This window comes from Telopea speciosissima, chromosome 4, assembly GCF_018873765.1.
Source record: "Telopea speciosissima isolate NSW1024214 ecotype Mountain lineage chromosome 4, Tspe_v1, whole genome shotgun sequence".
NCBI lineage: Eukaryota > Viridiplantae > Streptophyta > Magnoliopsida > Proteales > Proteaceae > Telopea > Telopea speciosissima.
Window position 1 is genome coordinate 55,035,507 of NC_057919.1, and position 72,089 is coordinate 55,107,595.

The window sequence follows — 72,089 nt, forward strand, 5'->3', positions numbered from 1 at the left end:
AGGATACATGCGTCACAAAAGTATGGTTTGAGATCTGAATTTTATAGTCAAAATATTTTGATATGAGAATGATGAGGCAGGATTAAGCAGAAATGTGTACTCGTGTGTCTTAACTTAACCACTGGATTTGGTTTAACCATGGATGGAGTAAGATTTTGATACGGTTTGTTTTGAGTCTAGAGGTATTTTATTCCCCTTTCAGGATCTATCAAAGGAGTAGACCTAGACTATAGGATCTCTAGGATTTTTCAGTTTAGGTTTGTGTTTTATTCTCTTTTGCTTTTTATTGTATTTTTTTTCTTTCATTATATGCAAGAAAAATCTAAATGTAAAAGTTTATGATGTTGGATTATTATATATTGTCGGCTTTTGCACCTAGCTAGTCTCTTATAGTGTTCTTCTACCCCCATTTACATTTATGTTATTTAAAATTTTTTTTTCTTTAGCTCTAGACCAAATTACTTTCACTTCCCGCTTGTGAGTGTAAATAGAGCATCTCGCTCTGATACCATCTTTGTCACACCCCGAAACCACCCCCTGGGAGGATTTGATGGCTGACCTGAATGCCCGATGTATTCGGAGACCACTAGGATCTAGATGCAGTAAATACACGTCACAAGCACAACACAATTTGAAGATAACACGTGTTACATTGATTAGAGCGCAGGAAAAGTAAATATTTATAAGTCCTATATACATTTTATTTACACTGAAAGTTCCAACAGTTTGATGTTCACGATCATCGAGCCAACACACTACTATTCTAAAATATAAACAGTGGAAATTCTTTCACCAAAAAGGATAGTACTAATCAACATAAAATAAAAAAGATAATGCCACATCATTAGTTCTTGTTCTCCAAATAATCCTTTCCACCACAAACGCATTCACCTGCAGGATCATCTAAAAAGAGAAAATTTCACAAGGGTGAGCTCCACTGAGCCCAGCAAGTAAAGGATAGACCACACACACAAGTATGCATCCTAAATGCATGGGTTCAATTTTAATATTAAATCCACCTAACACGCAAATGCCTAAGTCGGATCTGTGCCACGACAACAACTCGGGAGACGTTCCCAGTTCCTTCTTAACTGCCCCGAGACGTAACCTCAACTGTTGTAGGGAGCCCACAGTGGTCGTTGGTATGATATACCTTCCCATGGATAGACCTCGATAATTATAGCCAGGACCCCATCCCGGCGTCCTTCACACTCCTCAGTGATAGGGAGCTATGATCACCCAACACCTGAACCCCTGCTGGTAAGGGTTGTAGCACTAAGAAATGACATTCCTAGCCATATGCAGTCTAAATGGCATAGTACGAGGTGTACAGTGCTCCCGCATCCCATACTACAGTATGCCATACCTCTCATTTTCAAGCCAACTACGGCATCTAATCTATCACAAGAATTCATATTGCCAACCATTCCACAGCATATCATTCACAACCAATAGTTATAAACAATGAAATCAATAAATATCATAAATAAAACATGATTTTAAATATTCAAATGATTCCTAGCAAATACGTCTAAGAATGAAATAAACACTCATAAAAGAAATCAAAGTCTACCCCCACTTACCTTGTTATGCTTAGGATTGCAAGATTGAAATAGTCCTCGAGACGGTTGCCGATAGGTTTCAATGACCAAATGATTATTTCCTATAATTATTAAGTCATACACAAGTATTAGGATATGTTTGAGTATTGGTGGGATCCTAGGGTACCCTTAGGGTTAGGTTGGAATAGGTTTAGAATCACATTTAGGTTTAACAGTAGTTATAAGAATTTAAAGGAAAAATGGGAGATTTTGTATGGAAATTTTGGATCACTTAGGGCAGAATTGGGCAATGGTTTATTCTAATAAAATGAAGCCCCATGAATCTAGTTTCTAACAAAAATTAGAATCAGAGCAAATGAAGTTCGGATGGTGGAGACATATCATTTTACTAAACAGGGATTAATCTCCCAGAATAGAAGACAGAACATGCTACCTAACTTGAAATAGAACTTTAGCCCATTTATGTGGTGGCACAGTGCTTGGGTCCAATTTGGGTAAAATGCCCCAAAAACCTGAATCGGACTCTTCGGTGGATTCTGGTCTGGGTCCACCTCTGAGTCCACCTGAAAATAGAACAGGTGTGGACTCTTATTGTGGATTCTGGTCTGGGTCCACCTGAAAACAGAACAGATGTAGACTCTTATTATGGATTCTGGTCTGAGTCTAACTGGAAATAGAATAGGTGCGAGCTCTTATTATGGATTCTGGTCTGAGTCCACCTCTGAGTCCACCTGGAAACAGAAAAGGTGCGGGCTCTTATTATGGATTCTAGTCTGAATCCACTTCTGAGTCCACCTATGAGTCCACCTCTGCTAAATCCGAATTTCTAAGATTTGAGCCTTCCAACTTGATTTCACTTGGGTTTTAAGCCATAAGGGCTTGGGGAAAAAGGTCACAAAGCCATCTAGGGTCATAATACCCTACTCTTATCAAAAGATTTGTTGGGTTCAATGAATAAATCATTCAAAAAGACTCAAATCTAGAGTTTACCATTAAAATTTCTAGATTTAAGTGAGAGGTTAAATGGAAGGTCAAGAGTGATCATAGAGATAATTTAGTTTTAATTTTCATAGATTTCTAAAGGAACTATCAAGGATTAATATTGGATGAGAGAATAGGTTTGACAAATCAGCCATGGGGCTTTACATAAAAATGGAAGAGAGAGTAAGGTTCTTACCTACAAAACCGAAATTAAGCTCCCAAGTTCTTGTTCTTCTTCTTTCTTTTCCTTTTTTTTTTTTGTCTTTTGTCTAGATAGGAGAATTGGCCCAAATCTCATTAAGGACACCTCCACCTTGCATGGGCAAGGTGGCTTTGTCCACCAACCCATTATTTCTTCCTTAACCACCTCCTACTTCACCAACAAGCCACCTCATGCTTCCTAGCCACCTCCTACTTCTCTATTTGTCCAACAAGCCACCTCATGCTTCCTAGCTACCTCCTACTTCTCCATTTGTCCAACAAGCCACCTCATGCTTCCTAGCTACCTCCTACTTCTCCATTTGTCCAACAAGCCACGTCATGCTTCCTAGCCACCTTCTATTTCACTATTTAATTAAGTAATACAACATAACCCATGTACTATATATATATATATAAACATAAACACCATATTATTATATTGTTTGTAACTTATATTAAAATAATATTATAATACATCTTAATATATAGTAACATTTTTATAATATAATCCTATTTAAATAACATATAATAATGTACTACACAGAACTCTTAAAATTTGGTATCTGACCCGCATCGGATACAAGACCAGATCCAAGCCTGGGTGTGAATCCGTGCGTGACTCTGATGTACCCCGTTGTTCAGCCCACACCGGACTCAAGGTTGGACCCAAGACTCTGCTTGCATCCTTTCTTGCCTCCGATGTCTTATTTATGGTTTTTTACTTATGAAATCCTAGGATTCTTCTTTGGGGATCTTCCCCACTTTCTCTAACACATTCTCGCCAAAAATATTTAAGTTTAAAATATCAAACACGGCTTATGCTTGTCAGTTAGTGGAACCTACCACGATGCGTACATCTATCGATGGGTCTGCACAGGGGAGGTATCCATTATTTTACTGGTATGTGACACATTACCGTAAAAGTTCTTTCTTCATCATCTACCCGATCGAATACCCAACTAAAATTCCATAACGTACCTGATGCTACGACTTCGGGTTCCAGATCTATAATCGGATTTGTGTTAGGGTTCAGGTTTTGGACTTACAACCAAAGTTCAAACTAGCTCGGATTTTTTTTGGCACAGGTGTAACAGGTCTGTCCCTTGCCCAATTGGAGCTTGCTTCATCTTCTTCTTTTGCAGCAGTTGGGACAAGGTCACTTCGCCCCCGGTGATTTTGATGTTCTCCTCATTGATGAAATCCATCATGGAATTCAAATCAAAATCCATTGCATCAAAGTAATGAGGTAAGATACAAACACACAAAGTACACTCACAGTCTCACCCTTTCCAAGCAAGACATATCTAAGGCATCAATATCAGCAAGTTCCATAGGACTTTTAGAATCAATTATCAACTGGAGGGTTTTTAGATCCTCGTTGTCAAGGAATAGAATCTTGTTCCAAGCAGAAGTGCTGGGCGAACACCGCCTACTAGAAAATTTGTATCCCGAACATGAAGCCCAAAAGAACCTCTGTTTCCAAGCATGGATAGAGAAAGGAATTTTACTCCTGATCGGGATGTTGGATTCACGCTGGCGGAAATAATACCATCCAGGGTGAGAACTGAGCGAATTAAGTAGGCAACACCTGATGAATAGTGCGGGGGAAGGATGTCTTCGTAACCGGGTACATCTGAGGATGAAGGCACCAACGCACCTCTAGGAATTTGGAAGTAATTGGATGAGGGCTACACCATAGTGTCTAAGAAGGCATGAAATGAACTGAGGAATGAGGAGACAAAAACCGGCATCGAAGACATCAGAAATAAGGCTGACTTCACCGAGCTGCTCAGTATTCAACCTATCTTCAGGGCTAGCAGCCCTAAGATCAATGGATTTCGGAATTGAGTAGATTTCTCGAATCTCCACGACATCGAACACACTTAAAATGGAAGGAATATCATCTACACTCTTTCCCATGGTGGGATCAATTTGGGGTTGGTGAATGTGATGGACCTTCCCGCATGGGGGGCATATGACTTCTTCGGAGGGTTACCGGAAGAGGTGCCGGCGTAAGCACTAGATTGAGTACGGTGTACCGTAGCAGACCCCCTAGAAGGGACCATGACAGCACCTCTAGTCACTGAACCATGGTATAATTGGTCAGATTCCTCGAATAAAGAGGCAGTGTCTCGTACAGTTTTAGAACTAGGGGCATTCCTAGAACTTGACATTCCTTGGTAAAAGAAAGGGAATCAAAGGTGGAAATGAGAAGAGAAGAACTTACTCAAGTGAGAAGAATCTGGCTGAAGAAGAAGACTCAGAGCAAGAAGACTTCATGGATTGAAACACAGGCAGAGAATCAAAACTTCCGGGTTTTTAAGCTTGGAAACAATGAAGAAGAAGGGTCCAAGGATGTTAGAACTATATATACCCTGGGCAAAAGCTTGGACGCTTCAGATTAATCCAACATGTTCCATTAGAGGATCGAGGTGCAACAAAAAATTTGAGATGGGATGTGGTGAACACGCGTCAAACCCTTAAGGGAAACTTCGACGACAAGGTAACGCCGAGAGCTTAAAGGTTCCAAATTCAAACTTTATTATGTCTTTTCAAGTCCCTCCAAAAGACGTGAAATCCAGAAGATATTTTGAGCCCACGTGCTAGAAACAACAAATGGCGGCACACTTTTTGGAAACCCACGCTTTATATCCAGGGGTATAACTGTCAATAGCAAAGATGCATCTCAGAACCAAAACAGCTTTTTCTTCCGAAGCAATGTTCGGCAATACTGAATACCGACAAGGTTAGTCAAAACTGGTCATCAACATAGATCTACAACGAAGATAGCTGACAACCAAGCATGACGATTGGTATAGTGATGCTCGGAAGAATTGTGAAGTTCTCCCTATACCTTATTCAAGACAAAGGGAGTAGGGGGCAAATGATACACCATGTTTTATCCACCTAGTCCTAACGTGACATGTGGAAGCTTGAGACCCAATAAACACGTTCCGTCCAAGACTCGCATATCACATGCGGGGTGGTTAAACCGGTATAGACACGTCATCAGAGACAGTTAAAGAGAATCCTGAAGGCATTATGAATGCTAACCGTAATCCACGTAAAGAAAGATTCTAATTGCTGGAAAATAGGAGAAGATCATTCTTCCTAGGAGGATCCTAAGCCGAGAAGGACTCAATCACTCGACAAGGATGGAAAGCGACTTAGGAGATCTTTGTAAAGGGCATTGGAGGGATGAAACTTGTATAAATAGAGGCCATTGAATCCCAAGGGGAGTAATCAATCAATTGAGAAATCAAGAAACGTTCAAGAGTTCTTTGTTTCCATTACTAGTTCTAGTGTTGTAGAGAGGGAAACCTCGTAGTTGAATAGTAACTTTCTTTGTGCAACAGGCTCACAGTTACCTTCTTGGGTTTTAGTAATTTTCCATTAGACCCTTCTACATTCCACATCGGGTGCCTACAATTGGGGAAGCAGCCAACTTTTGTCCTTTCCCATCAATTTTGCTCGATTTCCAATCATTTCCAGCTGAATCGAACCAGAATCGACACTGATCGATTTGGTCTCGATTCCGCTTATCTGCCAGAGATTCTAGTTTTGAATGTTAGAATCCAGAGATTCTCCCTCCAATATGCAGAGTTAGATGGATCTTTATCCCCTCCAGTTCCTTGCCTGACCCTATTCCTCTAACTTTGGGAGGGGGGGGTCTGAAATGACCATCCTACCCTTGCCCAAATACTCTGCCCAAGTGGGATCCTCCACTCCCCAATTAGAGGAACTGGGGAACTGGGCCGGGCTGGGAACTAGTGGATATAATTTTCCAGCGTCGGATTCCATAGTTAGGATATTGAAATTAGGATAGATCAACGGTCCATAGTCCTCTACTAAAATCAACACTTTTTTAATCTTGAAAAGTTGCTATTGATACACTACATTTTTTTTTTTCGGTACGAACTGATACACTACATGATACTTTGCCTTTAGCGTTAATATACCACCACACAAAGATCGCCAAATCAGGACATCTACTTTGCATTTGATCCGCCGTGTCATTATCCAACAACAAAGATTCCAAAATAGCGGTTCATACGCTGGGTCTATTCTATACTTGTATCGCACCCTTGCACCAACTCTTCCACAAAGGCTCGGAAATTTCTAGCTGAAGAACCACCTTTGCCCACAGCCTCCATGGCCAAATCCTTCCACTTCAAAGCGTTCCTTCTCATCTCCTCCCCATTCTCTCCTCCCATCACCATGTTCAGACATCTCTTAAGCTCCTCTCTCTCCACTATCCCTTCCCCTTCTTCACTCACTCTCGCCCTCACCCCAGTCCCAAACACAGCCTCTATCATCTTTGCGTTCGTCGGCTGGTCGGAAAAGTGTGGACACCCCACCACCGGCACTCCGGCGACCAAACTCTCCACCGTTGAGTTCCACCCGCAATGCGTCACAAAGCATCCAACTGAACGATGGTTCAAAACCTCCACCTGTGAACACCACCCCACTATCATCCCTTCTGTTTCCTCTTCCAATTCTAATTCCTTAATCTCACTCTCCGAAGACCTCACCACCCACAAAAATGGTTTCTGACTCGCCTTTAGTCCATGAAAGATCTCTTCAATCTGTTTATTGGGTAACACCACTAAGCTCCCAAACGACACATAAACAACCGAACCAACTGGTTTGGAGTTTAGCCATTCTATATAGTCCAAACCGGTCTTATTGCTAAAGAGATCACAGCCATAGGCTTTATCCTCTGATGGAGTCAAGGGGCCGATCCCGATAACGTTCAACTTGGACAAGGCTCTTAAGGCGGATTCTTCCAAAGCATCAAAGGTGTTCAGAAGGACACGTGGATGGCTATCTTGTTGTAAGGTTTGGAAGTGTTCATGGATGATTGGCAGCACAAAAGTGTGAGGGCTTGAGGGTTGGAAAAAGGAAGGAAGGTCTGGGCGTGTTAAGGGAGGCAATCCTGGTAGTTCGTCTATGAAGGTTGAGGTTTCTATCAGGCGATCGTGGCCATTGAAGAAGTGGTAGTAAAGGGCGAAGACGGTGGCTGAGGAGATCCATAAGAGGGCAGAGGGGATGTGCATAGCACGTGCAACGTCCGCAACCCATGGAAGGAGGATGGAATAGACTACAAAGGTTACAGGATGAGGCCCTTCGTTGAAAGAATTGATAAGGTTGGAGAAGGATTGAGAGCCCACACGTTTCATCTGAGCGGCGATATGGTTGGGGTCGTCGGAGGGGTTGCTGCCGTCGTCGAAACCGTCGGAGAAGAAAGCGAAGGATAAGCCGGGAATGAGAGGAAGGGTGTTTGTGTCTGTGTTTGTCATGAGGCGTTGGCCTTTGACGGTGGTGGCCAAAGTGACTTTGGTACCGGTGGTGCGTATGAGACGCTTAGCGAGCTGCAGTATTGGGTTGAGGTGGCCTTGGGACGTGAACGTGACTAGAAGGAAGTGACTCTTACGGTGATCCATTGATGCGGTTGTCGAGATTGAGTGAACTAATAAAGTCCTTTTTATTTGGAACTAAACCCTGTGGATGTGTTCTTCAATCCACTGTTGATCCCATGTGGAAGAACGAAGACTACTTTATCCAAAAAACCAAAAAAGTGGAATAACGAAGAGTGGATGTGATAGTAGCCGCCACGGTTGAAATTTGAGGTCTCGACCAGACAGGATCCAAATTCGGATGTGATCGATCACCAATACTACTCTATTATTGGATTGAATATCTGTTTTTTTTTAATAACAAAAGGATTTGGAAAATCTTTTTACGATTTTACCGATGAAGACGTTTGTTTAGGTGCTAACCAGCTCGTATTCTCACTTTATCAAAAAAAAAAAAAAAACAAAAAAAAAAAATTAAGGGTGTCAAAACCTAGTCAGAACCGTTGATCAATCGAAATTGACCAAAAAAACCCAAGATCAAATCGAATCGATCCTTATTGGATTGGTTTTGGACTAGGGCATGACGAGACCGGTTGAAAACTGAATTGCACTGGACTGACCGATAACAAATCGAAAACCAAATCGAATGAAACCGATAAGAAAATAATGAGTATAAGGTTATGAATCATTGAATTGATTTCAATATTAGTGAGCAAATTTATGGTTGTTAGATAAATTGTTACAAATCAATGAGTATGAGATTATGAAAATAGGGAAATTGATTTGTAAGAATGCTTGTTCCATTGATCTCCTTTTTAAGTGTGAGGCGAATGAAATATTTTATGTAGTTGAAAAGAGAAAGAGACGAAAATAGGCACAAACTGAACCCAACTTGTTTAAAAAAACCCGATACCAAATCGAATCCAAATCGATATCAACCCGTTATCATAAATCGAAATCGACACGAAGTCAAACCGCATCAAAATCGAAACCAAGCAGAAACCGAAAAGTTCTTATTGGATTGGTCTCGGTTTCTCTAAAAACCACACCGAAATCGAAAAACCCAAATCAAAATCGAACCGAACCGACCCATTGACACCCCTAGCTCAAATCATCTGTAGGTAGCTATCAATAATCTTGATCTGATACTATAAACCTAGTGAGAGAGGGAGAGAGAGTATATATATATATATATATATATATGTAAAAACTAGGGTATCAATTTAGGACCAGATTCGGAAACTAGAATCGATTTGGATTGACAGGAATCGAAATCGGACCACCCAATAGCTTATAGAGATGGATCTGGTCCTAATGATATACTATTGGTCTGGGTTTTCCAACGGTTCTAGAACCAATAGCCCATTAAGGACCCGGGAGCACCGGAACCGTTGAAACCCGATGATACGTAAACAAATCGAATGAGAAATTTAAATCTGAAACCCCAAAAGGCTTTAAACCCTAACCTAATAATAGTATTACATTGCTTGGGACTTTTCAGTGGTGGCGTTCTTTTGCTGTTCTTTAAGTCATCAGTATATGAGTTGAGTCTGAAATGGAAATCATGAGGTCTTAAAGTTTGTCTCCTTATTTATACATGCATCAATGTCTTTATTTTGGGTTCTACAAGACTATATCTATTTATGATGAAGCTCCTTCCTAGAGAAACTCTCATTGTCCTTGTTTTTGGGCTCAATATGTTTGGAACCGATTAGGAACCAAAATCGGACCACCCATTAGTTAATGGTCTTGGGTCTCAGATTTGGATCCAGTAAGCTTATTGGTCCGATTATTGTCTTGATACCTTAGAGTCAAAACCACTAAGGATCCGGACCAATAGCCTCGAACCAGACCAATTGACACCCCTAATAAAAACATTGGAAACCTTAATTGGGTAATACACGGAAGGTAGAATAGATAACAGTCTAACTCGCACTGTATGAGTCCTAATATATCTGGTAATCAAGTATTGAGTTCCCATGTGAACATGGTAACTCAATATTTGGTCAATACACACCCTCAAGTGGAAGGGTTGAGTCATCGGATTTTCAACTATCCCGCATAAACTGAAACCAGGCTATTTGGTCCTTGGTGGAGATGAATTTGACTAAGAGCTCCCACTTGGCAATCTTGTCGCGCACAAAATGAAACTCAATCTCGATGTGTTTGGTACAGGCATGAAACACAGGATTAGCAAAGAGGTGAGTGGCTCCAATGATATCGCACCATAGAACTAAGAGGGTGCCTAAAGGGTAAGACCAAGCTCACCAAAGAGAGATTGTAACCAAGTGAGCTCGGCGGACAAATCAGCTAGAGCCTGGAACTCATATTCAGTGGAGGGCTGCACCACTGTGGATTTGCGATAAATACTGCTGCTCTCCCAGTCAACATTAGAGAAAGCCTATAATGTGAGATGGGTGATTTCTCAAGGAAAGGCCATGGGACCAAATTTGCTTCAAGTACCGAAGTATCTGTTTCACAAGAGACAAATGATCTGCAATAGGAGCGTGGATATATTGGAACACACGGTTCACAACAAATGACACATTAGGGTGAATGAGAGTGATGTATTGAAGAGCACCTACAGACGGTACTAGCTAGCATCGGTATGGGGGACACCTCCTGAAGCTGATAGCTTTGTAGTCATAGCCACATGGGTAAGTACTAGCTTGCATTCGCTCATGTTAGCCCATTGCAGGGGATCACCAATATAATGGGACTAAGACAACAGGAAACTGGTGGGATGAGACATAGCTTCAATACCCAAGAAAAAATGCAGTGGTCTCAAATCCTTGATAGAAAACTCCATGGCAAGGTGTTGAAGCATAGAGTTAACCTAAGTGGGATCCTTACTGGCAATAAGGATATCATCCACATAGACCAAGACATAAACACGTAAGTCAAACTACGGTCCTGGGATCATGTCATGGTTTCCCTAGGAAACTATTTATAAACCAATTAGGGTATTGCATCTCCTAGGTTAACCCATGGTTGCCTATGGGCACCCTATTTTAATTTTATGATTTCCTATGGTCGCTCATGAGAACCCTGGTGCATCCCAATTAGGGTTTGGTCTGATAAACCAATGCCATATCCTTCTCTTTTGTGTCCCATGAAATTATGGAACCCAAAAGAGATGAAAAATTCATCTCTATTCCATCCCATGGAAAGAGGGATCCATCCCCTACCCAAATGCGCAGCGAAAAATAATTGATTCGAGTTACTTTCAGATCCCATGAATAATCAATAGGAATTAATATAGCAGTGTTAACCTGATGAGCCTCAAGTGTTATTCCTCTAATAGACAATGGTTCTTCCTCTAATGAGCATTCCAAGCAAACAGATCTGAACCTCCAATGGTGCAGCAAAGGTTCTTTAAGCCAATCCTAGATGCTCTTCAGTTCTTCAAGTACAAATCTGGGTTTTCAAAACCCTAACTCTCAAACAAAGTAGAGAGCAAGAAGAAGAAGAAGAAGAGATCACAAGAGAGAGAGAGGAAAGCCAAAAACCATCCAAGAGGAGGAGGGGCAACCAAAAACATGGAGCACTGGCCCCCCTCTGTGTTTTCGGTGCTTTAGATAATGTTAGGGTTTTTTAAAACCCTAGATGGGAAAATAAAATCCCAGTGACAGTCAGACTCTCTCTCTCCTTGTTTGGCTGTTCTGTTTAAACTCAAAGTGCTTCTAATTAGTGAAGAAGTAGAATCTTAGGGAATGATATAATTAATTACTTTATTTAATTTATGGATAATTATAATTAGCATCATATCCATTAATTATATAAAGAACCAATTATTTTAGTAAATTCCAAATAACTCCCTACATGATAATAAATTATCATATACAACCCCCCTCACTAATCAACACCATCATTATGGAATCTAGGGCATGTACACTTGTACTGCCAAACCCCATTCCATACCATATGTCCATATAAGAGTGTCTATGTATTTGATCGAGTCCCCCAAAACTCGATAAAACACTTCATTCAAATAACTACATATAATCTATTATTTTATGTAAAATAGGTTTTGCAAAAACCATTTCCAAAATGGCACTGGATCCAGATTTTGATCCGACCATACACAGACAATTTTAATCTTGGTGTTCCCCAATTGGGCATTGGTGACCATGTTGAGTAACTCCTTCACTCACAAAGTATTCGCGCATTTCAAGAACACCGGCTTTGTCTCACTTGGGTCTCAGTCATTGATGAACCAAAGAATGCAATCACACTTTGCAGTGACAGGGTTCCCTCAGGTAAAGGGTGTCGATGACACATGTCTATCCCTTCCTACATTTGACAGTAATACATAGAGAAATCAACAAAATAGATTCTTCACTAATACACACATCGATCATATGAGTACTCGCATTCGTACCCTGACATCACATGTCTAGGCATACCCAATGTGACGACCATATGATAAGGGTGCCCAGCAAACCCTAGTCGTGATTACCATTTTAAGTAAAAGTTACGGATACATAATGCTCAAAAAGTTTATATCGCATGTGATAATATTAAACCAAAATGTATAATGTTCAATATAAAGCAAAATCGGATTGAACCGGATCGAATTGGGTTTGATGAACACATAAATCCAACAATCTCCCACTTGTACAGTAAAGTCAATTTCCCATACATTTTAAACCCATGCCCTCCATGTGTTTTTCAAACACTCTAGGAGAAACCCTTTGTTATGAAATCTAACACATTTTCAGTTGTGTCCACTTTGGAGATACTCACGTCGCCCTACTAGATAATTTCTCTGATGAGGTGATACTTCTGTTGCACGTGCTTGTTCCTCTGATGAGCCCTAGGCTCCTTAGCTTGTGCAATGGCCCCTCTGTTATGGGCTATAAGCCAGAAAAAAGATATGTGACATGTGAAAGAAAGGATGGATGCCTCATAGGTTATTCCCAGAGGGCTAGTCGGGTTGACCTTGGTGACTAATGCGGGAGCTAATCGGTCCTCTCTGACAACTAGGTATATCACGGGAAGGGGTTAAAAGGCCGCAACAGGGATACATGTATTGGGGATTGTAGTAGCACTAACCTGTCTTAGTTGTGACATTAGGTGGCTAATAAATAAAATGAATTGCACCTCATGTAAGACTCATATGGTTGTGATTGCACATGCATGCATGGTGATATTTCATTCATGGGCTTAGTGGAGCTCACACTCTGTTATATATGTTTTTGTTAGATGATCCTACAGGTGGATGTTACTATGGCTAGGAGGCTTATCTCCCGGAGGCGAGCTATGATAGTTATGACGATATTGGTATGGACCCAGACGGAGGTCATACCACTGGTATGAGTATTTTTGGTGGTAGCTGAGGATGACCCGTTAGGGGTGCTGCTGACTCTATTTTGATCTTGGGACTCCTTTTGTTTTGTTGGAGATCCCACTTTTGTACAGCTTTGCTTTTGGGGCTTGGGTTACCTTGCCCTATTTATATTCTTTTGTATAAAGTTGTTTCTAATAGAGTTAGGAGTTGCTTGTGTTCTGGGAGTGAGAGAGAGAATGAACAAATCACTATGATGTATATACTTTTCCTTGCTTTGTCTGTCCTTTTTAAATGTTTAATGTAATTATAGCTTTCCGCAGCACTCTGCATTTTACATCTTGTAATATTATGGATGTGTGTGTCTGTGAATGGATTAACTGCTTCTAGATCCTTGGGATTTGGCGGATTGCTACAGTGCAATTTGGGTAACCTACCTAATCCTCCTAGGGGGTGGTTTGGGGTGTGACAAAGCTTGGTATCAGAGCAAGAAGCTCTTTCAACATTCACAGACAGCGGAATAGGATTAATAACTTGCATTGAAGTAAAACACATAATAATTAAATTAACAGGGGGTAAATGTAAATAATAGATAGTAAAGAAAGATAGAACACTAACATTAAGCTTTAATAAAGACTGAAATATGGTGAAAGCCATTACATTGACGTTTAAATTGAAAGTACTTCTAGATACAGCCAGCAGGGAAACAAAAAAAAAAAAAAAAAAACTGTAAGCAAAGAATTGCATAACCCATGATAATAAAAAAACCAACAAGAACTACATAAAGTTAAGCTGAAGTAAAAGAGACCCATTCCTAGGTATGAAATTGAAGCTGGGGGACTACTCCTGTGGAGGCCGAGCCTGTCGTAAGTTAACTTAGTAGTAGGAATCCTAGAAGTCAAGGCGCTGCTCAACGAAACCTACTCTCCCCTCCAGGGAAGTGAAGCTCTGATCCATCCATGTCAACATCTGAGCAAGCTGAGTGTGGAGGCCTCGAAACTGTGCCATCATGTCAGACCAACCATAAGACTCAGACACCTGAGGTGGCACCTGAGAACTAGAAGCTCTAGTCGGCCCATAGGAAGGTAGATCTCCAAATTGTGCACTAGGATCCACCAGATCACCCTCCTACTCACCCAACCCAGCTCCCTCTACTACCTCATGTCCCTCCTCCATCTCCTCCACCTCAAACTCAAGATCGCTATCTGGTTCCCCCTGCATCTTCATCTTTTGGATGGAGGTTTTGCTGATAGGCTTTGACCTATCACCTCCCTCGTACTTGCCAGCAAGAGTAACCCCAAAATACTGGAACACATGAGTCATGAACTTCCCATAGGGCAGGTTCCCATCTGATGGGTTCTAAGCATGGTAGAGCGTCACTTGCATCAGTAAGTAAGGGATGTTGATCTCTGGACCCCCCTTGCTGGTCGGGAGCAAGCAGTAATTAATGTATGCCCAGAGCATAGAAATACTACCCCGGTTCCCACCCTTGGGATAGATGTTATAGGAGATGCATCTACTAATGATCCTGGCAATAGGCTTATAATTCGCCTCAAACTTCGAAATCCCTTCAGCCCCAGTCAAAACTTTGAAGACCATCCTCCTGGTCTCTAAAGAAAACATATAAAAAATGTCCACCCTAGGCTTGTAGTAGCACCTGTCGCCTATATTGGGCAGCCCCAAAATCTCTGCTAACGTGGTAGTGGTCAACTTTAAGTCTACCCCTTTTACCCTACTCTGTAATTCAAACCCTTGCACCCCAGAAGTCGGTATAAGGTTGCAATAGCAATACAGAACCAAGTTCTGGTAGCACAGCAGCGTAGGAGATAGCATCGGTGCCTAGCCTAGGGCATTGAACTTGGCATAGAGCCCGTACTGGTGGAAGTCATCTACTTGCACCACTCTACCATTCATAATGTTTTTAGAGTGGAACTTCACCCAATCTTGCGAGTGCTCATACCTGGAGAACCAAAATCGGTCAAACTCCGGTTCCTCGGATGAGGAATCTTCTTCGAGTGATGGAGAAAGTACTACCAAAGATGAAGAAGGCACTAGGTCAAATCGTAGGCGCTTACGGGTCATTGCCTTCCATGCTCTGCTGTATTTGCCGCTTGTAGACATGGTTGTTGCAAAGCAAGAAGAAGAAGAAGAGGAATTAGGGCACAAAATAGTAAAATCAAACAAAGAAAATGCAAAAAAAAAGGGACAGAAGTCCTATAACAGTGAAAATGCGAAGAAAACCTACTATGGACTCGCGTAGATGTGTGGGAAACTTGCAAAGATGCTTGGATTTTGTGGGGAATTAGCCCAAAAGAACTTTGGAGCACTACCCTAGTGGTTTGGAGCTCTCAAAATATAATTTAGAATGAGACAATGAGCTCACGGACTGTTTATAACTGAGCTCTGATTCTCTGGGCGATGCACTGAGCAATTGAGCCAAACGCCTAGTGAAACACCCAGAGAATGAAATTTCAACAGGAAATGTAATTTTAACACATGGGCTTATGTTTCCCATAATGTAATGGTATAAATAACACCATTTAAGGTATTTGTATGATAATGTGAATAAAAAATAATAAATAAATGCATATAATAAATATCAATATTAAGCAAAATACATAGATGTATACGAGGTAGGGTAAATAAGTAGGAAGTTGCAAGAAGAAATTTTTTTTTATGTAGCCTAATTTGGGCATAAATATATATATATATATATATACACTTGGATGTATGGATCTCTGTGTGTGAAGAACTCAAACATAGATATGTAGGCATAAATCGTAATGTGTAATTGCAAAGTTTTGGGAATTTAGACGTTACTTATAACACTGTGCCTACAAGTAGGCCATACCACAGCCTAGCTTAACCAAAGTTAAACCCAATAGGCTACAGAGCAAAATAAGGAATTTATACACTGCATCTATCCCTACCTAAGTGGTGTGTTAGATCTAGTAGAACACTGTAGCATTGTGTGCAAACTCGAGCTGGTCCATTTACTTTCTTGTCTATGTTGCTTTAATTACCTATTGTGTTGAGCATGATTTGAGTTAAATGACCATAGAAACCTAATACCTAGAAATTCTCCATAGTAGGATCTGACTGTGTTGTTCAGGCTTAAAGACCCCAGTAACATGCTCTACATTAGACGACGGAGGAAGAGACTAGCTTGGATTCGAGAGATTCAGTCCCAGGCAGGAAATTAACTGATTGTTTTCTTGGCACTCGCAGATACTAGTGGATCAGAGGATCGTGCCATTTACCTTACCCAAGAAGATGAGGTTAGGAGTGATATAGGATACCTATACATACAGGCTTTTATCACCGGGAAGAAGTTTGAGAGACTCGCATGCTAGGCCCAGGTATAGATTAAATAAGTATTCACTAATATAAATTCTTAATTGGTCATCTTGCATAACATATCATGGCATACAACATTCTATAGATATAAAACTCTTAGTAATAGTAATTGACAAATATCACTTCTTACTAGAATGCTAACATTTGTACACTGGAACTGTGGAAATGACAACATACATGTGATAGTTAGAAATTATAAATTGTTCCCGTTAAGGGTGTGAGAATATTGAACATAAAGCTTCTTTCAGAGAATCAATCATGGCCAATACTAGATCCAACCGAGGTGGTCGTCGTGGAAGATGCCCTCGATTTATCCCAGAAGTTGAGCTACGGGATGGAGCCAAAGCTCAGAATTTTGAAATATCGGTTACTTCGCCGAGGGTTCCAATGGCTGCCTAACCTACTACCACTGTACCTCAGCCAGGTATGGCAACTGGAGTGGTGAATACCATCATAACCACCATGATGCGGACCATACAACAACAACAGGAGCTGGTGGTCCAAATGTCTGCACAATTGGCGGCCATGATGCAAGAGCGAACAGTGCCACCACCACCACCCAACGGGCCAATACAATTTTCCACCACTTGTGCCTCAACACACAGCGGAAAACTTTACAGCTAAAGTGATGGAGAGATTCAAGAAGCTCCAGCCGCCTGTGTTTTCTAAGATAAATTCTGAGGCAATGTAGCCAGAATGGTGGATTAACTCCTTGGAAAAGGCATTCAATGTATTTGAGTATACGGATGCGCAGAAATTGATATGTACTGGATATCAGCGATAAAACGAGGTGGAAGCATGGTGGAAGGCAACCAAGCCTAATCTTGAAGCAGCTAATCCAAATCCCACCTGGGAGCAATTTAAAGAAGTTTTCTTTAAGAACTACTTCCCTGAGAGCTTTAGAGACAAGAAGGAAGTTGAGTTCTTTGCTCTCGTGAAAGGAACCAAGACCGTGTTGGACTACCAATAGCAGTTCGAAGATTTGTTTCATTTTTCTCTGGAACACTAGAAGGGGGAAGTTAGAAAAATAAAGAAATTTGAAAAATGACTCAAACCAGAGATCGGGTTTATTTTGTCCGTCCTAGATATTCAGGACTACGCTCAAATGGTCGATAAGGGGTAGACAATAGAAGACAGATTAAAGAAGAAAGAGAAAGCTACAACGTCACCTGGTTTGGGCAAGAGGGGGCTATCAGAATTTCGGATGCCCGAATAAGGTTTTTCGAGGAACTAGTTCGAGCCCCAGCCCAACTCAGTATCGTCCGCCAGATGTGGGCTAGAACCCTTTTTTCCCCACTTACAACCAGCCTGCCCAACCAACTGCAAGCCAAGCGACAATTGCAGCTTTGCCAGCCCGACCTGCAATGAACCAAGCAAGCTAGGCCTCATCACCGGTCATGTTGTCCAACAGATGTTACGTGTGCCACAAGGCAGGACATATGGCCAGGGAATGCATGCACCGCGGATACAACACATACTCACCAATCCAGTCCCACGCTCGACCCTTCCAGCCATAGGACAATCGAACTCTAGGAAAAGTGTTCACACTGACCAACGAAGAAGCGGAGGCAAATCCCGACGTGATTACAGGTAAGTCCACCTAACACTACTAAATTGTAATAAGTAATCTGTGGATGCAAGAAAACTTAATTGCATCCTTATTTTACACAAACCCTAGGTACCCTGATTGTCTCATCCGCGCTCGTACGAGTGTTATTCGAGTCGGGTGCATCCCACTCTTTTGTTTCCAACACTTTTGTGAGTAGGATGATCATTCAACCAAGGGCCATCGGGCACGATTTAGTAGTTAGTACACCGACCGGCAGTGTCGTGAGCCTGAAGGAAGTGTACGACCCCTGTTTGGTGGAAATTTACGGGAAGAACTTAACCGCCCATCTGATTAAGTTCGATATGAAGGACTTTGACATGATACTAGGCATGGATTAGCTATCTGCCTATGGAGCAAATGTCATGTGTGCAGAGAAGAAGATCACATTCAAGTTGGATGATGGCTCGGTTTTCACAAAAGTTATTGAATGAAGGATGTCAGGGCTATTTGGCCACGGTAATGGATACCGAGGTAAAGATAAACCCATTGGAAGAACTTGATGTCATTAGAGAATTTCCCAACATATTTCCAGAAGATCTGACCCAGCTACTGCCTGATCATGAGACGTAATTCGTGATAGACTTGATTCCTAGTGCAGCACCGGTATCCAAGGCACCATATCGAATGGCACCTATAGAATTAAAAGAATTATAGGTCCAATTACAAGATCTGCTGAAGAAGGGATTCATACGAAAAAGTGTGTTTCCTTGGGGAGCACCAGTGCTATTCGTGAAGAAGAAGGATGGCAGCATGCGACTGTGCATCGATTATCGAGAGTTGAATAAACTTACGATCAAGAATCGATACCCGTTGCCATGCAATGATGACCTATTTGATCAGCTGCAGGGAGCAAGAGTCTTCTCCAAGATTGATCTTAGGTCCGGATACCACCAATTGAAGATCAAGAGTGGCGATATTTATAAGACGGCATTTAGAACTCTATACGGACATTATGAATTTTTAGTACTGTTGTTCGGGTTAACCAACACCCTGGCAGAGTTCATAGACATGATGAATAGAGTGTTCAATGATGTGTTGGACAAGTTCGTCATTGTATTCATCGATGACATTCTGTTATACTCTAAAAGTGAACAGGAGCATGCTCAACACCTTACGTTCATGTTGCAGCGATTGTGGGAGCACTAGCTGTTCGCCAAATTCAGCAAGTGCAAATTCTGGCTCCACCAGATTGGATTCTTGGGACATATCATCACCAAAGATGCCATCAAGGTAGACCCAGATAAGGTGAAGGTGGTTCTCGAGTAAGAGACTCCGAAGAATGCCACTAAGATCCAAAGCTTCTTAGGTTTAGCCGGGTACTACCGGCGGTTTATTGAGAATTTTTCTCACGCATCTCGGCAACCATGAAAAAGCTAACAAAGAAGGGTGCAAAGTTTGAGTGGAATGACTCTTGCGAGAAAAGCTTCCAAGAGTTAAGGAATTGATTGGTGACGGCGTCAGTATTGACTATTTCAGATTGCACTGGAGGAGTGGTGGTATACACCGACACATCCCAAACTGGATTGGATGGTGTATTGATGCAGAAAGGTAAAGTGGTCACCTATGCCTTAAGGTAGTTGAAGGAACACAAACAGAACTACCCCACTCATGACCTAGAGTTGGCTACAATGGTTTTCGCGTTGAAAATTTGGCGACATTATCTCTATGGTGAAAAGAGTGAGATCTTCAACGACCACAAGAGTCTGAAGTATTTCTTCACCCAGAAGGAGTTGAATATGAGATAGAGACAGCGGTTAGAATTGGTGAAGGATTGACTGTGAGATTCAATACCAACCTGGCAAGGCCAATGTAGTGGCGGATGCATTAAGCGGGAAATCCCAAACCACATCAGTCACTTCCTTGGTTGTTAGCGAACAACTGATAGAAGAAGCTCAAAAGTTTGATATAGAACTTATAATCGAAGGAACGACTATGCAACTAGCAGCTATGGATATACAGCCATCGATCCAGGAAGAGATAATTGAAAAGCAGCCCAAAGACCCCGAACTAGTCAAGATAATCTGGGAAGTGAAGCATGGATTTCACAGGGATCCAGACTTCTCATTGGCCCATGATAAGGCATTGAAATTTAGAGACAGATTGTGCATGCCTGGTGACTATAATGTGCAGGACCGAATTCTTAGGGAGGCACATAATTCACCCTATTTAATCCACCCTGGAAGCATAAAAATTTACAAGGATCTCAAGAAGTATTACTGATGGATTGGAATGAAGCACACTGTAGCTATATACGTGACCGAATGCCTCACCTATCAGTAAATAAAGGTTAAAAGACACAGACCGCATGGATTATTGCAGCTACTCCCTATTCCCGAGTGGAAATGGGAAAAATTACCATGGATTTTGTGACCAATCTACCCAACACCAGGAAAGGAATGAATGCAATCTGGGTGATTATGGACGGACTGACGAAAGTGGCTTACTTTATTCGAATCAGGATAAACTATTCGATTGACAAGCTCACCCAACTATACATTGAAAATGTAGTCCACCTGCATGGTGTGCCTGTTAGCATCATGTCCGACAAGGACCCCCGATTCACCTCAAGATTTTGAAAGTGTCTGCAACAGGCACTGAGATCTCAACTAAATCTCAGCACAGCTTTCCATCCTCAGACGGATGGACAGTCCGAAGAACCATTCAGACTCTGGAGGACATGCTCAGAGCCTGTATACTAGAAATGAAGGATAGTTGGGATGCCCACATACCCTTAGTGGAATTTTCATATAACAACAGCTACCACTCCTCTATTGGCATGGCACTGTATGAAGCCTTATATGATCGGAAGTGCCATACACCATTGTATTGGGACGAAGTCAGAGAACGGAAGTATCGTGGACCTGAAATGATCCAGGTAACCTACAAGAAGGTGGATATAATCAAAGAAAAGATTAAAGCAGACCAATTAAGATAGAAAAGTTATGCCGATAATCGGAGGAAGAATATTGAATTTGGAGTTGGAGAGAAGCTATTCCTTCGAGTATCTCCAACGAAGGGATTACTATGCTTCAACAAGAGGGTCAAACTAAGCCCAAGATATATTGGTCCTTACGAAGTCCTCAACAGAGTGGGACCCACAGCATGATATACTGCATCAACCCCAGGTACTCTGTCTCCTATCCATATTTATGGGGCCCACACCTGTTCAGATGTGTGTCAGACCCTGGATGAGGTGTTGGTGCAATGCCCAAGCCATAGGCTAAACACCTGTGCAAGCCTAAGGCCTATACAACAACGTTGCATTCTCTGGGCGACGCACTGGGCGATTGGCCCAAAGGCCTAGAGAATCGCCCAGGGTGGCTGAAATGAGTGTTTTAGATAGACCATGAACACCCTTTAGGGGTAGATGAGAATTTTAGGAACCATTACCCACCCCTGGAGCCATGTGGACCTCATCAGTGCAGCCAGAATGACTCAGAATGTAGTTAAAAATGCATTTTTGGAGAGGGGAGCCTATGGCCAAACAGGCCTTGGTAGGGCCAATCCTATAAATAGGAGGGGCAGCTCCCTATTTCGTTTTTGGTTGCTGTAGAGAAAGAGAAGGAAAAGGAGGAGGAAGAGAAGGAAAGGAAGAGAGAAGGAGAAGGAAGACTAGTGCTGCTTCAGAGCACTGATCCAGCCTCACACAGGCTCTAGGTAATGATCATAACCTTTGTGTACTGCGGTTTTCTATGGCTGTTCTCTGATCTCTGTTCTGTTGGTGGTGTCTCTGGCTAGTAATGCTCAGAACACCATGGGGTTGTCTTGGGATGCATCAGATCTAACATGCAAAGCCATTGCATGTAAGATCTAATCATATCATAGCAAGTTTTACTGCTGAGACTGAAGATAATCTCTATGCCTGACTGCTCAGCACAGTTGCACCCAGAATAGGCAGTCTAGGCATGGATCTTTGCATGCAAGCTGATCCTTGCTTACCTTAGAATAGGATCAGTGTTCTACCATGGATGTATACGGAGAACAGGCCTTGCATGTAGCCCAAACCGAATCCTTGAGCTTGAGTTCAGCCTAGACAGCTGCTCTCTATGTTGTCAGAACAGCTCCTGGCTTCCAAATGGAAAAACCAAACCCAAAGCCATTGTGACCAGTGGATTATACTCCAATTATGGTATATGACCATCCCTCATGCCTCCATAATCTATGCCATGGCAGCCCCTGCTGCATAATCTAAGAAAAACTGCTCAAAGTCGTCTTAAACAGGTTCTGGGCGATGCATTAGGCGATTGGCCCAATCACCCAGTGAAACGCCCAGAGATATATTTTGGGCTTATTTTGTGTCCTTACTTTTTGGACCTTCACCAGTGACCTATGGACTGTGTGCTGAGGTGATAAATGACCAAAATACCCCTCTCCACCTATGATTTATGTCCTCCATACACTAGGTACACAAGTGGGCCCCACAGGGCCAGGTAACCATGCCTAGGAATGGATTCAGCTGAATTGCTGACCTAGGTGCTGGTTTGTCTGACTGTTGGGCCATGTATTAGCTGACTATGCTGTCAAGGTACCAAGTCAGATAAATTCCACATCTCTGGATGAAGCATCGGGAGATAGACCCGAAAGCCCAATACAAGACCCAGAGAATTCCAAATAACATCAGTATAAACACAGAGTTAGACCAGTAAGCCTAGACCAACACTAGGATATTAATGTAATTTGAAATATTAATTGACACACATTTATGATCCAACAAATTAGGTGTTGATCCCGTGCTCAAGGTGCATAGTCAAACACCAACCGAAACAAAACCGACAATCAAACCAGTAGGACCAGAATAAGATGAGTGAAAATACACCGTGTATGTAAATGTGACACGACTAATATGTCAACACAAATTATAATGATTCTATTATACTGTTCACTTAATTCAATTACTGTGAATTCTATTGAATAAAGAATGCTTGTCTGGTGACTTCTGTGATTGGACATTGAATGTTGTATGTGAATTGCTAGACTAGATGTTATAGCTGACTTGGAAATGAGGCCTGTGGTAGCCCGTAAAATGGGATACGGTTGACACCTCCCGACTCATACTATGTCATATAGATGCATTGGGCTAGAGTTCATCACTCGTGCCACGCACCCTTGCCAACAAGGGTTAAGGTGTTGGATGCTTGTGAGAGTGACAATATGAAAGAGAAAAGAAAAGAAAAGAAAAGAGATGTTATGGGCTATAAGCCAGAGAAAAGAAATGTGATATGTGAAAGAAAGGATGGATGCTTCACAGGTTAATCCCAGAGGGCTGGTCGGGCTGACCTTGGTGAGTGATGCGGGAGCTGATCGGGTCCTCTTTGACAACTCAATGGGTGTATCGCGGGAAGGGGTTAAAAACCCGCACTAAGGATACATGTATTGGGGATTGTAGTAGCACTAACTCGCCTTAGTTGTGATGTTAGGTGACTAATAATTAAAATGAACTGCACCTCATGTAGGACTCATATGATTGTGATTGCACGTGCATGCATAGTTATATTTCATTTACGGGCTTGGTGGAGCTCACACTCTATTATATATGTTTTTGTTAGATGATCCTACAGGTGGATGTTACTATGGTGGGGAGGCTTATCTCCCAGAGGCAAGCTATGGTGGTTATGATGATATTGGTATGGACCCGGACAAAGGTCATACCGCTGGTACGAGTATTTTTTGTGGTAGTTGAGGATGACCTGTGAGGGGTGCTGCTGACTCTGTTTTGATCTTGGGACTCCTTTTGTTTTGTTGGAGATCCCACCTTTTGTACAGCCTTGCTTTTGGGGCTCGGGTTACCTTGCCATGTTTATATTCTTTTGTATAAAGTTATATCTAATATAGTTACGAGCTGCTTGTGTTTTGGGAGTGAGAGAGAGAATAAACAAATCATTGTGATGTATATATTTTTCCTTGCTTTGTCTTTCCTTTTTAAATGTTTAATGTAATTATAGCTTTTCGCAGCGCTCTGTGTTTGGATTAACTGCTTCTAGATCCTTGGGATTTGGTGGATTGCTACAGTGCAATTCAAGTTACCTACTTAATCCTCCCAGGGGGTGGTTTAGATTGTGACATCTGTTATTTAAACTTTAATTCAATTTCTTGGTAGATTTTTGACTTCTTAAAGAACCCCCAATTTATAGTTCAGTTTAATTTTTCCTTCCAGTTCTGATCATGCTTCTTGCTATTTATTTAATTAACAGAGATTTGCTTAAATCCTTATTAATCTTCTTCAATTGAGAGTCATGGCAATGGATAGGAGTTGGATGTATACAATTAGGGTTCCCAAGGAATACTTGGAAGGGGTTGATCAATTTCTCAATTGTGCTTTTATGGAAGTGTCTTGTGATGGAAAGATTTCATGCCCTTGTGTTAATTGTGTTAATGCATATTGGAGGAATCGGGGAGAAGTCTACGAACATTTGGTTTGTAATGGATTTTTTGTTGGTTATACACGTTGGTTTTGTCATGGAAAAATGAGATTCACATCTTCGCTCCCTACTGAAAGTCATGTACAACAAGACCCACAATTGTTGTATGACATGCATGGGCATGGATTGCTACATGATTTGTTTGGAGCACATAGGGAAGGACAACCTGTAGGTGGGGATAGTCCTTCAAGTGAACAACCTAGACATGAGCCAAATGTAGAAGCGCAAACATTTTATAATTTTGTCAAAGATGCTGATCAAGAATTATATCCAGACTGCAAGACATTTAGCAAGTTGTCTTTCATCGTGCATTTATTTCATTTAAAATGTCTTAATGGATGGAGTGGAAAATTCTTTACAATGTTGCTAGAATTATTGAAACAAGCCTTTATCAAACAAAGAAGTACTTGGGCAAATTGGGTCTTGGGTGTGAAAAAATTGATGCCTGCCCAAACAACTGTATGTCGTATTAGAAGGAGAAAATGAAGGAAGATTCCTATTTGACATGTGGTGCTTCTAGATGGCAAAGAAATGATAATGATAAGGACGATGATGCAACAATTTCACCTAATAAAAAGAAAAAAGCAGCTAAGGTCTTACGTTATTATCCATTGAAACAAAGACTGCAGAGATTATTTATGTCATTGAAACTAGCTTCTTTTATGAGATGACATGACGAGGGTCGTAATCATAGTCAGTAAGTTTGGGAATGGCAACAATACGAGAACGGATACATACGGCAGTCAAATGGACTGTACGACAATAATACTTTTCAAAAAATCCGGCGCAATAAAACGCTACGGCAATAATACGATACGTGTTTAATACGTGTATAATACTGTTGCTCTGTAAAAATCTGGGAGCAAAAATATGGGCATATATTCACTATGCAATAGACATGTATACCTAAAAAACACAATAATAGCATTCACTGATGTGCCTAAATATATAGTTTGATTAGTTAACAAGCCTAGAGTCATTACATTCTTTATTGTAGGGATTTAAAAAGGGATGATTGAAATGAATATTGCTTATATCCCTGTTAAAGTCCAAAAAATAACAATATGAAAAAATATAACCAACAAAGGTCATTGAATAGTTTCCTGAAAACTGTGGATCAATTTGAACAAAAAATTCCTTAATGGAATGAAACAATAAATATGACAAAGTATATCATAATCAAAGTCTAACAGATACTCTATCAAATAAATCAAAACATCAAAGACAAAAATAACACATTATGTGTTATAGAACCATGAAAATCTCACAATATATCTATTACAATAAAATGTATAGATCATCCATCAAATTATCCTATGCAATCCATAAATCATAGTTCATGTCATAAAGAAAACAAAACATCAATTGGTCCTCAATCTGTTAGTGCTTATGTCTCTGAATCATATGTGAAAGGAGTGACAATAGTACGCAGCTGACTTAAGTTGCCACTATAGATTGGAGTATAAGGTTCATTAGAATTAAATGTAGATCCAAGTCCAAACCCTCTATCAAGCCATGTCTGATCATCTTCCACCATTGTATCCCCCTCATCTTCAAGTCCAACTCTATCATCATCTTCATTAATTGGAATCTCAAGAAGTTTATCTAACACAATTGAGTCCTTGATGAATTTCTCAATTTCCTTTTATTTGAGTTTCATAAGGTTATTCATCCGTACATAAACCAAATCTTGCAACATCTCAGGAGAGAGCTTGTTATTTTCTCTTTTTGGTTTGCACAGCTTCAAAAGCACTCCAGTTTCTCTCACATGATGATGAACTACAAGATTGACTCAAAATGCGAATAACTATCTTTTGAAGCAAGGGGAATACAACTTTCATGCATAGTCCACCATGAACCTATAAACATAAAAGTATGTAAGGAAATAATAAAGAACAAATTCATTATCAAATTTATAAAAATAAAGAAGAAATAAAATAATAATATAACAAAAATTATCAAATTTTTTTTTACTTGCGTGGATGGCAATCAACCATTAATAAAGAGAGTTCATGAAATAGCTTTTCTTCTTTCTCATAATAATTTCTGAACTCATTTGCAAATTGTCTCTTGTCATCTGGAGAAACCATAGTCTTTGTTATATAGATCATTGCTTGTTGCACATCATTTTGGTAGTATGAAATTTTTTCATCATAAATAAAGAAAGAATTCAAAAAAGCTACCATCACGTGCACAGAATGAATTATGTTTGCCTCTTTTCTATTGTCAAAAAATTGCAATAACCTCTTGTACTTTGATGAATCTCTGTTGCAACAATCTATGATGGTATTCCTTGCCCTTTCCATAGCCTCATACAAAAATGGACTTGTAGCTCCATCACCATCAACTAGGTGAAGGACTATGATAAGAGGTTCTAAAATGGACAACACATCTTTTCCATGCAACCAAAACTCTGTACTCTGAATTATTTGAGTTACCATTGCACCCAAATCAGACCTGCAGCGCCTGTTGATCCTCCATTCTGCTGATGCAACCATAACTCTCAACAAATCCTCAACATCAAGAATAGATTTAAGCATCAAAAAATTAGAGGCAAATCTGGTCTTGCAAGGTTTTTTCAATTCTTTGCCTCCTATGCATTCCCTCATTAAGGCTAAAATAGTCCCATGCTTGTACATAAAATCAACAACCAACTTTACCTTGTCAAATACTTCTTTTACCCATGAAATTTGTGCATCAATGTCCTTCAATAGTAATTGCACTCCATGGGCTGCACACCTTACCCTATGAATGTGAGGATATTTCTCCATAATCAAAGAGATTGCAACCCCATAGTTGGAAGCGTTATTTGAGATAAGTTGAACAACTTTCTCTACTCCAATTTCCTCTATTATAGGCTCAAGTATATCTCTAAGAAATAGTCCAGTCTTAGAAGAGTCAAAGCATTCAAAAGAGTTGAGGAAAACAGTCCCCTTGGGTGAATATGCAATAACATTAATGAAGGAATACTCTTTCATATCAGTCCATATGTTAGACATAATAGTGCATCCTGTAGTAGACCATGACTCCTTAACTGAAGCAACATATCCTTCAATATCCTTCCTCGCCCTTTGCACCAATTTGGTCCTCAAAGTAGAATAACTAGGTATGGCATAACTTGGACCATAACAAAGCAGAACGTATCATCTGAATGAAACTAGGAGTTTGAATAACATTAAAGGAAATGTTATTCAAAAAGAAACGAGCCAAATCATCATCAACTTCATCCTTGCTTTTTTGTTTAAACATTCCATCTACACTTGGTTGTTGAAGACTTGAAGACTGACCTATATGTTCTCTACTATCTAGGGGGCTTTGTGAAGTTCCAACATTACATGCAGTGGAACTTTCCCCAGTCTTAGCTTTCTTATTACATAATGCACGGAGTGCCTCAGTATGGACATCATCAGACACATTGCTACATATCCCAACATCATTTCCCTTCAAGCTAGCTAAATGATATTTCACTCTTGAAATACCACCTGCATACTCCTTGTTACAAAATTTACATTTGAAACACCCTTTTAAATCTTCTACATACTTCCATAATTGATCTTTTTGTTTAACCATTTTCCCTTAGTGTCCTAATAAACAAACAAATATAAAAAACAAACATTCCATAATACAAATAAATAAAAAAGAGAACATGAAGCAAAGCCATGAACTATCAATTAACTCAAGAACAAAGGATTAAAGATTATAGGCATATAGGCAAAAGGTATGCTTGAAGTGCAAATGGAATTATAGTCAAAATAAGAGAGGGTGGATCTGATACATCCAATATTCACCGGACCAATCAACGGCCGCCACGTGTCACAGGGTGACCCGCTCCAGAACCAAGGGGAACGAACCGGGGTCCCAGCACCCAGGCGCGGCCTCACCCAGGCGCGGCCACCACTGGGGCGCGGCCTCACCTAGGCGCGGCCACACCCAGGCGGCCTCTCACCCAGGCGCGGCCTCACCAAGGCATGGCCACACCCAGGCGCGGCCTCTCGCCCAGGCACGGCCTGCACCCAGGCACAGCATCGTGGGCACAGACGTGAGGTGGGGGCTACTCACCTATGACCCGATCGTATCGCTACAGACTCATGTCACCACCAGGACTCTAGGCCACCGCTTAGAAGTCACATCACCCAGACGGATTCAAGCACCAATGACGTTATCACCACACGCGGGTATCTATCCAACAAGGATCTTGATACCACTAGGACACTCCCTCCTGCGGGGAGATGATCAATCAGGATAGAGCCCCGTTACCCAAGGCCTCTATCCACTCAACGGCACAATCGCCATCAAACTGGGACTCTCCACACCGCCATACACTACTATAAAAGGTAAGGTACACAACCCCATCAGGGGACATCAAAACTCATACTGAATAATCACTATTCATCTATTTGTGCCAGGAGATCTAACTTTGGCATCGGAGAGCCCTAGGCCGGAACCACACCGGTTCTCTCTGTTGACCCCTTGGTCCACTTGCAGGTGACGGCACTCGCAGGACCGCTCGACGATTTCTTGACGCAACAGGATCAAATGAAAATTTGCAAGTAATCATATAAACAGATATCAAATGATATGGACAGTTGAAATCGTAGACAAAAGGTAAGTAATTTAATATGGAAAGACATAGTGGGTCAAGTGAATCCATGGAGTCCTTCAAGAACAATGTCTATCAGCAGACCATGCAAAAAAAGTTAGGGGAAAAGAAAGGCTATCTAATCATGTAGTGTAAGTATAAAAAAGGAAAAAGAAAATGTAGCGTAAGTTAAAATGAATGACTGTAACCCTCTATGTCAAATACACAGTAGGCAAAGATAAGTAATTGAGTCTAGAAATATAAATCAAGGGAATCCATGGAGTCCTTCAAGAACAATTCCAAGCGTCACAAACTGAATAGAAAGCAGAAAAAAAGGCTCCGTAACTCTGTTTTGTAAGATCAATTGCGCGACTTTAGAGCTCAGCCCTGTTTCAATTTCACCGAAATAGTACTAAGCAATGGGAGGATGTTTAAGCCCATAAATTATGATAAATGGAATTTGTTAAATGCTAAGAAAATAAACACCCAAGGCTTCAGCCTTTAGTGAAAAGTCCGTAGTTCAGATCTGCCTAGATTCACACTTCATTACAACAGTACACTCATACCCCCAACCACGCAAATGAAGAAAGACATAGCAACAGAACATATATCAGAAGTTACCCATGAGTCTGAGCCTACAATATTCTGTTTTGAGATTATTCGACCAGTAGATAAATAAACTTATTCTTTATTAATGTGTACAAACTCTGTTTCTTTGCAAATTCAAAGCAAACTTCTGCTTTACAGTGATAGCTGAAGGAAGCACAAGAAAAGGAGGAAAAACAAGGGGGATCTAACGAGCAACTACAGATCCGAAAAGTCTCGAGACTATTCCATCCAAATTTTATCTTGTTCAACTGGAAGATGATTAATATTAGTCTTCTGAACATGAAAGGATCCTTCATTAATATGCAGAATCTCTTCTCTTGTGAAAGGGAAAACAAATATGAAGATCAAATTCCAATATAATAAACATAATCACCTATCTAGCAGGTGTACAATGATACATAAAACATTGTCATAAATACCTTAAGTAATCCACCACTGCAAGTGCACCGTTGTAGTTGTTGGCCTGAAGAAAGCAAGAAGTAACGCTGCAATCTCCGGCCTGAAGAACGCAAGAAGCACGCTGCAATCGATGGCCTGAAGAGCGCAAGAAGAGGAAGAAGAGACAGAGAGGAATGTGGAGAGTGAGAACTGAGAAGCAGCCGTTGGAGCTTTCGTTTTCCGTTGGAGATAAAAATCCTCTACAATACCGGCGGGGCGGCACTGCACATCCGACGGTAGAGCAGAGGTCATGTGTGCCATGTGTGCCACCTGGCCTCTGCTGTGTCATCGGATGTGCACTGCCGCCCCTGCCGGTATTGTAGAGGATCCTGGTCCGCCAAGAAGACGAGGGTTTGGTTAATTGGTTTTGGTAAGTGGGAAGATTTTAATTTTTTATTTTATCTAACGGTTAATATTATAAGATTGGTTTAACGGTTAAGATCGATTTTAGGTTTTTTTTTTTTTTTTTTTAAAGTTAAGTTACAATGATTAAAGAAAAATGCCAAAAATTTATAAAGAATACATGCTGGAGTCTATGCAGGTATTAAAATATTAAAACCCTTTTAACAAATGATTATATTACTTTTGCTAAGAAGAAAATTAGTTTTATGCAATAAGGACCTAATATGATTATGATGTTATAATCTATGCAGTCTAAGTTTGACTTGAAAAAAAAAGATCGTTCAAAATGGATTCTTACCTCAATTAATTCAAAGTGGAGAAACTGGAAAAGTGATTTAAAGGCCGGTAATTTTGATAGTAACAAGTCTCAAGAAGAGCTCTTTAGAAATGTACCAGATGTCGTGAATGCCAACCAATGGGTTGGTCTTGTGCAGTTTTGGTACTCAGATGAAGGAAAGGTAATACTCTTTACTACTTGCGATTATATCTTTCCTATACATATACCATCGCTTTGTTGCAACTTTTCCCTCATTGCAGAACATTTATTTATAGCATGAAGGAATCTGTTTTATAGCACTTTCTGAAAAGGAAGACTTTATTAACCTTCATTTACTAGCTAATCATGTATGTTTATATGACACTTGGCATGTTTCTACAATAGAATCTAATCAGCATCATCCTTGGTGTAAGCATTTCCTATGGGTGTGATAGATAGTCACAAAATTTTTGCTTTGTGGGTTCTTGTTTCATGACTCTGAACTTTGTTTGCTTCACTTGCTCTGTCCACCAATAGGTGGCAAACATCCAAGCATAACCATGAGACTCTTCTCTCATATCTTCAAGAACCCTTCTATTTATTGCATTCCACAATACCCATCAAACTGTGTAAGGGATTAGATGCTATACGAAAGATTCTAGCCTCTAATTCAAAGCTTACTTAATGTTATTTTTAATAATCTTTTGATTACTTGATGTTTTTGTTTATAGAAACGTAGCTCAACAAACAAGACAAATCGTAAGAAACAAGGTGTACTGCACTCTGCAGGTCAAAAAAGCTTTGCAAGAATTCGCCATGAGAAGGTAATTCTTGAAAGGATTACGACTAAAAAATTATGATTTTATATATTCATTTCCATTTTTGTATTAATTATAAATTATGATATTTGTAATGTTACAACAGTTGATGGAAACTGGGGTGGAGCTAGACCGTGATGGCTTATATATAATTACTCATGAACATAGTGACGGACGTCCTGTAGATGACATTGCACGAGATATTATTGTATTTTTTTATATTTTTGATAATGCCTTTCAAATATATTCACATTTATTTATTTATTTTTTGGTAGAATATATTCACATTTATTTGAAACACAGTAAATATATATATGATTTACATATTTGTATGTGAATTGTAGGAAAAGATCAAGCAAAAAAAATCACAACCCAATACCTCCCAAATCACTGGTAAGAGTAATACTTGGGATGGTGATCTCTTTTCTCAAGTGGTGGGAGAAGATAGACAAGGACGTGTTCGTGGGTTAGGATTGGGTATCACAACTTCTTCATCTTCTCGTCACTCTGGAGATATCAGGACAAGCTCTGAGCAGGATAGGAGAGGTGATAATGAACAAGTACTTTTATTGCAAAGTAAAGTTGGTGTGATGGAAACCCAAATCAGTAAGCTATTATCAACCGTTCAAGAACTACATCCGGGATTTCACATGGCAGATCTTGCAAGCGATCCATTACAACCAGAGGGACAGGTATATAAATATTTTAAGTTACACATTAAACAACTTATGTTATCTCAGTCTTAAGAGTTTCTTTTATTTCAGAGTTTTTTTTGTTGTCTATTATAATTTATTGGTCATTATTGTTGGACCCAACTTCAAGCACTGCCAATCCAAACCCTTTTAAGTTTTTTCTAACCATCCATGGACCAGTTCAGCACACCGAATCGCATACAAAAAACTAAGCTGCATAATTAAACTTCACAGATTATGGGTCGATAGCTATTGTTCCCATTCATCCTCCCTGCCCATGAATTCCTATTAGAAAAGAAATAGCAAGATAAACCTTAATAGAATTAAGTTTGTGATGTGTTGGTGTATTTGGAGGGGGTACAAAAAATTCCATGTATAACAGTCTCTATAGAAAATTATTATAAGTATGATTTCCCACTAAACAAATTAAATTTAAGGTCTGGTTCTGTCTCTTGTGGACTGAGAACTAGCATTTAGTTTGTCAAAATCCATGATTCATGACCAAAACACAGCTCACTTTGGAAGCATAGTTTGATTAGATTTGGATTTTAGGGATCATTCCATCCTTCATTTTAATAAAAACACTGTTGGACAGACCAAGGCCCAAAGAAATCACAACTCCAGATGATTTGATTGATCAGATTTTATTGGATGATTTGGTTAACAATTATTAATGAAAGTGGTCCCAACCCCAAACCAAATTATTGATGACTTTGGGTTGTGGCTTGTGAATCATCCAAGGCAGATTTCCTACTTGCAGGTTAGTTGGGGTTTCTCAGAAATCAGATAGAGTTAAAGAAAGGAAAAATCTGAAACTTTCTAACCTGCACAGCAATTGGAAATTACAAGAAGATGCCAACAACCATCGTACATGAACCAAAGAGGTCAACCCATGAGTTTCATCTTCATTTCCAAGTCTTTCTGTGTCTTTCACGATCAATTGTTATTGAACTACACCCAACCTCTGCTTTGGCTCCTAGGAGAGTTACATCTTCATTACCTACAAACGAATTGAGCTGGGTTGTTCTTCCAAGAGGCAGTGAAGTAATAATCTAAAGAAACCCCTTCATTCTCTATATCTTTCTCCTATAATACAACACAAGGAGCTACCTCTTCCTCACTTAAATAACAACTTGGTGATCTTACTATGTCTTCCTCTGCTTGTTGCATCAAGCGTCTAACCAGTCTGAGAATGCAGCAACTGAAACAATTAGAAGATAAGCTCAAAAAATCAGAACTCAGATTTGGTAACTCTAGGAAAACAGTGGCTTTTGTTTTTTTTTTTTTTTTTTTTTTGACAAGAATAATAAATTTTATTGAAGAATGAAAATGGGATAAACAAGTCTAAAAAGACAAAAGCAAAGAAAACTAAAGCCTAAACAGGGGATTCAGTCCTAAAAAACATATTGGTGAGGGCAACATGCCACTCACTCAGCCAAGAGAAATAATAAGACTACGGGGGATCTGTGAGCCTCCTTGAGGGAGTTCTTATCCTATTCGATCGACGGGGAATCTCAACATGTACACCAAGCTGATCAAAAGCAACACGGGCCAAAAGAGCCTCCTCCTCTGGTGAAAAGGGAGATGAAACTTTTTGCCAACCCACTTCTAATTCCTTTTCAACCTCGCTATGAGAGCCTTTTATGGTTTCCGCGACCAAACCAGCTTCAGTCTGGCGACGTAGACGACGAGATCTAGGGATAATCGCTTGCTCCATATTCCGAACCCAAACTTGCCGGCATCGCGATACTTTTGTGAAAGGAGCTTCACCCCCTACTTCATCACCTTGCTCAATCGTAGCGTGAACCACAACTGCAGTTCTACCATTATTGTAGCTTGTGACAGAAGTTGGTGAAAGAACCACTTCTAAACGATCCTACTCTTGAGGTACTAAACTCGTTGAACAAACCGGGCTCGCTAGTTGAGACTGGTTTGGAAATACTTGGTTCAAGTCCTTCTGCCCTGGCTCCACGTCATTATCATGTTCCTCCCACGCTTGGATATCATGTTGGCGGCTAAATTTTGAACCAACATCCGAATCCAAAACCAAACCCGAATCCAATGCCACCTTATTATATTCCAAATCCAGTCCATTAGTTTCCAAACGAACTCCACTTGCCAATAAAGAATCCTCATTATTTGATTCCAAAATACCCCTATCCTCCAAAAAGTAGTTTGAGTTAACAAAGAAACCACCCCAGCAGCACTACTCTCCTATAAAATAGGATTTGTTTATAAATAAATCTTTCCCCACAGTTTGATAGGAAAAAGGATTCCTCTCAGTTCCTTGAATCTCTCCATGCAAGGAAAGATCCAGATATGGGTGAGACATTACCAAAGAGGGATTCTCGGCTTCAACTGCGAGATTCTCTCCTCTGGATTGAACCAAGGATTCCTTCTCCATTAGTCTCTAGGAGAATTTGTGTGAGTCTCAACCTGTGTTTCCAGCGCTCCCTCTGCAGAAAGCTTTGTTCTATGCGCTGCACCACCACGGCCCTTCTTCTTCCTGCAATGATCCACACTATGCCCAAGCTTCAAGCAGCCCTCGCAGAACAAGGGTAATCTCTCGTACTCCACCTTCTGATAAAAACCAGAGGCGCCACACCCTATCCAGACCTGATCAGGCAACTTCGATCGAATATCGACCGCTACACAGGCCCTTGCTGCCACTGTGCGGGTGTAGCACGATGTTGCACTATCGACCCTTAAAACCTTTCCCACCGTTCCAGCAATAGAGACAAAAAAATTACCTTGGAAGAGGTTAACCAGGAGCTTCGGGAAGGAGATCCACACGGGGACCACAGGAGACTCTGAACCAGCCTTAAACTACCTTGTCCATTTATAGAACCTGAAAAGGAATCCTTGAATAAAAACCTGCTCTTTTAACCAGACTTTAAGAAACTGTAGCAGGAGGTGCCTGTGATCAAGGGTTGTAACCACCACATCCGATTGAAGATGGAAGTTTTTCTGCAAAAATGTCTTGATCGCAAATAACGACGGCCGACCATAAGCACACTTGGCCACCAAAGAAAACTAGAAAGGAATTTCAGAGAGAGAGAGATCTCTTCACTTGTAAAGAAAACCGCAGGAGTTCCCATATGGTTTAAGGGACTTTTGATAGGAATAGAAGGAGGAATTACAGCCACCGAACGAGACACCACACTTCCAAAGGATGCCTTTGAACCAGGCATCGATCTCTGCTTGCCTCCCTGGCCGTGGGAGGCTCTGCCATAGAGACGACTCAGGAAACTGAAACGACCGAGTATGGATGTATTGTTGCTATCATCATCGCGGTAGATGTTAGTGAATTCCTATGCGATGAATCTCATTAAAGCTTCTTGAACTAAACTTCTTTGAAAACCCTAATTCTGTCACTCCGTGTTCTCGACATCGGCTTCTGGAATTGAAAGGAACTTCTTTGTCAAGAAAACAGTGGCTAAATCATAGACTAGCAAGTGAAACCCCAAATGAGAAACTGAGATTGCAATTAGTAACTAACGAAGGTAAATTAGTAAGTGAGTTTCAAAAATAGAAACTAGCAAAAAATTTAGAAATCTATGTGAAACACTGCTGCCACAGTAAACAAGGGTATGCAAGGACTGTCATCAATATGTGAAATCCATGGGAGAGAAAGATGGTACCGTCAACACTAGAACCTCTTATGTAGAACTCTACAAAAATTAGAGGACAGAAATAATACTCAGAATATCAAAACAGAATAGCAAATGATATGTGCATGAATGAGAGTAAGAGAAACCGACCTTGAAAAGAAGAAAGAAGAATATGTAATTATGTTAAGCATCTCCCTAACTGTGGAGAAAGAATCTCACCAACTCCAGCCTTGGCATCCTAAGGTTTCCCTACTGCATCCCAAAGTAGAGCAGTTCTGAATCCCACAGAACCATGCTCTGTCTCTCAATGAACTTAGACAAGCTTAAGGCTAATTGATTCTCAAATCGTTTTGGGGTGGGATGATCCCCTCTTTATTTATAACTTCATAGAAATAAGCAAAATAGGAAACCCACCATGTGTAGGAGGAGACCAATGGATCTTCAACATCCAAACACAGATCACACACACGCACATACCAGAATTATCTTTGTTTTGACCCGTTTGTTCACCATAGGTAAGCACACAGTCAGGAGTAGCAAATACGTACATGGGCAGAAGCAGAACAGAACAGAGAAACAGATTCCATATCTCTACATATAGATTCCCAACATATGGAATTTCTTGGCTCCAAATGCCTGACCACATAGTGTTTCCAATGCACTAGCCATTCCTAACTAATAAATCCATAAAAAAACAAACAAAACCCAGAACAGAGATTGTTATGAACATTCAATTAAAACATTAAAAAATGTAGCAGAGTAGGGAAGATTAAGTACCAAGAGACCGTAATTGAAGCCAACAATGACATTATTGGCGATGGAGAGGGAAGCGAGCTCGAGATCACCAAGATGGCCAGCGAAAGCTTGGGTAATGACATTCACGGAGTAGAAGGAGACACGGCTGAAGATGGCTGGACCAACAATGTGCCATAACAGTTTTGACTCGATCCAAACCCTTTTCCCTAAATCTTCCTCTTCTTCGTTCTCTCTTATTGATGGTATTTTTTGCAACAAGGGAACAGATTCTTTGAGCATGTTAGGGTCAATTATGGGTTTGTGATGGAAATTACTTTGCTTCCTTATTTAATTGTCTATTTTGACCTGGTGTCTTAATCTTTCCCCTCCCTCCTCCTTAATTTGAGAGAGAATGGAACCAAGCTGAAACGCCCAAATACCCTTGAATCTGGTTGTGAAAATCTTTCATTGTCCCTTACTTCCATATGCACCAACATATGGCAAATAGAGTCAGCCTTCAGAGATATGTCCTCTGCCACTTGGGCTATCACAGCTTTATAGATCTTGGAACCAGCCTTCCGTTCATAGGCTGAAGATAGTATGGCAGTTTGATTTTGTGCATTTTGAGATTATTGCTGCAATGGTGTACATCGATTGACTGTTACAAATGGATTGTTGGGTTCCACCAATTGAAAATTTTAACCTCTACAAATGGACTGAGATTATTGCTGCATAAATGGATTATTGCTGTGAGATGAACTGAGATTATTACTCCACCCCTACTCCCTCTAGGGTTCCACCGATTAAAAAAAAAAAAAAAAAAAGAGAAGAAAAAGAAGAAGAGCAAAGAGGGTGAGCAACCGAGAATCCCTCCCGATGTACCCATCATGCATTGATGGTGACAGTGGTAAGGTTCGATCCTCCCTCTGCAGCTGAACTGTAGTTGCAGGAAGAAGAAAAAGAAAAAGTTAAAGAAGAAAGAAGGAGAATAATTGTTTCAAACGTTGGTAATCATAAGCAAAATGGCCATATAGGGGGTGTCCAAGTAATTTTCTGTTTATTTTAGTATTAGATTAGGAACTATAGCCAGCAAGACTGAAATAGTTATCCACGTGATATGATGCAGTTAAAATTTTAAATAAAGATCAATTTTTCATTGTTGAACTGCATGCTTTGACATTTTTAGTTTAATTTCTTTTGGTTTGTTTCCCTTGTTAGATTTCTTTTTGGTTTGTTAATAAATAATTTGTGTTTCTTTTAAATCTCAACATAAGTTAATCATGCTGACTGTTCAATGTATGATACTTTGGTTCCATCTCCTCTAGCAAGTATTCTCCTAAACATAATTGTTTTTTTTCCTGATATTACTAACGTGCTTTGAAATGTCTTTATTAAGTGGTATTGCTTACCTTTCTCAAATTTCTTTTGCAATTGCTAATTTCTTTTCCAGTTGAGATCAACTTTCTATTTTCTAACTAATGCACACAATTATTCTGTTGTTGTACCGGATGATGTTTGTACTTGGACTTGGATTTTTTTCTAGAGATACCTCACATTTGAAAACTATTATTGCCTACTTCTGACTTGATTGTTGTCTCTGGGAAAGCATAGCTAGACTGCTGATTCTTTTTCCAAAAGATTAATACAGAGAAGAAGCTTTGGGGAAGTGGATGGCCCATTTGTGTTTTTTAATGGAATAAAGAGATGGAATTGAAACAATTCTATAGCAAAAAACAGTGCTATAGCTCCATTCCTTGTGCTGCACCAACAAGTTCTTGATCCTTCTTGTGACTGCGTCTGCTAAAGAACATTTTAAGTACACTTCAGTATTTTTTCTTTTCTTTTTGGTCTAGTTGCATGACTGTTTAACTGATTCCTCAATTAAGTATCAAGTCAATATTAATTTTCCTTTTCTGAGATGATAGATAACACAATTACATATGTTTCCAATGTTTTAAAACTGAATTGCAATGGTATTTTGAATATGATAAATAAGGAAGGAGATATGGTGAGAGTAGAAGCCATTGATTGGACCAGTGCATGACCATTTGTGTAATTTAGAATACGAGTTTATGTTTGAAGGATGAGGTTGGCTTGGATAGATTTTGATTAGTTGAACCTAGATGCAAGGCGACCAAGGTGCTCGCTTAGGCGACGCCTTGACAACTACTTCTCTATAAGTTGGTAAAAGATAAGCCAGTAGTTTAATTATTTATATGTTTTAGACTTTTAGTGTAAAGGATATTTTGACCAAAGGAATTTTAGAGGTTTAAACCGTTCAAAAATGGGTAACAGTTGATATTATTGTAGTCAGTGGGTGTGCTTTAAAATATAGGTAAACGTTAGGGGGTGGCGCTGATAATTTCCCTTTTATTTTTAACTGTTATTTACTTTGAGAATAATCATTTGTTATCTATATTTTAGGTACTTAATGCCTATATATACTGGTCACGATGAGTAAACACTACAAGAGAATCACTCTTCTGTAGCGAATCGTAATGCTTCTTCATCTCAACAAGGTAAATTGATATACAATTTATGATTTTGTCATCCGTATTTATTAAATGATTGTTAACTATTAATTTTATTAATATTGATTACAGGAAATATCCAACAAAGTCAAAATTCAGTCAATCAAAGAGGTAATAAGACAATTGTAGAGTTTCCTAATAGTATAAAGCTTGGGAGGCACAGACCCAGTCAAGATCCGAACAAGGAACATTCAACTACTAGTCGAGTCTAGTATTTTTTTTTTTTGGGCAAACAATATGAATTATTGGAGTTGAGTATTATAAGATAAGATTGTTAATTTATCAGGTATTTTGAATTTAATGATTCAGATGATGAACATGATTTTAATTTTAGATGTATTTTAAATTTAAGTGATAGGGATGATAAACAAGATTTATGCATTTATATGTATTTGGGATGATAAATAGTTGTTATGTATTTTGTAATGAATGGATTATGTGGATGCAAGAAATAGGCGTGTGTGTGTGTGTACAACAATCTGCAACTAGAAAATCGCAGTCACAAATTTTTAGCCACAAAATTCAGTGGCTAAAATCTGCAGTTATAAATTTACTACAGGAAAATCCATAGCTAAATATCTGCATCTATAACTTTACTGTGGAAAAATCCGCATCAAAATATCCATAGTTATAGATTTGCAGTGGAAATATACGCAGCTAAAAAGTTGCAACTATATTTGCTGGAAAACATTTGCATCTACAAATTTGCAGCCATAGATTTGTTGTGGAATAATCTGCATCAAAAAATCCGTAGCTATAGATTTGTTGTGGAAAAATCTACATCTAAGAAATCTGCAGCTCTAGACTTGCTGCGGAAAAGTTCGCAGCTATAGATTTGTTGTGGAAAAATCCGCATCTAAACAATCTGCAGCTATAGACTTGCTACGAAAAAGTCTGCATCTAAATTCCGTAGCTATAGACTTGCTGTGGAAAAGTCCGCATCTAAACATCCACAGTTATAGATTTGCTGCAAAAAAATCCGCAGCTAAAAAACCGCAACTATAGAGTACCCTTTTCCTGTTGTAGGATATCCGCAGTTACAGAAGTAGCGACGGCACTTGTAGCTGCAGATTGAAAACTGCAGGTAATCCGCAGCTATAGGCTATTGCTACGGATTTTTTGACTTTTTATTGAGGAAAAAAACACAGTTATAAGCCCTTTTTATTGTAGTGTATATGACCAAGCAACAATCTCTTGCCTTACATGGGAAAACGAATGCTAACAGGTCGTGTGGTTCTTGCGCTTAGACACTAGATGATGCAAAATTACCGATCAATCCCCAATTAACTAAAAAATCCCACAGTCAATGCTCATACACAAACACTAGAGTCAGTTTTGGTGTGGGAATGGTGAATCATATCCGAAACCAAACTAATAAGGAAAGTTCGGTTTTAGCTCAATTTTGGGTTTGGTTTCGGTGTCGGGTGCTTTTAATTTCTGGATTGTAATATTCCAATCTGAAACTTTTCCATAAAGACATATGTGCGGTCCGGTACATGCCATTTTCGGTTCGATTTGCACTAATTTACCCGATTTAGTCTCGATTTTGACACCACTAACCCCATGCTGGTGCAGGCTAGCCCTATACGACCAGACATCGATCTCTTATCATATATATATATATATACATATGTATGCATTTAGGGGCGCAAGTTGTCCCCAGACTCATGGGGTGAGTGAAATGATCGTCCCACCAACTGAATTGTTGAAATGACTGTCCCGCCCCACTCCATGTGTCTCTGAGCGTAGCGTGCTCCCCCATGCACCACAGCGCAGAGATCATGGCCATATATATATTGATAACTGGTATTGAAGTCTTAATGCCGTGTCTGTCGTTTAAGTTGCTCACCACATTAGCAAAACCCATTAAAAACAGAGGATCCAAGTCCCAAAGGTTTATTTAAAATGACAACTTTGTATTGAATAAAGAAAAAAAAAAAAAAAAAAAAAAAACAGTGATAACTTTGGATTGAATGAAGAAGCTCTACCCACTTTTATTAATTTATCTCTCTCTCTCGTCCACGACGGCCCCTCTACGGTGGCTAACCCCTCCTCCCTTCCCCCTTCCTTTTGCTTTTTTATTTTCATCCTAGCAATCCTCCTACTGAAGCTTCAACACCGCAGCCTCCTAGAAAATAAATACACCTTAAGTTTTCTCTTCCATCCATATTCCAGGCCTTCTCTTCTCTCTCTCTCTGTCTGTCTTCGATGGTAGTGAGTAGTAGTCTGTGTGATAATTAGCAGAAGTGTGATCGGTGCCATCGTCTGTATTGTCTTTAATTCTCCCATTTTCACTGTGCTAACAAGAAGAAGTGGTGATCGATCGTGTGCGTGGTTTCGCTTTTCTTCCAGCATTAATTAAGGATTAATTAAGGAGGTTGAGGATGGCGATTATTATCGCACTCTTCGTCATATGCGCTTTCTTCTCCGGCACTTATGCCTCAGATCCGGACATGCTTCAGGACGTCTGCGTGGCGGATCTCACTTCTGGTAATCCATTAATTATCATTTATCTTTTTTCCCTTCCCTACCTTATTTTCATTATCATTTTCTTAATTGGTATGCTGTTTTAATTAATTCACCCATACATTGTCTTTTTTTTTTTTTTGTAATTACAGGGGTGAAGGTGAATGGGTATCCGTGCAAGAACGCCGGTAATGTGAGCGCGTCTGACTTCTTCTACTCGGGGCTTGCCAAGGCAGGGATGACCAACAATACCATGGGATCGTTGGTGACGCCGGCCAACGTGGAGAAGATACCAGGGTTGAACACGTTGGGAGTGTCCATATCTCGGATCGACTACGCAGTGGGAGGGCTGAACCCACCCCATACCCACCCGAGGGCGACGGAGATGGTGTTCGTCCTCGAGGGTGAACTGGACGTTGGATTCATCACCACAGCCAACGTATTGATCTCTCAGACCATAAAGAAGGGTGACATCTTCGTGTTCCCAAGGGGACTCGTCCATTTCCAGAAGAACAATGCTGATGTCCCAGCAACAGTTTTAGCTGCTTTCAATAGCCAGTTGCCAGGGACACAGTCCATCGCTCTCACCCTCTTCACTTCCTCTCCTTCTGTCCCAGACAATGTTCTTACCAAGGCCTTCCAGATCGGTACCAAGGAGGTTGAAAAGATCAAGTCCAACCTCACCCCCAAGAAGAAGTCGTAGTAGTAGTAGTAGTTATCTCTATCCATATCTCTCTCTCTCTCTCTCTCTCTCTCTCTCTCCTTCCAGCTGCAATTTCAGCATTTGCATTTCCTTATTTTCTTGTGTTTGTACGTGCGTGTTGGGTAAAAAAAAAAAATTTTTGAATAAAAGGAATTTCTAATTCTAACCAGCTACTACTGTATATTCTCTTTGGGAAAAAGTTCTATGTCCGCAAGTGTGGTCTATGCCAGCATTCTCATGAGTCTATCTTTCTCCTCCCCATGTGAAAAGACATTTCTATCTTCTTGTTTTAATGAGAAGAGAGATAGATACATGGGAGTGCTGGCGTAGACGACACTCCCATGGCGTAGACGACATTTTCTTTAGGATAAATACATAACATGACTTGCCTGGCTGCGTGTCCCTGTTCGATAACCGGTATATAATATGGTCAGTGGACAATAGTACTCCTTTGGCCATTATTTTTTTTTTTTTGGTAAGACCTTTGGCCATTATTGAATAATCGTTAATTCAATCATTATTTTATGAAGATAGCTAGTGCCAGACTTCGAGATTTTTACCATCAAATTTTTTTTTTTTTTTCTAAAATGAAGTCGTCGAAATTTAAAAAATGATGATAGAAAGAACGCACGTGGCCAGAAACCATGCATCGTCAACCGCAAAGCTTCCGTAGAGTTCTCTTTCTCTTAATTAAATTAGAACTGGGCTTTGCTACTCATGAAGATATCGTAGTCTCCAATATATCTATCACACAGTAATTAATTAAGTACTATTTAATTTCTCAATTTCTTTAACTACTATTTTATATGGGAAGCAGTTTTCTGTACGGGAGTGTGGCCTACGCCAGTCCTCCCATGTGTCTATCTCTCTCCTCTTTAAAACATGGGTATAGAGATGTCTTTTCACATGGGGAGGAGAGAGATAGACTCATGGGAGTGCTGGCATAGGCCACGCTCCCGTATAGAGATCTTTTTCCCATTTTATATATATCTACTACCCTCACCTCTCTTTTTGGTGTGGGTTATGACCCAAACTAATACATCTCAAAACTCACTCTCAAGTTAGAGCCTAAATATCATGTAGGCCCAACTTGTTAAAAAGAAAATAATATTGCTCTTGACTAAGAGCTTTTAGTTATGAAAATATCTACAACTTTCTATTTTGTTGAAATATAAACAATCCTCATTTTTTGGGCTCAATTTTTCATGAGCCACATGACAATCAATTTTTTTTTTTTTTTTTTTTGGGTTCATTCATGGAAATAATGGATTTAATTTGCCACAATATGTATGACTACCTCATTGTCACAATATAAATACATAAACTCTAAAATGTAGTATCCCCAAATCCTTGAGCAGGTATCGTAACTAAATCAACTTACCTATCAAAAAAACTTAATCAACTCAGAAGTTGTAACAACCATGGTTCTGTATTTCCTATTTCCTTTATTGATTCGGCCTATTGTAGAAGATATTATGTATCTTTGGAGTTGTTTTGGGTCTTGTACTTTTCATTTTATCCCAAGAGCTAGTAATGCTATCGCTGATGCTCTTGCCAGGAAAGCCCTATCCGTAACGAGGCAGACAGTTAGGCATTTATTTGATCCTTGCCTCTCTGAGTGTAGGAGTGTAACTCGTTTTTCTGAATAGACTGGTCTTTTACTAAAAAAATAAAAGAGTAAAACTCGATACAATAAAGGTTTAGTGTCCCATAAGAGAACGGCGAGAGGTAAGTACGATTAACTTTAATCTGAGTCATAATAAGCATTGATATGAAGATTGTCTATTGATGATAACAAAATACCTTTTCTCGTACATTACTTCAAGTAGTGCAAAATCAGACATACGACATTTAGATGAAGTTTTCAAAGTTTTTCCCTATATTGATTGGCAATTGCACAACATAAATGATATTAAGCTGTTACTGTGAAAAAATCAATCTCTTGACAAGTTTCCTATATTCTTTTGGATTGGAAATAAGTTCATCAATTTCACCATTCAATTTTAAATTTTATTGTACAAAAAAATTAACCAATTTGGATCCAAGTAATTAAACCTGCATCACTAAACATCTCCAAAGTATATTTTGTCAGACACTAAATATCTCCAAGGTATATTTTGACAGAGATAGAAAATATTCCTTTAGTTGATTCGACAGCCTCAATGTGAAGAAAATATTTTAATAATATGAAAGTAACTATGAAAAATTAATTTTAAAACATTAATGCCAACTAGATAGTTTCGAATAATGACTGTATTACCAACATAAACTATTACAATTGTGTAATGCTAGAACCAATGGAAGAGAGAAAGGAGTAATTACCCAAGGATTGTTTAAATCCAGAGTATATAAAAGCAAATGTAAATTCGGAATCAGTAGTGCAATGTATCCATATGATAGAGAGAAAACCTTAATAGAAGCAATGTCAACGAGGAGACATTTCATAAATCGAAATCTTCTATTTCCGTCTGCCCAATACTGTTGTGTGTGCCTCATACACAAGCAAGGTGAAAACTACCACCTTATCCCTACCTGAGTGCCTTGTCTGAGTCAGGATAAGGTGGTATTTTTTGTCTTGCTTGTGTGTGAGGTACATGGCAATACTGGGCAGGCGGAAGTAGAGGATCAGGACTCGACATTTCATAATAGCTAATTTGAATTGGGTAGAGTATGCCATCTATCCTTTTGTCTTTTTGCCTCGTCTTCAATGGATTGGTTGGAGAGAATAGGTTAGAGATTCATCTACCCCTGGTTTTTCTTCTATAGTTCTTGCTCTAATTCTTTTTTTTTTTTTTTTTTTAAATCCGGCAAACAAAAATGGTCTAATTGACAAAAAACTTTATCTTTTTTATTTTTATTTTTTTTAAATCTTATCTCCAACTGTCACACTGAAGTCAACGCCATGCTTACCACCGACAATCACAGCTAATACTTTTGTTTTTTTTGTCGAACTGTCAAAGAAACCTAAACCTTTGTTTTCTAATTACCTACAATTAATAAATGTGTTAATAACTGCCCATCTTACGACGAAGTCTTGGCAAAAGATTCTATCAATCCGGGCAGCGTGCAGCAGTGTGCAGCGCCTGGGATTGAACAGGCGTTTTTATCGTCTTGCCCCCTGTCCAACCCTTGTCCAAACACTCAAGCAGGAATAAGGCGATCAAAACACTTGCTCAATCCCAAGCGCTGCATAAGTGCTCAATCCCACATTAATTAGATCTTCCCGTTTTGGTTTTTCTTTACTTTTCTTCCCATGTTAGGGTTAGGCGTGCCTTGCCCTTATAGTGGGGCTTCATAGTACTCATCTTATAAAATTTCTGTCGACCACTTAGATATTATAGGCGGAAACTTAATTAATGAAATATTATTCAATTGTTCATCCAGATATTAAGTATTAGAGTTCCATACCACTCGTGTGCACAATGGTGAAGCTTTAATTTCTATATATATATATATTATATATATATGGGAGAATGATTTGTGTGCTGCAGAGCTGGCTGCACCCAAGCACATGGGTCTACCACTCAAGGGGGTAAGGTGGTCATTGCGCTCACCCCCATGTGCCTGGGTGCAGCCTGTACTGCGGCACAGAGAACAACGCCCCTATATATATATAGGAATTGATGTGAGCATGTTGCGTGTGAAAACCTCCATCACCTTGTTCACCCAAGGACGAGCCTGCAAGAACCGAATACGTACAAGAGAGCTGGTGTGGCTCCAGCCAAGGACTCTCCGATGTCTAAGTCAGGTCTCCAATGCAACAGCGTTTCAACTTAGTGAAAAGTGAGATGAGCGTTTGAGCTCCATACCAGGTATTTATAGGATGAAGTTGAGGCGGCGAGAGATGAATCCTTGTATGGCAAGAGTCCTTTTTGGTTGGGCTCTTGCGGGTAGAGCAAAGATGAGAGTTATGTTCGGCCTTGATCCAGCCATGTGTCACCCACTGATTGGAGGTATTTTTATGGTTTATCACAGGCCCCCTACTCATCAAGGCTCAGCTCGACCTTGGTGAGTATGATCTTTGGGATGCCGATCACTCTCTCCCGAGGCCGAACTCAAGTGTGTTCTTATGGGGATTAGATGTCCCATATAGACTTTGACATCAATGATGTCAGTGACATGTCAGGCGGTGTTTCGCAAAGAGTATGACACGTCACTCGGTGCAATTATGGCACTCGGGAATTTGAACCGTCCCTCGATCTGGACTGTCAGATCTCCTTGGTTTCTCTCAGTCGTTGGATCCTGACGCTTCGGTTACCCTTCAGCCTCCTATAAATAGGGGAGCTTTGTCCCTCATTTACACTTGTTCACATTTTCACAGCGCTCGGCTAACTCAGAGCTCTCAGATCTCCAAAGCGTTCGGCTCTCCTTCGCACTCGGGTCGTCTCTTCAGCATCATCAACTAGTAAGTCTCCTTTCTCTTCATAATGTCAGTTGGTAGTGGTTCAACAGAGGAAGTTCTCGCCGGGGTGCGAGACATCGTGAGTCCGAGCCGAGAGTTCTTAGCCTTGTCCCCAATAATAGACCTTCTGGGCTCGGGCTCGGACGAGCCTGAGCTGGCAGAATCCAGTCCAAACGATGGTGCTGAAGCTCCTCTGCCCCAGGAGTCCGGCCATCAGACTCAGCCCATCCACGAGGATCGTGAGAGGGATTCGGGGTCATTCTCGGGAGAAGACGAAGATTCTAACGAAGATGGGTCTTCCGATGATGAGGAGGAAGGGTTGGTTGACTCCTCCTCCGACGTTCCTGAGTCGACTGAGGGTAGCATCGGGTCGGTCAAGAGCACTGTGACAGAGTCCAAACTTTAGGCCTTGAGGGAGCAGTTTACGATTCCCGAGGATATCCGACTCCGAGCTCCCAATCCTCGGGAGATGGCTTGCTTCATTAGGTCTAGCGAGGTGGCCCTGTATGAGATCGTCTTCAAGTATGCCTTCTTATCCCCGAGTTAGCTGACCCCGAATGAGTGGCTGCTCATGTACGACTTCCACATCTTCTTCAGTAGGATGGGTCGGATCGCACCCATGAGCCTCTTTGCTCGGCTCTGGTACTTTAAGAAGTACAGGGACAATGGGTGGTACTACTTCACTCGTCGAACACAGAAGTACTCAGCTCTTAACACGCACAAGTATCATGCTCAAGTGCCAACCTCCAACAAGCATTGGAAGCCTCAGTTCTTCTTTGCTTCCATCCCCAATTGCCCCTTCCGGACTGAGTGGAAGCAAATCAAGCTGAGCTATGTCAATCTAGTGTTGCCCCTGAACGAGTACGACCAAACCTCGTATGACCAAATTCTTTGGCAGACACCCCTTAACGTTCTGCAACTTCTAAAGGAGGACTTCCTCCGACTGTGGAGGCCGACTCTGGGTAGGAAAGCAGAGCCGACCTCTCACACTTCACTTTTTCCTTGTATGATGGCCTAACCACCCCCTTTCTCTCTCAGTGGTAGGAAACCTCCCCCAGCTGGCTATGGCTCGGATGAAGGCCGAGATGATGGAGGAGAAGAAGAAGAAGAAGGCTGTTGACAAGGCAAAGGCAAGGGCCGAGAAGTCCAAGGTAGAGAAGCTCAAGGTCAAAGCAACCATCGAGCCGATCGAAAAGGATGTCATCGTCGGCATCAAGGCCGAGGGCGCGAAGGCCATTGACCTCAAGAGGAAGGAGAAGGGCGAGCGGAGCCCCGAGGAAAGACAACAAGCGTCGATCGCTCTCTTTCAACATAACGGGCCATACTCCTCCAGGAGTTTCTTCGGCCTCGGCAGTGATCTGTCTGGCTTTGGGGAGGGCCTCTTCGAGCAACCTCCTGATCCGCCCAGTCTAGCGCCTCTTTCAGGGGGACTCAGCTCTATGCTCGGCCGCTCACGTCGGGAGTGGCTGGACGTGGGCCAACTTCCCATTGATAAGACACTCTTCTCGGACATGAGCGATGTTGAGCTATCGACGACGCTCTTCCAGGACATGGCCATGGTAAGTTTCTTATTGGTTACAAGGTTGCATATCTGACGTCGTCCTCAGTGCTTTGACGTTCACTTTAATTTTTGTTCCAGGGTTTCTCCAAGGACACTGAGGCGGCCCTTTGGCTCGATGCCTTGATCTTGGACAATGCCACCCTTAAGAAGCAGGCTCAGGTCATGGGGAATGAGGTCAAGAAGGAGATCGAGGCCCGTCGAGAGGAGGAGAATAAGAGAAGTGAGCCGAGGCTAACCTCCAAACCTTGCAGACTCAGATGGAGGCCCTTAAAGAGTAGTCGAGGAAGGACGTGCGGGACTTGAAGGCTAAGCTCGAGTGCCTGAAGAAGAATGCAGAGGTCGAGCTCCTGAAGGCTCAGAACGATGTCGTTGGGGAGTACCTGCAGTCAGAGGATTTTGCGGAGGTGGTCCATGGTGTGAGGAAGCCTTCCTATACGAGCGGTTACAACGAGGGTCGAACTGAGCTCCTTGCCGAGCTGAGGGCGATGTATCCACATCTGGCTCTCTCTCAGTTTGATAAGGATGCGGCCACCGTGGTCGAGGACCAGGGAGACAAGGACGGACTAAGGTGCTCCAAGTCATCTCCACTGAGGTTGATCCTACGGCCAAACAGACCGCCATTGCCGAGGACCCTAATGATACCCCTGCCGCCTGATGCTTTTTACCTTTTTCTTTCTGACAATGTGAATGCCCCCCGCACGCTCGGGGTTGTGAAAAATAATTTTCTTCCTTTTTATCTCTTTCCTTTTGAATGTACTGTGTCGAGCTATCGACTTCCCCCCCCCCCCCTTATTTTTTTTAATGTACCGTGCCGAGCTGTTCGGCTTTAATTAATGAAATCATCTTTTACTGGGAAATTTTTCTAAGTGTTTGTCGTCGGCTATTCCTTATTTGTAGCACAACTATATATTAACGTTTCGTTAATGTCGTTCCTGTGTCTGAACACTGAGTCTGATCACCCGTTTGAGCTTCATGCCTTAGGTTTTTTACTTTAAATTTTCTTAAGACCTTATCGGTCTGCTCGAGCATTATGCTCGGCCTTGATATTATAATATTGCTAACCCATGGGGGTCAGTCTTCAAGGTCAGCCAACCTATGAGGGTTGGTCTTATGACTTTGTTGCCAACCTTCGGGGGTCAGTCATCGGGGTCAGCCAATCTATTAGGATTGGTCTTACGACTTTGTTGCCGACCTATGAGGGTCGATCTTCAATGTCAACCAATATATGAGGATCGGTCTTATGACTTGGTGTGTCATAGGCTTGAAGATGAACTCTAAAGTGGAGGAATATTTCATTTTATTGATATCCAAATTTTAAACTTCAAACAATTTTTTAACTGAACAAAACAAATCTAGGCAGACTCCCGCCGAGCATACTTCAACGAGGACGAAGCCAGGGTCCGAGGCCTAGGCCAACAACTTTTCATTTTCATTGGTAAACTTTCTTCAAGTTCTCAAAGCTCCATGGTCTTAGTATCCTCTTGCCCCTCGGAGTCTTCAAGCGATACGTCCCTAGGAGGATTTGTTTGGAGACTATGTACGGTCCCTCCCAGTTGGGTGCGAGCTTTCCTTACTACTTTGGTTGTGATGTGCTAGTCTTCCTAAGGTAGAGGTCCCCTTGGCGAAAATGTCTTTCCTTCACTCTAGAGTTGCAGTATTTTTCCGTTCTCTACTGGTATGTGGTATTCTGGAGTAACGCGTTCTCTCTTACTTCATCGAGGAAGTCAAGATTTGCCCTCAGCCCATCTTCATACGTTTTCTCGTCGAAGCTGAGTACTCTATACGATGAGGCCTTGACCTTCACGAGGGTGAGCGCTTCGGTTCCATACGCCAACCGAAATGGGCTTTCCCCAGTTGGCGTTCTCACAGTAGTTCAGTACTCCCAAAGTACACTTGGTAGCTCTTCCACCCATCTTCACTTTGCTTCATCAAATCTCCTCTTGATCCCCTCTAGTAGTGTCGGTTAGACACTTCTACTTGTCCATTTGCTTTTGGATGAGCCACAGCTGTCGAGCAAAAATCTATGTAGAAGTGCTTGCAAAATTCTCAGAAGTTGGGGTTGTTAAATTACGTGCCATTATCCGTGATGAGCACTTTGGGTAGTCCGAACCGGTAGATAATCTTGTCCCAAAAGAATTTTTCCATATTTTTCTTAGTAATGGTGGCCAAAGGCTCGGCCTCGACCCACTTGGTAATGTAGTCGATGACTACAACCAGATATCTTCGTATTTTGAAAGTCGGGATAAAATCCCCGAGTATGTCCATTACCCACATCGCGAACGGTATCGGGCTTAGCATTGTGGTCAATTTTGTCGTGGGTCGATGCTGGATGGGTGCAAAAAATTGGCACTTTTCGTACGTTTTCACATATTTCATAGCCTCTTCTTGCATTCTCACCCAATAGAATCCTTGTCGAAGTATCTTGTATGCTAGTACTTGGCCTCCCATATGGCTCCCGCATATCCCTTCGTGTACTTTTGCCATGGCGTACTCAATGCCTTTCGGCCCAAGGCATTAGAGGAGCAGTGTCGAGGCGGCTCTATTGTACAAGAATCCGTCGATCATCATGTACTTCGCGGCCCTGATCTTATCCTTTCTTGCCTCGTCTCGGTCCTCTAGGAGTTGGTCATTTTCCAGATAATTGACGATCGGATCCATCCAAGTCAGACCGTCTTCTTTAATGTGTGTGACTTTTTCTTCTTGTAAGGACAGCTTCTCCAAAATTTCGATGTATACTGATCAGCTCAGACTAAGGAAGTCGACCTCGGCCAGCCGTGAGAGGGAGTTGGCCATAACGTTCTCTTCTCTTGGTACTCGGATCATTTCAAAGTGCTTAAGTTCAGAGATCAGTCCTCGGGCTCAGCCCAAGTAGGCCATCATCCTTTCATCCTTGGCTTCGTACTTGTTTGAGTTAAAATAAAATCGCAAGCGTATGGGTCAATCGTAGCTACGGGTCGAACATGAGGAGATATATGCCACTCTATTTAAGTAACTTAAAAGTAATGCAAAGTGAACCAAATGAAAGTGTTAAATTAAACTAATTAAACTAATGAAAATCAATGCATCATAACTCATAAGCATCTAACAAAATTAAGGGATTAAATCAGCGTCCTAACACATGAGCATCTAACCTATCAAACTAAAGTGAATTGAAAGGAATAAAAATGCAGCCACACATACTAACCACATAAAAAGAAATAAGAGAATAAAAATGCATCCACAAACCACAACCATATAAAATTAAAATAAAAGAAATAGAGGGAGAAGAAGAAGAAGATAGAGAGAGATAGAGAATGAGATTGAGAGATTAGATAGTAAAAACCTGGATGTGCCTGCATGAATGTAATTGAAAAGCTTGAATACTTGCATAAACTTACCATGGCCTCCTCTTCTAAATCTTCAAGTCTTGTCATCAACTTAAGAACATAGACTAGAAGGCTTAAAACCTAAACTAGAATTAAGAAATTACAACCAAATTGAAGACTTAAATTGAAATTAAAGCATAAACTAAACCTATTATAACCATTAAATGAAAATAAAAAATGCAAACGAGAAATTAAAAAAGTTAAAAATCACAAATTAGAAGGAGAAGAAGAGAAGAAATTTCACTAAGTGAATGAGCAAAATTTACAAGAGAGGTAGGGGGTATTTATAGGGGAAAGGGGAGAAGAGAGAAGAGGGAAGTGTAGGAGAAATATTTCTTAAGAAAAGAGAATATTCTCTTCCCCTTCCTCCTTTACATTGCCTTGAATCCCAAGAAAAAAGAAAAAAAAATAGAAAGAGGGAGAGAAAAGAATATTGTTTACATACACCTTCTATTTCTAGAAAAGTAAATTTCTAATTCTAACTTGTGCTTCCTTTTCTTTGTAGATATCTTCTCCAAGCAATAAAATCAAAGCATCTTTGATTTTTCAACCTTCCATAGATGAGAAAATATCTTTCAAAATAAATCTATCCCAATTGAAATTCCAAGAATGCCCTTGAAAAGTTGGAGAGAGAGAGAGTGATGACTAGGATAGTGATGACTAGGATTCCACTCAACTAAATAACAAAATCCCCAATGTATCCTCTAAAAATCGTGGGGCATTAAATGCAGCCCATAAAAATTGTGGACACCTTGTGGACCTTCAAAATTAATGGAATCTAATGGCAATGTGGGTCCCTCCATGTGGGTAGCAGTCCTTCTCTCTCTTCAAGAATGAAAAATTGCCAAAACGGCCCTGTACTTGCAATAGATCTCCACCATTGCATAGAAATATCTTCTATAATGTCAAAAATGTCCTTGGGCAGTGGTAGACTGACTATGGGCTTGCACTACAGCTCCTTTCTGACCCATTATTGTTTATTGGGCTGAAAAGAATAATCAACTGTACGGTGGTTAGACGAATGCGTACTTGCGTTCCATCACGTCCAACTTGCTCCAAATTTAGTCCTCTTTACAGCCATGGAAGGAAAAATGGCAATTTTACGTGTAACTTGGGACATGCAGTTCCCGATAGTCCAGAATAGCCCAAAACCTAAAAAACACAAGAAGACACCAAAGTAACTCTGTCCAATGTGGTAAAATGTATGCTTTATGCCCTAAGATTTCACACATAAATGTGCTCATCAGTACTATCTGTTGACCTAGTTGACCATGAGCTGCGAGTCACTCCGCGCCTTCAGTCGAGTGATGCCAATGGCTTTGCTGACTCAAAGTTCGGCTAGGAGGGCTTCATACTCAACCTCATTGTTGGAGGCTGAGAACTTGAATCTCAAGGCGTACTGGATGCAAAATCCCTCAGGGCTAACTAGTATTAGACCCACTCCACTCCCGGTAGAATTGCTCAAGCCATCTACGTTCATGATCTATGATTGCTTGGCCTCGGCAAGGGCCTTAGCCTCTTCTGATGGTTCGTCTCTTCGAACTTCGGGGTCAAGTATAGTACACTTAGCAACGAAGTCGGCCAAAGCTTGCCCCTTTATCGCTGTCCGCGGATGATAGTTGATGTCGTACTCACTTAGCTCCACTGCCCAGGCGATCAACAGACCCGATACATCCGGTTTGTGCAATATTTTCTTAAGGGGTTGATAGGTTAACACCGTAATTGGGTGAGCTTAAAAATACGGCCTCAACTTTCTAGTGGCCATCATAAGTGCGAACGCAACCTTCTCGAATTTGGAGTAACTCGTCTCGGCATCAACGTGAACGTGGCTGATGTAGTATATGGGCTTTTGTGACCTACCTTCTTCTGACCTGCCTTCTTCCTTCAACAATACCGCATTGACCACCATTGTGGTTGAGGCTAGGTAGATTTGGAGCTCTTTTTTGGCCTCGGGTCAGGAGAGGAGAGGAGGATTCTCCAAGTATTTCTTTAAATCCTTGAAAGCTTGTTGGCATTCTTCTGTCCATACGAAATCTTTTGGACTCTGAAGATTCTTCAAAGTCTTGAAGAACGGTAGGTATTTGTCACCCGATCTTGACATGAATCGTGCCAGCGCTGCTACTCTCCCATTCAACCTCAGTACTTCTCGGATTGTCTTCGGAGGGCTCATCTCTTGGACGGCCTTAATCTTCACCGGGTTGGCCTCAATGCGTCAGATAAAGACCATGAAGCCAAGGAATTTTCCCTAGCCAACATAGTACATCACTCACAAACAATCTCAAAATACCCCAAACAATCCAATTACACCAGATCTAGCACTCTCGATTCCTCATGATGAGCAGTGCTAACCCTTTGTATATAATGTACTCATGACTACGTCGATCACAACTACGACAAGTCGCCTGGGCAATGAGTCAGAAAACAAAGGTGTAACCTCAGATAGTTTTTCCTGAGCCCTTGATGTCAATCCAATTCTCTCCAACTACTTTCCCAATCGTTTCCCGCTAGATTGCATCATCCATGATCCTAAGGAGAATGTCAAAGTAGTGTCATTGGATGTCCTCTTCATGACATTGTCTCAGGTGATAAGGGTATTGTGGGATTAATATAATCAACATGGCTCACATAGTGACAAAGTAGGGATCTATTCAGTCACTCTCACTATCAGTCGATATAGGCACATGCAGTATGATATGCAAGCTATGGCGCAACTCCCACTGAGGTGGGCATGTCACTCACGAAAATATAAATGCCATACAGATCTTAGTCTAGTCGCTGCTTCAACTGCCTAACTTGAGTTTCTAGCACAGTCACCCTCATAGTTTCTGTCTAGAATCTCACATCCGACCATTTAACAGGCTACTTAAAAGTGTGGTATCTTCTAAGTTGGACCAAGTAAAGGTATTATCTTAGCTCCGACTAAGGCACCGTCAAGCACACATGCTCATGGGCTCATCTTGCTCGCTATCCTCAAGCGCAAAGGTGAATCACTCATGTGAGTAGGTCGATTCAATGCCTGGTGACATCTTTACAATAATAAATGTATAAACACAAGATAAATGTAAGAGAAATACAAATACATGTCCATCCATAAAAAATGTTCCGTTAATTACACATCAAATCCGCCTATGTCCCAGGTTCCTAACATGAACTAGGAAAACATCTCTGGCAATGGGCTTCGTCAAAGGATCAACCAACATATTGCCAGTGGAGATATGTTGTAGAACAACTTCACCTTGCGCAACCATGTCTCGAATGTAGTGGTACCGTATGTTAATGTGTTTGGCATTACCATGAAACTTGGGGTCCTTCCCAAATGTAAACGTTGTCATGCTGTCACAATGTATAAGCACAGCGTCATCTGAGTGAGCAGAAACACTAAGTCTCTGCAAGAACCATCTAAGCCAAACGGCCTCTTGAACTGCTATTGAACATGCGACGTACTCTGACTCCGTCGTGGATAAGGTGATGCAGGTCTGTTTCTTGCTACTCTAAGTAACAGCTCCGCCTCCTAGGACAAACACATACCCTAAAGTGGACTTGTGTTTGTCTCTATTACTAGCCCAATCAGCATCACTATATTCTCTTAGTCTTAAGTCTAAACCACTAAAGGTGAGCGAGAGGTCTGTAGTCCCACGCAGATATCGGAGGATTCTCTTCACTGCCTGACAATGAACTGGTCCTAGGTTGCTCTAGTAATGACTAACCATGCAACCAACAAAGCATATATCTGGACGCATACACACCATCACATACATCAAACTACCTACTGCCTCCGCATATGGTATTTTGGATATTTGGTTTCTCTCTTCATCGGTCTTAGGGTACTAGTCTAGGCTCAAAGTGCATGCTTTGTCCATTGCAGTGTCAATGGATTTCGAGTTGTTCATATGGAATTGCTCTAGGACTTTCTTTATGTAAGTCTCTTGAGACAGACTAAGAAGTCTCTTAGGGCGGTCCCTCACAATCTTCATGCCCAACACAAAGTTGGCCTCACCCATGTCCTTCATCTCAAAAGTAGAGGATAACCACTCTTTAGTGGTGACAATCATCTCAATGTCATTCCCAGCAAACAGAATGTCATCAACATATAAGGATAGAATAAAGAATCCTACCTTGGACCGTTTAACATACACACAGTGGTCCTCTTCAATCATGTCAAAACTTATAGAGGTAATGGCATGATGAAATCTAGTGTACCACTGCCTAGACAATTGCTTAAGGCCATAGATGGAACGTTTGAGATGACATACTTTGTGCGCCACATTTCCTAAGCTAGAGAGGAGAGTGCCTCACATATTGAGACTGGCTCATCCTCATCCCTTGGAACACAGACAAGGGCGTCCTCCTCAATCTCAAAGTGGCGACGGGGAACGTGTCTACGTGCGCTCCTACGAGCAAAGGGATCTTGACCAGATTGTGCACTTTCACTAAGTGGCGCACTCCCACTAGGTTGATGATCACTCTCACCCTCTCTGGCGATCTCATGATAAGTTATTGATTCCTCACCCTCGCCAAGAGTAGGTGAACCGCTTTCATCAGTCTCTATCTCAAAGAGATTAAGATCTTTGCCAATGTCACTAATACTAGGGAAATCGGTCTCAATCACGGGACTCAGTCTCGGTCATTCTTCCATCTTGATGTTCACCATACATTACATAGCCTTTCGAGGTATCAAAATATCTTATAAAGATATTCTTTTTTAGCTCTAGGGCAAAGTTTCCCAAACTTATGGGAGGTAGTATGAACATATCCTGCACACCCCCATGGTCGCATATGCCCCAAAGTGGGTTTTGCGCCTTTCCACAATTCATAGGGAGTGGAAGGAACTGACTATGATGGCACACAGTTAAGGATGTAGGCTGCGGTCAAAAGAACATCCCCCCAGAAAGATATTGGGAGGTTAGCCTGCGCCATCATCAATTTAACCATATCCAATAGTGTCCTATTCCGTCTCTCCGCTGCGGCATTTTCTCACAGGGTGTAAGGAATAGTTAGTTGTCTGGTGAGAAAAATTCTCAACCTTTACTACACAGCGTTTGAAGCAATCTAATGCTTCGTAGCGATGTGCGATCAAGGAGATGTAGCCATATCGTGAATAATCTTCTATGAAGGTAAGGAAATAAGAAGCACTATGACGTGCCTTCACATTCATTGGTCCTAGATGTCCGAATGGACAAGCTCTAGGGTTTGGGTTACCCGAATTGCCTTTCCAAAGGGCTTCTAGTGGGCCTTACCTGCTAAACTTGGCTCACATGTCGGTAGGTTGATTTTAGCGAGTGGGCCAAGAAGACCTTCTCTAGCTAACCGTCCCATCCTATCACCTATGTATCCCAGTCTAGCATACCATGCAATTGATTCCAAACGATTATCAGTATTAATTACAAAAGACGAAGAAATAATCACAGGAGTTATCAAACCTACTTTCAAACCATTCTCAAAAAAACATTGTCCAAAATAACTACCATCTAAACGTATCTCAAAAGTATCACCATAAAAAGTAAATGAATAAGCTAAAGTCAAAAGTGCAGTAACAGAAAGTAGATTATGCTAGATTTTTGGTGCGTATAGCACATCATGAAGAAGCATGATACGCTCAGTGTGCAATGCGAGCTGATAGATACCAACTTCTTGAACTGCTTCACTCATGCCATTCCCCATGTAAATATTTTGAGCGCCATCCAGAATCTTTCTATAATCTACGAACCCCCCTCGATCACGCGCTATGTGTTTTTTTACTCTTGTATCCACAATCCAGTCAAATTGGGGTTGGGCAACCAAAACATGCGTATACACAAAAGTATAGGGAGAGAAGGATAGAAATGGTACCTTCTTCGCTTTAGTGCAATCACGAGCGAAGTGCCCCATCTTCTGGCAGTTATAGCACTTGACCTTGGTGATGTCTCTCTTTCCACCTCGCTTACCACATTTGCACTTGGTAGATTTGCCTCCACTTGGTGGAGCATTCTGAGCCTGTCCCTGATTCCCTGTGTTCCTTTGTCTCTTCTGTTTAGATCCAGAAGTCTTGCGCTGCCCAGCTAGGGCGACAAGGGCATGTGATTAGGTCACCTCTAGGTTCTTCGCCTCTAACTCCACATGAGCGGTAATGTCATTGAATGTTTTGACATTGTCGTTATGTGTGAGAACCACTTTCATTTGGGCCCAGGAATCAGGTAATGTCCTTATGATGGCTTGAACCTGCTCCTCATCAGTAAGGTGTACCCCAGCATCACCTAATTTTTGGATCATGTCTTTCACAATCTTATGGTGTTCAATCATGTTGTGCTTGGGGTCCTTACAGTACATCTCAAACTTCAAGGACATGGCCCAAAGCCTTGTAGTTGATGTACCGCCACACTCTAACTTAACTTGGTCCGACATGGACTTAGCAGTCTCGTATTTCTCATACTGGCCAATGAGATCATCGTGCATCGAGCTTAATATGATAAAGAGAGCACTACAGTTTCTCTTTTCTTAACAGTGATGGGCGGTAGTACCCTCATCGGGTTTAGCCATCTCAGTGGTCAGGTGTTAAAGGTAATCTTGTTCATTAAGTAAGAACTGCATCTTATGATGCCATATGTCATAGTTGGTGCCATCCAACTTGTTGCCTTGGTTAAGGTCAGCAACAACGTTCTTGGTGGCCATCACTACATTGTGCAAGGGAGGACATTTAGTACACATCCACACAAAAAATAATTTTTGTTCAAGAAACCCTAATTAAAAAATTAATGGTTCCCTCCTCCACACGGTGAGACCAAAAATTTTGCTAGGCTCATAATCAAATCTTATAGTCTATGGGTTTGGGAACGTATAATTTTTCACATCAAATCCTCCTAAAGCCAAGCTTATGGTTACGAGAACGCATACAGAGCTCCACAATCTCTACAAGTTTCTCCTTAGAGAAATCCACACCACAAATCCCTGGGCAACAGGGATGGAAAAACCCAAAAGAAAAACACAGAACTTGAAGAGAGGGAGAGAGTATGTTTCTTATCTATTGCTCTAGGGTTTTAGGCTATCTATGATATATAAAGCCAAAAACCCTAGGCTACCCCTTTTAGATCCACACTGGGATTCTAACAGGGAGGGGGGAGAGGAGTTGGTCACTTAAGTGACCGCCTCCCTCTCCCTTGCGCGGGTTTGGCCGGTCTGCCCCTTGTGGGCGGTCTGGACCAGGCCCGTTGCCCATATCACTCTACAAAGAGAAGCAAAGAGAAGGGTTGATCTCAAGGAATATAATGGGCAATGGTTGATCACCCTTAAATTCCTAAAAAATGGAAGGAAAATTCTACCAAACAGGAAGAACAAAGAAACTTCTTGGGGTTTTCCTTCTAGAGACCTAACACTTTGAATTCATTTTCAGTATCTTTGATATTTATTTTTCCTTGTTTTATGCATGCCATGAATCATGAGTCCATATGATGCAGGCCCAAATCTACATGCCAAATCAAACCAAGATCGACCAAGATTCAAATCTGTTTAGACTAGGCCACATCATCAAGGCCGATTCTGGCAATGGATTTGACTTCAAGAAGATCTATAATGGATTACAATCAGCCTCTAGCCGATTTCTATTGTTCACTATCTTCACATTCCTATATTTGAGGAATTGGAAATTTTATCTAAGAAGATATCGGTTTTGGGAAGGAATGAACCTACATATAACATGAGATAGAGGCTTATTCTCTTCTATCCTACATTTTAGGAAGTTGTGGTTTTAATATTTTGGGAAGTAAATATTGACACCACTTTGAAGAGTCCTCCCCTTGGATGATTTTGAGGAGAGAGAGACACGGTCTTGAGTCCCCTGTTTGGGACTAATTTTATATTTTATTTCCTTTTTTTTTTAGGGATTTTATGTGCCTTGGACCCCATCCAGGGTGCCTTGACTAGTTATTTATTTATTTTCCCTCTTTTTTTGTGATTTAATTTACAATTAATCTTAGCCATAGGATTTAATAGGTTTAGAGATTAGAATTTAGTATTATTTTGGTTTCTTATAAATGTAAGAGCTTTTTGCATAGAATGGTAGTGAAGAATGAATTAATGAAATATTACTCCATTGAGTATTTTGGAACCTTGAAGTGTTCTCCCCCGTAACTCTGGAAAGTTAAATTGTATCCTCGAAGAGTTGCAATTTTCTTGTGTCCTTGAAGAGTCACGTTAAACCCGTTGCGATGTCTTTCTTCTTGTGTTCGTGTGTTTGACTCTCCCGATCCGTGTCTTCCAATGAGACTGCATTAGGTATCATGTCATATTTATAGAGAATAAATAAATAACTAGCCAAGGTACCCAATTCATGGATGGGGTCCAAGGTACATTAAATCCTAAAAAAAGGAAATAAAATATAAACTTTGTCCCAATGAGGGAAAACTCTCTCTCTCTCTCTCTCTCTCTCTCAACTTCCCAAAATATAGCAAGGGAAATAAATAAAGTGAGGTTCACGTTCAATATTCCTCCCACAATTCCAATTCCTTGGATAACTCTCCAAATCCTAAAATTTAGGAAGGGAAAGATAAAGCAATCCCAATATCCTAGAATAAGTAGGAAATTGTTGATCTTATAGCACTCGGTTGGGAGGAGGAAGATATTTACGCAGCTTTGGGTTCTTCTTTAAAAAAACAACCTAATCTTGCATGCAGATGAGATGAACTAAACCTGTAAGTGCTTCTTCACAACCCGATCTCGGACAAAAAGGAAATCAACTTCAACGTGCTTCGTACGAGCATGAAATACCGGGTTTGCAGACAAGTATGTGGCACCAAGATTGTCACACCACAAAATTGGAGGGCTAGTAAGAGGGTATCCAAGTTCAGTAAGCAAGGACTCTAACCATATCAGTTCTGCCAAGGCATCGGCTAGAGCTTTGTACTTGGCCTCTGTAGAGGAACGTGCCACTGTTCGCTGCTTGTGAGACACCCAAGAAACAAGGTTGGGCCCAAGAAAAATAGCAAAGCCCCCGGTAGATTTGTGATCTGTCCCATCACCCTCCCAGTCAGCGTCAGTGAAGGCCTGTAGGGACTGAGATTGGGAGCGCTCAATCAATAAACCTGCAGTCTGGGAGCTTTTCAAGTAATGGGTGATGCGCTTCATCAGCTACCAGTATTCTTCTATTGGAGAGTGCATGAACTGACACGCTTGATTAACAGCAAAGGACACATTCGGCCTTGTGAGAGTGACATACTGTAGGGCACCCACTGCCGATCTGTACTTGGTGGGGTCAGGCATTGACACACTCCCTGAATCAGAGAATTTTGTAGTCGTGGCCATGGGGGTCTTTATAGGCTTGCAATCCATCATGCCTGTTTGGTCCAATAGGTCAGAAATGTATCTTGATTGTGATAGGAGCAGCCCTTTAGTAGTTTGATTGACCTCAATCCCCAAGAAGAAATGCAAATCTCCAAGATCCTTGATGGAGAACTCCTGAGAAACCATGGACGGGTCACTACCAGTGACTATAATGTCATCGACATATATAAGAATGTAACAGATCTGGCCAGCCATCTGACAAATAAATAGTGAGGTGTCGGTCTTTGAACCATGAAAACCTAGACTAAGCAAAAATTCTGACAATCGATGGAACCATGCACGGGGTGCCTGCTTAAGGCCATATAATGACCTGTGTAGATGGCACACATGATCTGGATAGTTAGGATCAATGAACCCCTGAGGTTGGGCCATGTAGACTTCTTCATCCAGCATACCATGAAGGAATGCATTTTGGATGTCCAACTGACGGATGGGCCAGCCGTTGGATACTGCAATGGATAGAACACACCTAATGGTGGTGGGTTTGACAACTGGGCTGAATGTTTCACCATAGTCCAAGCCATGCTGTTGATGAAAGCCTTTCATAACTAAATGCGCCTTATAGCGCTCAAGAGACCCATCAGCCTCGCGCTTTACTCTGTATACCCATTTGTTGCCAATGGGATTCATCTGAGCATTGCGAGGAACAAGGGACCATGTACCATTCCTCAGTAAAGCATTATACTCCTACTGCTTATGGTTGCTTTTGGTGCTCTATTTGTAAAAGGACAAACCACTCCACTGATCGATGTTTTTATCGATCCCAACACCTCTCCTTACCCGATGCAGCCTCTTCCCAACCCAACCGCCCATTACTCATATCCCAACCCAACCGCATCCTATAACCCTCCACTTTTACCCACCCCACATCCATCTACCGCCCTTACATGGTACCCCAACACCGGTGCCTCCCATCATGTCACTCCTGACATTCAGTCCCTATCCCAGTATGATGACTATCATGGCCCAGATCAGCTGCACGTAGGTAATGGTAAGGGTTTACAAATCCCGCATGTTGGTTCTGCCTCTTTCCCATCTTTGTCTTCTCGTTCCTTTTATTTACACAATGTTTTACATGTGCCATCCATCTCTAAATCTCTCCTTTCTGTTCAGCAATTTTGTAAGGATAACAATGTTTTCTTTGAGTTTCACCCATCTACATTTCTTGTGAAGGATCAGGTAACGAAGGAAACACTCCTATCCGGCCCGAGTAGGGGTGGTCTATATGTGTTGGATCCTCCCACCTCCCCATCTGCCCTTTTTTCTGTTCGTGGTTCCCTCAATCTTTGGCATCAGCATCTTGGACATCCACATGAGCGTATTTTGAAAATCATGATTCACGAAAATAATTTACCTTCTCATCCTTCTAGTTTCAATAAAATTTGTAAGGCTTGTCAGGTAGGCAAAGGTAGTTGTCTTACTTTACCTGCATCTCCTAGTCATAGTTTATTTCCATTGGACTTGATCTACAGTGATGTTTAGGGGACTTTGCCTATTCCCTCTATTTTTGTACATCATTATTATGTTATTTTTGTGGATGATAACACAAAGTATGTCTGGTTTTATCCTTTGGTTCGTAAGTCTGATGTTTTCGCCATTTTTCAACAATTCCAAGCTCATGTGGAACGCTTATTCGGTAGGAAAATTAAGTCTTTACAAATGGACTAGGGGGGTGAGTATCGCTCCCTCCCCACCTATTTCTCCAAATTGGGAATTTCTCACCGTTTGTCTGCCCCACATACGCATGAGCAACAAGGTGCAGTTGAAAGGCATCATCGTCATATTGTTGAGACTAGCCTTTCCCTTCTTGATCATGCGTCTGTGCCTCAAAAATACTAGAATTTTGCTTTTGAGGTCGCTGTCTATTTAATTAATCGAATGCCATCTTCGGTTTCCTTTGGAATCTCCCCTTTTCAGTTGGTGTTTCACAAGTGCCCTGATTATTATTTTCTCAAAGTTTTTGGGTGCCTTTGTTATCCATATCTCCGTCCCTTTAATCACCATAAAATGGACTATAGGTCCTCGCAGTGTGTTTTTCTTGGTTACAGTCCTTCACATGTGGGATATCAGTGCCTTGACCTTTAATCTCACAAATTCATAATTGCCCGCCATGTCCGTTTTGACGAAATGTCTTTCCCTTTCTCCACATCACCTTCCCAAATTTCTCCTAATTCTATACCCACTGCCACACAACTGTGGGCATCTGCTCCACTGGTCCCTCCACCTTCCCAACATTTGCGAGATCCCTTCCCATAATCGCCCCACCCACTGCAGCCCTCCCCACTTTCACCCAATTAGCTGTCCCCTTTATCATCGACACAAAGTTTTGAACCAGCCTCTCCCACCCGAACCACTGTGAACCCTGAACCGACCCCATAGTGTGAATGATATCCTTAAATTTATGAATAACCCCAATGGGATATATATACAAGATTTACATTGTGAGATTCTAGATCTCCATGGAAAAGAAACCCAATATTGGGTGATACAAAAATAGTACATGTATATTCAGCCATAACGGATTGGCTAGACTTGCCATAGCTAGACGGATCCATATCACATGTATATCACATGTGATAATAAGCGAGAAAGGAAGGTAGGTGATCTTTCTCTCATTACAATGCCAACTACCGTTAATCAGGTATCTTTTACGCATCAGCCCACCCTTGCTAGTGGGGGTAATCTTGGAACTAGCCAGATCAACCAATTCGGTAATGGGATAGAAACTGCCCATGTATAACCTGGGCTTGATCTAACAAGGACCATGACCTCACAGGTGTCACCTAGCACATCAACAAGTTTTTATTTCCCTGGACCCAATCCAATCCCTTTAACCACACAAGGTGGCCATTTTGTTGCTACCGGGGAAAATGCAATAACATTGGGCGATTATGTGACCAACAGATATCCTAGAAGAGGACCTGGTGCTAACCTAAGACCGACCATGGTTCGTCCTACTGTTGGGGAATTCCAGGATGAGGGATTACAGTTTGTTCCGTTCCCTCGCTTTGAAGGAATAGCAGCCCCAAGACCGATGGTTGCTCCTAATCCAATGGAGACCAGCCTAAGGGTGGTAAAAGCATCTGTCAGTGGAGTGATTGGTGTGCCTGTAGATGGAGCACCAAAATCGTCCATACCTGGTAGGAGATCCACGACCACCACCGCGGCCTCCACGTCCCCACCGGCCACCACGGCCACCACGGTTTGGTGGAGAGGAACTAGAAGGGCTGGATGATGAGGAACGCTGAACATTGTTTGCAGTTATCGAAGTAGAAGGGGCAGCAGCATCTGTGATTGCAAGCTTCTTCAGGGATGAGCCAAGGAGAAATTTGTGGCTCAATAGCATGGCATGCAGGTCATCATAACCGATTGGATCTGTTCGAGTGAGAAGAGAGGACACCATAGATATAAACTCGGTCTTAAGTCCCCAATAAATATGAAGGCTGAATGCTCTAGGGCGTAGGGGATGACCAGCAACATACAGTTCGTCCACAATGGTCTTGGCACGCTACAAGAAGAGAGACACAGATTCGTCTGGCTTTTGTTCAAGATCAGTCAAAGCCATATTCAAGGACATCAATCGACTCTTAGAGGGAGAGGAGAAGGCAGTAGTCAAAGTATGTCAAATGTCACGACTGGTGCGTTTACCAGCAACCAGCGGAAATACTTCTTCGGAGAGAGAAGAAACAAGCATGCTGCGGTAGGGTCAGTAGGACATGGGGTGGAGCCATCGATATGGCCAAACAAATTCTGTTTGTCAAGGAACAGTTCCACTTGTGTTTGCCAAAAATTAAAGTTCTTGGATGTAAGTTTTAATGAGATGTAATGGTGAGCATGGTTCAAAGAGGGGGAAGAGAGGGACGGTGAAAGGGAAAGAGTGGTGGCTGATTTGTGTGTAGCATCAAGGGAACTGCCATCGGCAGCAGTGCTATGTCCATCGGCCATGGTAAGAATGAATAGAAGGGAGAAAAAAAGAAGAAGGAAGATTCAAGAGTAGCTCGGTGGAGCTTGTCTAGCTCTGGATACCATATTAGAGTGAATAATGATCCTCAATTCATTCATAGTCCCAAAAGGGATATATATACATGATACACAATTAGGTTTAAACAAGGTAACCTAATATTGGGTGATACAAAGAATATTGGATGACTAAAATATATCATATATAATCCACATGTGATAACCAACCGATTGTGTTACTATAGATTGCTTGATCCATATCACATGTGATAATAAACCGAGAAAGGCAGGTAAATCGTCTCCAGTAATCTTTCTCTCAATAATGTTGTCCATGCACTCAACGATCAATTGGTAGTTGATCGTGATGTGTTCACTAGGATGATCCATGAAGAAATTAATCTAGCTAATAGGCCAATGATTAGGCCAGTGTACAGAAAACTTTATCCTGAGCACTTTGACCTATTAGACTTTGGTAGGAATATCAAGATCCCTAAGTTTACAAAATTATTAGGAAAGGACAACGTTTCCATTGTAGAACACTTGGCTCGCTTCACCGTACAATGTGGGGCGCTAGGGGCCAATGAGATTATGATGCTTAGGCTTTTCCGTAATTCTTTAACGGGGTTAGTGTTTACTTGGTACTTTAATTTACCCGCCAACTCGATTTATAGTTGGAAGGCCATTTACAGTTTTATAAGATTGAAATTGTTGTATCTATAGTAGATTTGGCACAAATGTGCCAATTTGCTGACGAATCAGTTGAACGATTTATCAACTAATTCAAAGCAGCTAGGTACACAAATGCCCAACTATCTTAAAGGACAGCGAGTACGCCAAGATGGCCTTAGGGGGACTTCACTTTGAGTTAAGAAAGAGATTCATCGGCCAAGAGTTTATTGATCTAGGCCAGCTGGTGGCTCAAGCTACCACTTATGAATTACTTCTCAAAGAAGAAGGCCAACGTAAGGTCGCTTCCACGGGAACTTATTATAAAGCACAACCTTACGATATGGCTCTTGGTGGGTAAGAATTTTAATTCATACTTAATTTGTCTAAATCAAGGGATTTGTGGATTTTGAGCTTCCAGGGCCCCTCCTCACACTCCCTCCATCGAAAAAAAATAAAAAAGACTAACCGCTGGTTGATGTGTTCATTCTCTGTTTGAACTGTTTCAATGGTTGTTCAACATAGGAGATCCAAACTTTTGAGCTTCTTCGTTGCCGTTTGCCGTTCAAAATGGCAAGATGAGCTGATGGAGAAAACAATCCGTTCAACCACAGCAAATGGAGAAAACCATTTTTTTTTTTTGGGGGGGGGGGGGGAGAGAAGATGAAAGGGGAACGAGGTTTTCAGATTTGGTTTCAAATTTTGAAAAGTGCATCAGGTCGGGTTTACACAAACAGGTGAGAGAGAGAGAGGGAAATGGAGCCAAATGGGATTAAAAATTGAGTTTAAGATATACAGCCATTGGATTCATTGAATGCCAGGTGGAGCGATCTCAGGGGGTTGCTGCACCGTCCAGCTCTCGCCATTGCGGGACAGGGGCCAGATCCAGGTTCCAACTATTGACCAATATAGTCGCTACCATTCTAGTAACGCGCTATATTGGCTATCCTCGGTTTTCTTAACTGTATAAACCTCTTACCATTAACCACCACATGTGATAATAGAATCCTTCTATTATTATCGCATGTGAGATATAATAACTTCCATCCTTATCACATGTACATCCATATAGACTTTCAACCCTAATGGGTCACATTGTAACCATATATATACTACCTCTTGTACCGATTGAGATTCAAGAATACAAATCATAATTCACAATCACAATACCAACCAATCAAATAAAAAAAATTTAAAAGGATATGTTGATATGATGAGGACATGATTGCATTATTTTCCATCCCATTTCAGCAAGTCTATGCAAATTTGATGGCAGCAACACATCTTGTGTAGGAGAGATGAAATGATATTCTTCTACTGCAAGTACTTGTAATTCATTGCATTGGAATTTGAGATATGGATCATTCGATAGTTGTTCGTTACCGTGTGGATTTCTCTGTGAGTCTTCTCTCCATAAATTATTGAATTTGAGGGACTTCAACCTTCTTCCATCGATCATCTTTTCCATTTTAGTTGGAAACTCAGGGGCAATCACGTAAAAGGGGTGAATAAATTTTTTTTGGGGGTGAGAAACTAAATCAGAAACATAAATAAAAAGGAAGATAATAGTTGATCGGCAGGTAAGATTTTGTTTGGTCCACTTCTCAAATTTAGTATAATGAAGAGCTATTTTTTATGTAGAATGCTTGTTTTAGGTTCAACTTTGACCATGAGTACTCATCTATGTACTTATTTACTTCCTTGGTGAGTTTTGAGTGCATGAACCAGGATTGAATTGTCTTAAATGTATTTATCAAACCTGCTGTGACAATAGAGAATACCTTCAGTTATGCCCCAAAATGGATTTAATTCGTCGTTGGTTCCTGATCTGTACATCACTGCAATTAGTACCAGCAATTTTTGAGAGCAACAAAGTCCTTTCTTGCCTTAAACAACCCATCTATTAGTGAAAATGTTGGACAAGTGTGTGTCCATCAAACCCGGTTCGGTCCGGTTCAACCCGGTTCATCTTTGTATTGAACATTTATACATTTTAGTTTAATATTGTCACATGTAATATAAAATTTTTGAACATTATGTGTCCGTAATTTATACTTAAAATGATAGTCACGACTAGGGTTTGGGCTGAGCACCCTTATCATATGGTCGTCGCATTGGGTATACCTAGACATGTGATATCAGGGAACGAATGCGAGTGCTCACATGTTTGATGTGTGCATTTGCGAAGAATCTACTTTGTCGATTCCCTCATGTATTACTGCCAGATGTAGGAAGGGATAGACATGTGTCACCGACACCCTGTGCCTGAGGGAACCCTGTCATTGCTAAGTGTGATCGCATTCTTTGATTCATCAATGACTGAGACTCAAGTGAGTCAAAGCCGGTGTTCTGGGAATGCGTGATCACTTTGTGAATGAAGGAGTTATCCAACAAGGTCACCATTGCCCGATTGGGGAACACCAAGATAGAGACTGTCTGTGCATGGTCAGATCGGAATTTGGATCTAGTGCTGTTTTGGAAATGGTTTTGCAAAAATCTATTTTACATAAAATGATACATTATTTATAATTATTTGAACAAAGTGTATTATCGAGTTTTGCGGGATCCGATCAGATGCAGAGACGCCCGTATATGGACATGTACTATGGATTGGGGTTTGGCAGTACAATTGTACGTGCCCTAGATTCCATAATGATGGTGTTGATTAGTGGGGGATTGTATATGATAATTGTTATCATATAGGGAGTTATTTGGAATTTGCTAATTTAATTGGCTCTTTATTTAATTAATGGATTTGGTGCTAATTATAACTATCCATTAATAATTAAATAAAGAATCTAATTAATACTTTCCCTATTAGATTCTGCTTCTTCACCTGTGTAGCACTTTGAGTTTAAACAGAACTGCCAGACTAAGAGAGAGAGAGTCAGACTCTCACTAGGGCTCTGTTAAATCTATTTAGGATTTAATTAAACCCTATTATTATAAATAGGGGACCAACACGCAGGAGGGAGGAGAAGCTCTCCACATTTTTTAGCAGACACTCTCTCTCCTACGTTTTTGGTTTCTCTCTCTCCCTCTTGTGATCTCTCTTCTTCTTCTTGCTTCTCTCACCTGTGTTTGAGAGTTAGGGTTTGTGAAACCCTAGATCTGTGCTGACGAGTTTGAGGGCATCTGGGATTGGCATGTAGAACCTTGGTAGCACCATTGGAGGTTCAAATCTGTTTGCTTGGAACGCTCACTGGAGGAAGAACCACTATCTATTGGAGAAGCAACACTTGAGGCTCACCAGGTTAGCAGTTCTTTGATAATTCCTTCAATTTATTGATTATTAATATTTATGGGATGCGAAAAAAACTCGAATCGATTTATTTTCGCTGCGCATTCGAGTATAGGATGGATCCCTCTTGCCATGTGATGACTAGAGATGTATTTTTCTTCGTCCCTACTGTGATAATAAATTGCATGGGACACATGAGGGAAGGAGAAACACTGATAGGGATGCACCAGGGTTCCCATGGGCAACCATGGGAAACCCTAAAATTAAAATAGGGCACCCATGGGATAACCCAGGGTGTGCAAAACCCTAATTTTCAGTTAATTGGTTTCCCTAGGGAACCATGGTTTGATCCATGGACCGTAGTTTGGCCTACAGTGTGGTATCAGAGCCACCTTTCCCACCCATGAATATTGAATAATTAATGGTTAATATGATTATCATGAGTGGGATGCAAGTTGGCACATGGGTAGTTAAAATATGGTTGTTGTAACAACCTTCCCATGTGCACATGGGTAGTTACAAGGTTGTTAGTGTAACAACCTACCCATGTGATGATGGATTTGGTTTGTTTTATTTATTCCAATTATTGAAGCATGTATCCAATTAAGAAGTGATTATTAATTTTATTAATTTAAAATTTTTTTAATCATGTTTATATGTGGGGGGGGGGGGGGGGGGGAGCGCACGCTGCCAAGCCTCTGCGCACGCCCTCCCCTTATTGCCTGCCTATGTGCGCATTCCCTTTGCGGGCTGCTGCCTGCGGGCAGCAAGCCTGCGGGCTGCAACTTACAGGCTGCTATCCGTGGGCAGCAAGCCTATGGGCAGCAGGCCTGCGGGCTTGGCCATGGGCTGCTGCCTGTGGGCCTAGGGCTTGCGGGCTGCGCAGGGAGTGCCTGCAGCCTGCGAATGTGGGCTGTATGCACCCCCCTTGTTTTCCCTCCGGTTTAATATAAAAAAAAAAAAAGGGTTATTTTTTCAAAACAAAATTTTATTATTTTGTTTTGTTTTTGGAGGATGATGATGGGTGGAGATTCCCTCTTTACCCACTTGCAATTAAAATGCGATTTTAATTTTATGGGCTTGGATACATGTTATCACATGCAATGTGGTGGTTCAATAATTGAAGGAATCCATGTTTTAATTTTTGGTTCACTTGCTTTAATGCCCATGTATGAAATTATATTATGTTGTGATTATGGGAATGGCATTCTAATAAATGGATGGATTGTTTATGTATGTGATACATGGGGTTATGGGTGGATGTGATGCTTTTCTCTCTTTCTCTCTCTCTCCCTATCTTTTTTATAAACAAATGTACTCCACCCCATGGGCAGCCCAAATGGTGGGTTGGTTTCTCCATACGAGGTTTCTTTATTATTTTGGAAAGGAAAGTGTATAGAATTTTTCCTAGGTTTCCATTGTAATTTTAGAGGAGCTAGGACTCCCAGGACATGTTGATGATGATCCATATGTGGCGCTCAAAGCTTATGGAGATGCAAGTCACCTATTTTGAAGACGTGATTAGGCGGAGGAGATGATCGAGGCGTGACATCCATGGCATGATAAATGCACCCAAAATTATTAGTTTTATTTTTATTGGGAGGATTTTTTAATTGCTTCTGATAAAAATACTGTCATCCCATAATCACTTTTAATTAATGTTGATTAATTATGTTGTTTAAATCCATCCATGATATGTATGTGAGAGTTGCTTAATCCCTCTTTAATCATAATACATGTATGATATGGACTAGTCTTAAACGGTAGACATGTCCATGGCCTCCTATTGAAGATAAATGTAGAGATTATGTGATATGCCCTGCATACGTCAACAGGACATTGTCAGGACCACTATCACATTTATCTATATTTACCTCTATCGAGATACGATAGGGTATGGATAGTGAGAGGGCACTGCGACAATGGGCCATCTTTCATGATTCCATGATTCTAACTAATGCAATAGGTAAGTACATGACTTGGGTGTGTGTCAGCCGACAGGATCTAGACATGGCACCCAGGTGGCCGAAAATATTAGAAGCCCATGAGGTGGACAGTTTATTCCACACTACCACAGTGTGTGTAGTGACTCCCGACAGGGTAAGTTATGCATGCAAGGGTTGTAGGTATCCAATTCATCTTTTGGGTTATGAGGAAAATCCAAATCATGAAAGACCATTGATGTGTGTGCTCAATTTATTATTTTCAATGGTCATTAATTAGCATGTGGTTATTTACTTGTGCATGTGTAGATTAATTTACGATGGCTGCCGTTAATTCCAACCTGTTAACACTCATTAGCGAATACAAACTTAATGGTACAAACTATGTCGATTGGTACCGGAGCATTAAGTTGCACCTGACTGCTGAAGGACTGTATACAGTTCTAGAAGAACAAGTTCCTCCTCAACCCGACCCGAATGATTTTGAGGCAAATGAAGAGATGCAGGAGTTCCTCATGAGGGATTCCAAGGCATCACTTTATATCTTAGGATCGTTGGAAAAGTCAGTTGTAGACTCAGTCAAGGATGTAGGCACTGCTAGGGGTAAAATGGATAAGCTTGCTGAATTGTTCAATAGACAATTAATACATGCACATTCTAATGTGGTGAGTCAAAGCCATAGCTCCAAGATGTCCCAGGGGACTCCAGTGATGGATCATATAATGAAAATGATCAATCTATTTGAAAAACTAGAATCCATGGGGACTGATTTCAACCTGCGATATAAGACTGATGTGATCTTAGCGTCACTCACTTCTGCCTACGCACTTTTTAGGATGTCCTACAAGATGTCCGAGAAGGAGATGGAGCTCACCGAGCTTGCTAATGCACTGGTAGAGGCTGAAGCGTCCTTGAAAAAGGACAAGGCTGAGGTCAATGCAATTGAGGCAAAGCCTTCTTCAAACGGGAAGAAAAAGAAAAAGGGAAGTAAGGGTAAGACCCTGAAAGCCAAGGGTGGAAAGTCTG

General features: G+C 41.1%; 2 protein-coding genes and 1 long non-coding RNA gene across 3 annotated transcripts; 1 reads left to right on the top strand and 2 right to left on the bottom strand.

Moving 5' to 3' along the window:
• Window positions 1–6,802: 6,802 nt before the first annotated feature.
• LOC122657880 (phloretin 4'-O-glucosyltransferase-like) lies at window positions 6,803–8,268 on the bottom strand. Its single transcript, XM_043852674.1, has one exon. The coding sequence runs from the start codon at window positions 8,186–8,188 to the stop codon at window positions 6,806–6,808; it is 1,383 nt and encodes a 460-aa protein (XP_043708609.1). The 5' UTR covers window positions 8,189–8,268; the 3' UTR covers window positions 6,803–6,805.
• Window positions 8,269–19,697: 11,429 nt separating this feature from the next.
• Window positions 19,698–33,750, bottom strand: LOC122659919. The gene is made up of 3 exons (XR_006332580.1): window positions 33,576–33,750; window positions 31,793–31,796; window positions 19,698–19,708 (listed from the first exon to the last, which is right to left on the bottom strand). It is a non-coding gene; the product is annotated as an uncharacterized LOC122659919 (long non-coding RNA).
• Window positions 33,751–41,790: 8,040 nt separating this feature from the next.
• LOC122659652 (germin-like protein 5-1) lies at window positions 41,791–54,651 on the top strand. Its single transcript, XM_043854751.1, has 3 exons — window positions 41,791–41,934; window positions 42,063–42,618; window positions 54,642–54,651. The coding sequence occupies exons 1-2, from the start codon at window positions 41,829–41,831 to the stop codon at window positions 42,611–42,613; spliced, it is 657 nt and encodes a 218-aa protein (XP_043710686.1). The 5' UTR covers window positions 41,791–41,828; the 3' UTR covers window positions 42,614–42,618; window positions 54,642–54,651.
• The last annotated feature ends 17,438 nt before the right edge of the window (window positions 54,652–72,089 follow it).

Coding starts and splice junctions, on each gene's coding strand:
- LOC122657880 (XM_043852674.1), bottom strand. CDS start 8,188: ATGGATCACCGTAAGAGTCACTTCCTTCTAGTCACGTTCACGTCCCAA.
- LOC122659652 (XM_043854751.1), top strand. CDS start 41,829: ATGGCGATTATTATCGCACTCTTCGTCATATGCGCTTTCTTCTCCGGC. Junction 41,935..42,062: donor CGTGGCGGATCTCACTTCTG/GTAATCCATTAA, acceptor TTGTAATTACAG/GGGTGAAGGTGAATGGGTAT.